We start from the raw sequence: 72,089 nt of genomic DNA, 5'->3' as shown, positions 1-72,089 counted from the left end.
TGCAGAAATAGGCACAAGAGGAACCGAAAGAGACGAGAGGTGCATAAAGAATAACAAGAGCTGCAGAAAGAAGCAACTGCAGTGCAGACAGAGGCAAGAGCGGTGCAGAAAGAAGAGCGGTGCAGAAAGATGCAGGAGAGGCACAGACACAGGAAACAAAGTTGCAGAAAGAAATTCAGAAAGAGGCCAGAGAGGTACAGAAAGATGCAAGGGAGGTGCATAAAGAGGCAACAGAGTTGTAGAAAGAGACAAGAGATATGCAGAAAGAGGTAAGAGAGGTGCATAAAGAGGCAACCGAGTTGCAGAAAGTGACAAGAGATATGCAGAATGAGGTTAGAGAGGTGCAGAAAGAGACAAGAGATATGCAGAAAGAAAAAAGTGAGCTGCAGAATGAAGCAACACAAGTGCAGATAGAGTCAAGAGAGGGGCATCAAGAGGCAACAGATGTGCAGAAAGAGGCAAGAGAGGTGCAGAAAGAAGTGAGGTGCAGAAAGATGCAAGAAAGGTACTGAAGGAGGCAATTTGCAGAAAGAGACAAGAGATATGCAGAATAGGCAAGATTGGTGCAGAAAGAGACACTAGAGGTGCAGAAAGAATAAACTGACCTGCAGAAAGAAGCAACAGAAGTGCAGATTGAGGTAAGAGTGGTGCATAAAGAGACAACAGATGTGCAGAGAGAGGCAGGAGATCTGGAGAAAGATGAGAGGTGCAGTAAAAGGCAAAAGAGGTGCAGAAAGAGGCAACATAGTTGCAGAAAGAGACAAGAGCTATGCAGAAAGAGGTAAGAGAGGTACAGAAAGAGGCAAGAGAGGCGAAGAAAGAGACAAGAGAGGTGCAGAAAGAATAAAGTGATCTGCAGAAAGGTGCAACAGAAGTGCAGATTGAGGTAATAGAGTTGCATAAAGAGGCAACAGATGTGCAGAAAGAGGCAAGAGATCTGGAGAAAGAAGAGAGGTGCAGAAAGAGGCAAGAGAGATGCAGAAAGAGGCAATATAGTTGCAAAAAGAGACAAGAGATATGCAGAAAGAGGCCCATGAGGTGCAGAAAGAGATAAGAGAGGTGCAGAAACAATAAAGTGAGCAGCAGAAAGAAGCAACAGAAGTTCAGACCAAGGCAAGAGAGGTGCATAAAAAGGCAACAGATGTGCAGAACTAGGCAAGACAGCTGAAGAAAGAAGAGATGTGCAGAAAGAGGCATGAGAGGTACAGAAAGAGGCAACAGAGTTGCAGAAAGATTCAAGCGGTATGCAGAAAGAGGCAAAAGAGGTACAGAACGAGGCAAAAGAAGTCCATAAAGAAGCAAGAGAGTTGCAGAAAGAGACAAGAGATATGCGGAAAGAGGCAAGAGAGGTGCAGAAATAGGCAACAGAGTTGCAGAAAGAGTCAAGAGATATGCATAAAGAGGCAAGAGAGGTACAGAAAGAGGTAAGAGAGGTGTAGAAATAGGAGAGGTGCAGAAAGATGCAAGAGAGGTGCATCAAGAGGCAACAGATGTGCAGAAAGAGGCGAGAGGTGCAGAAAGAACAGAGGTGCAGAAAGATGCAAGAGAGGTACAGAAAGAGGCAACAGAGTTGCAGAACGAGATAAGACATATGCAGAAAGAGGCAAGAGAGGTACAGAAAGATGCATAGTGGGTGCATAAAGAGGCAACAGAGTTGCACAAAAAGACAATATAGGTGCAGAAAGAATAAAATGAGCTGCGGAAAGAAGCAACAGAAGTGCAGACAGAGGCAAGAGAGGTGCAGAAAGATGCAAGAGAGGTACAGAAAGAGGCAACAGAGTTACAGAAAGAGACAGCAGATGTGCAGAAAGAGGCAAGTGAGGTGCAGAAATAGACAAGAGAGGTGCAGAAAGAATAAAGTGAGCTGCTGAAAGAAGTAACAGGCGCGCAGAAAGAGGCAAGAGAGGTGCAGAAATATGTAAGAGAAGAGAGGTACAGAAAGAGGCAACAGAGTTGCAGAAAGAGACAAGAGATATGCAGAAATAGGCACAAGAGGTACAGAAAGAGACGAGAGGTGCATAAAGAATAACAAGAGCTGCAGAAAGAAGCAACAGCAGTGCAGACAGAGGCAAGAGCGGTGCAGAAAGAAGAGCGGTGCAGAAAGATGCAGGAGAGGCACAGACAGAGGAAACAAAGTTGCAGAAAGAAATTCAGAAAGAGGCCAGAGAGGTACAGAAAGATGCAAGGGAGGTGCATAAAGAGGCAACAGAGTTGTAGAAAGAGACAAGAGATATGCAGAAAGAGGCAAGAGAGGTGCATAAAGAGGCAACCGAGTTGCAGAAAGTGACAAGAGATATGCAGAATGAGGTTAGAGAGGTGCAGAAAGAGACAAGAGATATGCAGAAAGAATAAAGTGAGCTGCAGAATAAAGCAACACAAGTGCAGATAGAGTCAAGAGAGGGGCATCAAGAGGCAACAGATGTGCAGAAAGAGGCAAGAGAGGTGCTGAAGGAGGCAATTTGCAGAAAGAGACAAGAGATATGCAGAATAGGCAAGATTGGTGCAGAAAGAGACACTAGAGGTGCAGAAAGAATAGACTGACCTGCAGAAAGAAGCAACAGAAGTGCAGATTGAGGTAAGAGTGGTGCATAAAGAGACAACAGATGTGCAGAGGAGGCAGGAGATCTGGAGAAAGATGAGAGGTGCAGTAAAAGGCAAAAGAGGTGCAGAAAGAGGCAACATAGTTGCAGAAAGAGACAAGAGCTATGCAGAAAGAGGTAAGAGAGGTACAGAAAGAGGCAAGAGAGGCGAAGAAAGAGACAAGAGAGGTGCAGAAAGAATAAAGTGATCTGCAGAAAGGTGCAACAGAAGTGCAGATTGAGGTAATAGAGTTGCATAAAGAGGCAACAGATGTGCAGAAAGAGGCAAGAGAACTGGAGAAAGAAGAGAGGTGCAGAAAGAGGCAAGAGCGATGCAGAAAGAGGCAACATAGTTGCAAAAAGAGACAAGAGATATGCAGAAAGAGGTCCATGAGGTGCAGAAAGAGATAAGAGAGGTGCAGAAACAATAAAGTGAGCAGCAGAAAGAAGCAACAGAAGTTCAGACCAAGGCAAGAGAGGTGCATAAAGAGGCAACAGATGTGCAGAACTAGGCAAGACAGCTGAAGAAAGAAGAGATGTGCAGAAAGAGGCATGAGAGGTACAGAAAGAGGCAACAGAGTTGCAGAAAGATTCAAGCGATATACAGAAAGAGGAAAAAGAGGTACAGAACGAGGCAAGAGAAGTCCATAAAGAAGCAAGAGAGTTGCAGAAAGAGACAAGAGAAATGTAGAAAGAGGCAAGAGAGGTGCAGAAAGAGACAAGACAGGTGAGGAAAGAAGAAGGTAAATTGCAGAAAGAAGCAACAGAAGTGCAGACAGATGCAAGAGAGGTGCCTAAAGAGGCAAAAGATGTGCAGAACGAGGCAAGCTGAGGTGCAGAAAGAGGAGATGTGCAGAAAGATGCAAGAGAAGAACAGAAAGAGGCAACAGAGTTGCAGAAAGAGACAAGAGATATGCAGAAAAAATAAAGTGAGCTGCAGAAAGAAGCAACAGTAGTGCAGATTCAGGTAAGAGAGGTGCATAAAGAGGCAACATATGTGCAGAAAGAGGAAAGACATCTGGAGAAAGAATAAAGGTACAGAAAAAGGCAAGAGAGGTGCATAAAGAATAAGGTAAGCTGCAGAAAGAAGCATTAGAAGTGCATACCAAGGCAAGAGAGGTGCAGAAAGAGACAAGAGAGGTACAGAAAGAGGCATCAGAGTTGCAGAAATAGACAACAGATATGCAGAAAGAGGGAATAGAGGTAAGGAAAGAAGCAAGAGAGGTGAAGAAAGAAGCATGCTAATTGCAGACAGAGGCAAGAGAAGTGCATAAAGAGGCAACCAAGTTGCACAAAGAGGCTAGAGATATGTAGAAATAGGCAAGAGAGGTGCACAAATATGCAGGAGAGATGCAGAAAGAATACTGTGAACTGCAAAAAGAACCAAGAGAGGTGCAGAAAGAAGAATGAGAGGTGCAGTAAATGGCGAGAGGTACAGAAAGAAGAGTGTGAGCTGCAGGAAAAAACAATGGAATTGTAGACATAGGCAAAAGATGTGCATAAAGAGGCAACAGAGGGCAGAAAGATGCAAGAGAGGTGCAGAAAGAAGAGAGTAAGCTACAGACGGCGGCAAGAGAGCTGCAGAACGAAGAGAGTGAGCTGCAGAAAGAAGCGCAGACAGAGGCAAGGGACTTTCATAAAGACTCAACAGAGGTGCAGAAAGAGGCAAGAGAGCTGCAGAAAGAAGGGAGGTGCAGAAAGAGGCAAGAGTGGTACAGGAAGAGGCAAGAGATGTGCAGAAGGAGGCGAGATAGGTGCAGAACGAGGCAAGAGAGGTATAAATAGAAGGGAGTGAGCTGCAGAAAGAGGCAACAGAGGTGCAAAAAGAGGCAATCGGTGTGAGGAAAGAAGAGAGTGAGCTGCAGAAAGAAGCAAGAGAAGTGCAGACAGAGGCAGGAGAGGTACAGAAAGAGGCAATAAACATGCAGAAAGAGGCAAGAGAAGTACAGAATAAAGAGAGGTGAAGAAAGAGGCAAGAGAGGTACAGAAAGAGGCAATAAAAGGTACAGAAAGATGCAAGGGAGGTGTAGAAAGAGGCAAGAGTGGTGAAGAAAGAGGCAAGAGATGTGTCCAAAGAGGCAAGAGATGTGTAAAAAAAAGGCAAGAGATATGTAGAAAGAGGCAAGAGAGGTGCAGAAAGAAGCAAGAACATTTTAGACAGAGAAAAGAGAAGTGCATAAAGAGGTAAGAGAGGTGCATAAAGAGGCAAAAGAGATGTAGAAATAGGCAAGAGATTTGCATAAAGAGGAAGAATATGTACAAAAAGAAGAGAGTGTACTGCAAAAAGAGGCAAGAGAATTGTAGAAACATACAAGAGAGGTAAAGAAAGAAGAAAGTGAGCTGCAGAAAGAAGCAACAGAAGTGCAGACAGAGGTAATAGAGGTGCATCAGGAGGCAACAGATGAGCAGAAAAGGGCAAAGGAGGTGCATAATGAGGCAACAGAGTCACAGAAAGAGATAAGAGATATGCAGAAAGAGGCACAAGGGGTACAAAAAGAGACAAGTGAATTGCAGAAAGAGGGAATGGAGGTAAAAAAAGAGGCAAGAGAGGTGAAGAAAGAAGCAAGCAAACTACAGACATAGAAGTGCGTAAAGAGACAACAGAGGTGCATAAAGAGGCAAGAGAGAAGTAGATATAGGGAAAATAGGTGCCAACATAGGCAGGAGAGGTGCAGAAAGAAGAGAGTGAACTATTGAAAGAACCAAGAGAAGTGCAGAAAGACACATGAGAGGTGCATAAAGAGGCAAGAGAGATACAGAAAATGACAAGAGCGGTGTAGAAAGCGGTAAAAGAGGTGCAGAAAGAGGAGGAGCTTGAGCTGCAGAATGAGGGAAGAGAGGTGCAGAAAGAGGCAAGAGAGGTGCAGAAATTAGTGAGTGGGATGCAGAAAGAGGGAAGAGATGTGCAGGAAGGCAAGAGATGTGCAGAAAGAAGAGAGTGAGCTACAGAAAGAGGCAAGAGAGGTTCATAAAGAGGCAAGAGAGGTGCATAAAGAATAGAGTGACCTGTAGAAAGAACAGTAGAAGTGCATAAAGAGGCAACAGAGGTGCATAAAGAGGTAAGAGAGATGTACAGAGGCAAGAGAAGTGCATAAAGAGGCAACAGAGGTGAACACATCTGCAAGAGAGATGTAGAGAGAGGCAGGAGAGGTGCATAAAGAATAGAGTGAACTGCAGAAAGAGCCAAGAGAGGTGCAGAAAGGTGCATGAGAGGTGCGGAAATAGGCAAGAGAGGTGCAGGAAATGACAAGAGAGGTGCAGAAAGACGCAAGAGAGGTACAGAAAATGACAAGAGTGGCGTAGAAAGATGCAGGAGAGGTGCAGAAAGAAGTGAGCGACCTGCAGAAAGAAGGAAGAGATGTGCAGAAAGAGGTACGAGATGTGCAGAATGAAGAGATTGAGCTACAGAAAGAGGCAAGAGAGGTGCAGAAAAAGGCGAGAAAGGTGCAGAAGGAAGAGAGTGAGCTGCAGAAAGAAACAAAAGAAGTGCAGACAGAGGCAAGAGATGTGCATAAAGAGGCAATAGAGGGCAGAAAGAAGCATGAGAGGTGCAGAAAGAAGAGGGTGAGCTACAGAAAAAGGAAAGACGGGTGCAGAAAGAGGCAAGAGAGGTGTAGAAAGAAGAGAGTAATCTGCTGAAAGAAAGAAAAGAAGTGCGGACAGAGTCAAGAGATGTGCAGAAAGTAGCAAGAGAGGTACAAAAATGGCAAGAGAAGTACAGATCGCAGTGAATGAGATGCAGACTGAGGGAAAAGAGGAGCAGAAAGAAGAGAGTGAGCTGCAGAAAGAGGCATGAGAGGTGCAGAAAGAGGCAAGAGAGGTTCGCAAAGACTCAACAGAGGTGCAAAAAGAGGCAAGAGAGGTGCAGATAGATGTGAGTGAGCTGCAGAATGAAGGAAAAGAGGTGCAGAAAGAAGAGAGGGGCAGAAAGAGGTAGAATGTAGAGAGGTACAGAAAGATGCATGAGAGGTACCAAAGATAGAAGAGAGATATGAAAAGAGGCAAGAGTAGTATACAGAAAGAGGCAAGAGATGTGCAGTAAGAGGCAAGCGGTGTGAGAAAGAGGAGAGTGAGCTGCAGAAAGAAGCAAGAGAAGTTCAAACAAAGGCAAGAGAGGTGCATAAGGAGGCAAGAGAGGAACAGAATGAAGAAAGGTGCAGAAAGAGGCAAGAGAGGTGCAGAATGAGGTAAGAGAGGTACAGAAGTTGCAAGAGAGATGTAAAAAGAGGCAAGAGTGGTATAGAAAGAGGCAAGAGTGGTGCATAAAGAGGCAAGAGTGGTGCAGAAAGAGGCAACAGAGATAAAGAAAGAGGCAACAGAGTTGCAGAAAGAGGAAAGAGATATGCAAAAAGAGGCAAGAGAGGTACAGAAAGAGGTAAGAGAGGTGCATAAAGAGTCAGAAGAATTGCAGAAAGAGATATGCAGAAAGAGGCAAGAAAGGTCCCAAAAGAGACAAGAGAGGTGCAGAAAGAATAAAGTGAGCTGCAGAAAGAAGCAATAGAAGTGCAGACTGAGCCAAGACAGGTGCGTAACGAGGCAACAGATGGGCAGAAAGAGGTATGAGAGCTGGAGAAAGAAGAGAGGTGCAGAAATAGGAACAAGAGGTCAGGAAGAAGCAAGAGAGGTACATAAGGAGGCAAAAGAGGTGCTGATAGAAGAGCGTGAGCTGCAGAAAGAGGCATGAGAGGTGCGAAAAGAAGAGAGTGAGCTACAGAAAGAGGCTAGAAAGGTTCAGAAAAAGGCATGAAACATGCAGAAAGAGGCAAAAGGGATGCAGAAATAGGCAAGAGAAGAGCAGAAGGAGGCAAGAGTGGTGTAGAAAGAGGCAAGAGAGCTACAGAAAGTGGAAGACATGTACAGAAAGAAGAAGGAGAGGTGCAGAAACAGGAAGAAAGGCAAAGAAAAAAGCAAGAGAGATGCAGAAAGAGGCAAGAAAGGTATATAAAGAGGCAAATGAGGTACAGAGAGATAAGAGGGAGCTGCAGAAAGAGGGAAACAAGGTGCAGAAAGAAGCAAATGAGGGCAATAAGAGGCAAGAGAGGTACAGAAAGAAGAGAATGAGCTGCAGAAAGAAGCAAGAGAAGTGAGGAAAGAGGCAAGACAGGGGCAGAAAGAGGCAAGAGATGTGCAGAAACATGCAAGAGCGGTGTAGAAAGAGGCAAGATAGGTGCAGAAAGAGGCAAGAGAAATGCAGAAAGAGGCAAGATAAGTGCAGAAAGAGGTAAGAGGTGTAGAAAGAAGCAAGAGAGGTACAGCAAATGGTGCAAGGTGCTGTAAGAGGCAAGTAAAGTACAGGAAGAGGCAAGAGAAGAGCAGAAAGAGGCAAGAGAGATGTAAATGTAAATGTAAATGTTTTTGTACTTGTATAGCGCGCAGCTACCCGGACCGGGTCTCCCGGCGCTTGTATTCAAACCGCTAAGGAACCCTTGCTGGTCTTCCTTGTGAAGTGTCCACTCCTGGGCACCCCCATGGTGAAACCAGGCGTCCTCGCGCTGTTGGGGCCGTTGTGGAGATTAAGCAAGCTATTGCCCAGAGTTGCAGCACGGTACCCATGATTAGAATAGGCACTGAGGCGAGAATATCCGGTCAGAGGAATTTGAGCCCGAGACCCGCCGAGGCAGGAATTGAACCCTGGTCCCGGGCCAGAGCTCTGCATCAAGGTCTGCCGCTCTAACCATTGAGCCACACTTCTCCATGCAGAAAGAGGCAAGAGAGGTGCAGAAAAAAAGAGAATGAGCTGCAGAAAGACGCAAGCGAGGTGCAGAAAGAGGCTAGAGCGGTGCAGAAAGAGGCAAGACAGGTTCTGAGAGAAGAAAGTGAGCTACAGAAAGAGGCAAGAGAGGTGCAGAAAAAGGCAAGAGAGGAGTAGAAAGAGGTAAGAGGTTAGAAAGAGGGAAGACAGGTGCAGAAAGAGTAAGAAATGTACAGAAAGAGGACAGTGAGGTACAGAAAGAGGCAAGAGAAGAGCAGAAGGAAGCAAGAGAGGTACAGAAAGAGGCAAGAGAGGTTTAGAAAGAAGAAAGTGAGCTGTAGAAAGAGGCACGAGATGTGCAAAAAGAGGCAAGATAGGTGCAGGCATAGGCAAGAGAGGTGCAGAAAGAGGTATGAGCAAGAGATGTGCATAAACAGGAAGAAAGGTGCGTAAAAGAGGCAAGTGATATACAGAAGAGATAAGAGAAGAACAGATGGAGGCAAGAGAGGTACAGAAAAATGCAAGAGAGGTACAGAAAGAAGAAGCAGGGTGCAGAAAGAGTCAAGAGGTGTAGAAAGAGGCAATAGAGATGTGCAGAAAGAAGAAGAAAGGTGCAAAGCGAGGGACAGAAGGGAGCAAGAGAGGTGCAGAAAGATGAGAGTGAGCGGTAGAAAGAGGCAAGAGATGTGCAGAAAGAAGAAGAAAAGTGCAGAAAGAGGCAAGAGGTGTGCAGAAAGATGAAAGAGAGGTATAGGAAGAATATAGTGAGCTGTATAAACAGGCAAGAGGTGTGCAGAAAGAGGCAAGAGTGGTGCAGAAAGAGGCAAGAGAGGTACAGCAAGAGGAACATCGGTACAGAGAGAGGTAGGAGAGGTGCAGAAACAGGAAGAAAGGCACAGAAAGATGCAAGAGATGTGCAGAAAGAGGCAATAGAGATGTACAAAGAGGCAGAAGAGGTGCAGAAAGATGAGAGGGATGAGCTGCAGAAAGAGGGAAACAAAGTGCAGAAAGAGGTAAGCAAATGCAGAAAGAGGCGCAGAAAGAATGAGCTGCAAAAAACAAGAGAAGTGCAGAAAGAGGCAATACAGGAGCAGAAAGAGGCAAGAGAGGTGCAGAAAGAGGAAGAAGGGTATAGAAAGAGGCAAATGAGCTGAAGAACAAGGCAAGAGAAGAGAAAAAAGAGGCTAGAGAGGTGCACAGAGAGGCAAGCGAGGGACAGAAAGAGAATTATATTTTCAGGAAGAGGCAAGAGAGGTGCAGAAAGAGGCAGGACAGGTGCAGAGCACGGCAAGAGAGGTGCATAAAGAAGCAAGAGGATGAAGAAAGAAGAGGTTGAGCTGTATAAAGCGGGAAGAGAGCTGTAGAAAGAGACAGTAGAGGTGCAGAAAGAAGAGAATGATCTTCAGAGAGAGGCAAGATAGGTGCAAAAAGAGGGAAGGGTGGTGCAGAAAGAGGCAAGTGAGGTGAAGAAAGAGGCAAGAGACGTGCTGAAAGACAGGAGTGGGCTGCAAAAGAGGGAATAGAGGTACAGAAAGAGGCAAGAGAGTTGCATAAAGAAGCAAGTGAAGTGCATTCAGTATAAAAGAGATGTGCATAAAGAGGCAACAGAGGTGTATAAAGAGGCAAGAGATACGCATAAATAGGCAAGAAATGTGCAGAAAGAGGTAGGAGAGGTGCAGAAAGAAGAGAGTGAGTTGCAGAAACAGTCAAGAGAGGTGCAGAAAGAGGCAAGAGAGGTGCAGAAAGAAGAAAGTGAGCTGCACAAAGAAGCAACAGAAGTGCAGGCAGAGGCAGGAGAGGTGCATAAAGAGGTAACAGATGAGCAGAAAGAGGCAAGAGAGGTGCAGAAAGAAGAGAGGTGCAAAAAGATTCAAGAGAGGTGCAGAAAGCAGAAATTGAGCTCTACAAAGAAGCAACAGATGTGCAGAAAGAGGCAAGAGAGGTGCAGAAAGATGAGAGGTACAGAAAGTGGCTAGTGAGGTCCAGAAAAAGGGAAGAGAGGTACAGAAAGAGCCAACAAAGTTGCGGAAAAGACAAGCGATGTGCAGAAAGAGGCAAGAGAGGTGCAGAAAGAGGCAAGAGAGATTCATAAAGAGGCATGAGACATGCTGAAAGAGGCTTGAGGGGTGCAGAAAGAGGTAAGAGGTATAGAAAGAGACAAGAGAGGTGCATGAAGAGGAAGAAAGGTGCAGAAAGAGGCAAGTGTGGTACTGAATTTTTGGACCCGTGTCATAAACATCACCGTATCATGGCGATTTTGGTATCAGCAGACCGAGAATGACGAGTATACTATATACGACCATTTTCGTCGTATTCGAGTGGCGAGTCCACCCTGAAATCAGGGATTCCGTCCTGAACCCTCGGGTTTCATTTTGTGCATGGCAGCCATTTTATGGTTGCCCTCACATAGGCCGATGACTAAGGCTGAATAAGTCTTTTGGGACACATACACCTTTAGCTGACTTCTGTGTGACCTGGGCAAGCTGACTCCACTGCCCGAAGCCAAACCTGTTCGGCCAGTTCCTTTCCCAGTGGCCGATTGAGATTAGGATCAAGGCACAGCATACCATAAATCCTTCATTGCACACAACTATGTCAAATCTTACTCACACCTGTCTCTGTTCCTTTCTTTATGGCCTGCTTTACGATGAGGAGGTGCCCGATTTTATTAGGGGTCCGTCCGATATCTGATGAAAAGTGTTGGGCCTTGCCGGGTAATTAATTATGGGCTGAACAAACTGAAAATGGGCTTGTCATCATGAATCTGCTTTTCTTTGTCGTAGAAAAATGTGAATGGTCAACTGTAAAATAAGGAATGTTTGCCTAAAGTATAATATTTTGTATAAAAGGGATGGCTGGCTTTGTAAGGTTGAGCAGTCTCCTGAGAATATGCACCGTGTTGTACTTCTAGGATACCTGTTACTGGCTGCAGCCAATAAATTTGATCTTTGAAGTCACCAAGAAGTCTCTGCGTTTCTGTAGTCTGAGACAGGAGAACTCGAAGTCTTTGGGTGTGTTCCCTGGCACCGCTGGGTTCTTAAAAACCCAGTACTTCAGTTGGTGCCCCACGTGGGGCGATTTCAGCAGTACCGGTCCAAGCCAGAGGAGCTTCGTGTGAAATTCTGGAGGAAGGCCAACCACTTCATCGACCCCTGTATGTCGTCGTGGTCCGAAAGTCTTTGCTGCGAGGTTCTCCGCTTTCCAACGGCTACGAAGGACTGCTGCCCTGACTATCGCCCTGTCTTGGACCCTTTGATGATTTGTAGAGCGAGACGATAGACAAGGCTTCTGGTGACATCATCGATACCTCAGTTAAGTATGAGTGGAGCGTCTCCCAGTCCTTAGTTTCGGTTCTTAGTTTGGGTATCCCCTTGGGATCTTTGATTTGGAACTTGCAAGTACCAAAGCCGAGGGACTCGTGTATTCACGAGACTATCGTATTCGATAATCCTTTGAAGTTTGAAGCTAGACTAGAGAGCGAAGATGCCTGGTCTTAGCAGACTTGAAAATTTGTTTTGTCTTGGTTGTAATAGGGATTCCCGATTGGAGGACTCGTGTCCGGTTCCTGCTATTGGAACTCCAACCTATGAGCTTTATGTGAAGCATGGCGTAGGCCCCATCACATATAATGAAGTATGGATCCGATACACCAGGAAGGATGGTGTTCTAAAGTGGCCCCAATATGGTAGTTTTGACACAGAGATTTTAGATAATCTAGAGGTTAGACTTTTTAAGAAGAAAGCCCGGCCGGCGATGTTTGACTCTTTCCGCCTATGGCGAAAGGAAGCCAAACAGAAAGAAATTAAATTAGCAAAAAGGAATAAAAGAGAAAAGGGTATCTCGATAATGCAAGCTGCTATGCAGTATAAAGATGAATAAAAGAACAAGCGAGTGAGCAGTTGCACAGGCAACGTAAAATGGCAGTTGATAAATGCTATCCAGTTTTGCCGCCTCTTCAGCAGGATGCAGCAAAGGAACTTGAGAAAGATCCTTTAATGTCGCATTTGCTGAGCTCGCCACCCCCTTATGTGCAGAGTGCTACAGCACCTCCGCAACCTTTAGTTGTGCAACCTCCGGTTGTTTTACCTCAGGTTCTTCCACAACCGCCAGCCCCTCTTCAGTTGGCCCCCATTGCTATGGCGCAACCTCCTCAAGGGCCGCCGACTTTGCTACCTGCTCCGCCTTTACTCCCTACAACTTGGCCTAGTGCATCAACTACCTCTTCTGATATTCCTCCTGTTACTGCCTCTGCATCTGCGTCTACCTTGCCTCACTCTGTTTTTCCTCCTGTTCTTTCGTCGACCTCTCTTTCTGTTCGACAGAGAATGACTGACACTGTTGCTAGTCTTCTATCTCCTCTCTTTGGGTCAGCAAGTATGACCCCTGTTTCAACGCGCAAACAGTTGCGTAGTCAACTACCCGACTCTAGAGAACGGGAAACATTGGATTATTTGGCACATAAATGGGTTACTGACCCCACAAGATATAAGCTAGAGTCTGTTATGGATGCCTTCCATCAGTGGGAAGCACCAAAGCAGAGATACGTTTTCGAGAAAATGTGTGCTTTTCTTTGTGAGGATTTGGAGGATAATGATTTGGAGCCCAATCCACCTGAGTTGTGCCGTGTACGGTTCGAATTTGCGAAAGGCACGATTTTGGGTTCCGATGTTGAGAGAGCAGTTGCGACATTGTTGTCATTTAGGAGTGAGGCTATCTCTCGGTCGTTGTTTGAACCTGATCCCTCTGCTAGGAGAAAAGTGCGGCAATATCCGATGAGAGAAGTTCCCCCAGTTTGGAAAGAAGGGGATCTAGCAGCTAATCCACCTGTTCAGCCTCACTTTCAGCGTGTTTCGGTACATGTTCCATGGAAGCGAGCTGAAGTTTTGGCTCTTAAGCAGACTTTACCTGACCCCTGGAAAAATCCTGCAGGGTATTATAAGGAACTATCTCAGACTGCCGACTCATGTGTTATGAATCTAGCTGATATAGACATGTTATTTGGAAATGTGGTTCCACAGCCTTTGTGGGGATTGATTCGTCATACAGATCATGCGCAGGAGTTACGAGATACCTGGGTTAATATTGCTGCTGCAGATGGCCGACAAGTTGGTGGTGCTAAACCTGAGCCTTTAGTAGCAGAACTCCCTGTTAAGATTGTTACTTACATGAAGACTTTAATGCCTGCTATGCGAGTGAATTGGGACAAATTGTCTGCATGTAAGCAGAAGAAAGAGGAAACCGTGTCTGATTTCTTCACTAGGTTTGAGGAAACGTTTATCGACCACAGTGGTCAAGATATGAGTACAGAAGGTGGTCAACGGTTGTTCGTTGACAAATTCGTACATAATTTGCTTCCTGAATAGTGTAAGAAATTGAAAGATTCAGAGAGTTTTTGGGCCGTTTCCTCTTCAGCACAGATATTGGCTACTGCGCAGTATTATGAAAATAGAGACAAGGACGAGAAAGGATAGAGCAGACAAGAAAACCCAAGAATTGAAGACGAAGGTTCTTTTACAACAAGCGTATCCGCCTCGTAATGGTCAGCGTGATTATCAGCAACCTCAGCAGTTTCAGAGAAACTCGCAAAGGTTCGAGTTTTCTCAACCACGTTTTCCTGTAGGCCCTAATCAGTGTACATATTGCAAAGAAGAGGGTCATTTTAAAAGTAGCTGCCCTGCTTTGTTATAGCGTGTGAATGGTGTTTCTAGCGCAAGAGGTCGAGGTGTTCCACAAACTCTTAGAGGTAGAGGGCGTGGAGGATTCTCCCAGAACGCAGGTCCATTTCCTCCTCAGAATTCAATGAATAGTTTTGATCAGCAGAATAACGCGTCCGGTAGGACGACTCAGTACTATGCTGATGACTACTATGCAGAAGATGAGAATATGGAAGGTAATGATTGCTAGGACAGCCATAGACAAAGAGAGGGAGTTGTTTCAGTTCCAGTAGATCAGAGTGGACCTTATGTTGAGGTGATTACATCAGGTGTGTCAGACCTTTTCTGTTGGATACTGGTGCTACAAAGAGTTCTATTATGCACTCTAAACTCCCTGGTGCACCTTTGTCTGGCGAGACAAATGTTTCAGTAGGTTTTTCTGGCGCCCCGGTTAGGAACACGATTTCTAGTCATATGTCCCTTTCTGTTGGACCTTGTGAATTCAAAGCACCCCTTATTCTGACGACAGGTTGTGGTGAGAACTTGTTAGGATTGGATCTGTTGAAAAGATTGTATGCAACCTTGTATTGTTCTCCTTCAGGAGTACAACTTACACTGGGTAAGAAAGTAGTCTCCCAAATGTATTTGTCGAAGGATGAACTTCTGACAGAATTGTCGCTTCTTCCTGATATTCTTTGGGCTAGTGGTCCGAATGATGTGGGTCTTTTGGAAATACCGCCATATGTTGTGACATTGAAAGCCAATGTTAAAATGCCACGCATTCCCCAATACAAGATCTCTAGTGAAGGTGAAAAAGCGTTGCTAGTGATCATTTATGATTTGATTGAAAAAGATGTAATTGAAGAGACAAGAGGCAACGTTTGCAATAGTCCTGTTCTTCCTGTTTTGAAGCGTACTGACCCTTCTCAGCCACCCGTTTACAGATTTGTGATCCATCTTAGAGAGGTGAATAAAATCGTTGTGCCACAATTTCCGGTTTTTCCTGACATCACTGCCCTTATGACTATGATTCCAGCTTCCGCGACTTGGTTCTCGATGATTGACTTGAAGAATGCTTTCTTCAGCATCCCAATTGCTGAGGAGAGTAGGGTTATTTTCGGCTTCAGTTTAGGAGGCCGAAGCTTCCGGTTCAAACGCGCTCCTCAGGACTACTGTGAAAGTCCATCGATATATAGTCAGGCTTTAAAAACACAGCTTGATACGATTGTTTTACCTGATGGCGCTACCCTTATTCAGTACGTTGACGATTTGCTAGTCCCTGCAGATACTGAGGAAATTTGTAAAGAAGCAACATTGTCATTGTTGCGTCATTTATCTGATTTGCATCACAAAGTGTCCCTTTCAAAATTACAATATTGTCGACAAGAAGTGACCTACTTAGGTCATCTCTTATCGAAGGAGGGAAGGAAACTGACCCCAGAAAGAATTCAGGCAATTGCAAAATTGAGTGTGCCAAAGACACAGAGAGAAGTGCGTGCTTTCTTGGGTATCACGTCATATTGCAGACAATGGATACCGAATTTTTCCCTGCTGGCCAAACCTTTGGTTGCATTGACCTGTAAAGATACGCCAAATCCCCTTCCATGGTCTGAAGATTGTCAGAAAAGTTTTTCCGAATTGTGTGATGCATTGTGTTCGGCTCCTGTGTTGGGTACCCCCGACTACAGTAAGCCTTTTACACTGTATGTCCATGAGAAAGAAGGTTGTGCATTGTCAGTGTTGACACAGTCTTTTGGGAACAAGCAGCGTCCATGTGCGTATTTTTCGTCAACCTTATATCCGGTGGCTAGAGCGTTGCCGAGTTGCTTGAGAGCGACGGCAGCAGCAGCTGTTTCTATTCGACAGTCTGCTGGTTTAGTGATGAATAATACTTTGATTGTAATGGTTCCACATGCAGTGGACACTTGAGAATTGCATGGTGTGCTTGAAATACAATCCTGGTAGGGGAACTCCAACTCTCGCTGGTCATTTTGCGCCTCCAACGTACCCATTCGAGGCTGTGCAGCTAGATTTCATCCACATGGAGAGGTGCAAGAACTTGAAATACGTACTCGTTGTTGTTTGTGCCTTTTCGAGATGGGTAGAAGCATATCCCCTGAAAGACAATACTGCCCTATCCACAGCTAAAGCCCTTGTAAAAGAGTTTTTCCCTAGGTTCGGCTTGCCGAGAATGGTCTGGAGTGATAATGGGAGTGAATTTGTGGGTCGAGTGATGAAGAGAGTATGTGAAGGGCTAGGCATACGCCAAAGGTTTCACGCTGCAAATCACCCCCAATCAGCTGGACTAGTAGAGTGCTAAAATGGCACGTTAAAACTGAAACTGGCCAAGATACAAGCGAGCTCTGGGCTTAAATGGCCTGATGCGTTGCTATTAGCACTTTTATCGACAAGAATGACTGTGCACTCACGAGTGAGACTTAGTCCGTACGAAATTGTGTTTGCCCGCCCGGCCAACATATGGGGAGTGCCTAGGCCGACAAAATTCAGTGAGATTGAACACCCTGTACTGCTTGATTACTTGTATGATTTGACAGCTAAATTGCGTGTTTTACACCAACAGGTTCACGATACTCTGCCTCAGGACTCTGAATATCCAGGACACGCTATTGATCCTGGTTCGTGGGTGCTGGTCAAAAACTTCCAGCGGACAAAGAATGATCAGCCCCGTTGGACCGGCCTCCACCTAGTCCTTTTGTCAACGAGATCAGCCGTGCGAGTGGAAGGGAAGAAGAACTGGATCCACGGCATACATTGTAAGAGGGTCCCTTTGCCTCTGCCGTACGACCGGTGGGTCCAGGAGGGTATTGCTGACTCTGAGACTGAGACTGTGCCTCGTTTTCAGTGATGCACGTGTAAAAGGAACAAATTCTGAACGTGAAAGTGACATTCTTTTGCAGGAAGCCGTGCCACCGTCAATTCGATTGGACACTACCGAGCCTGAACTTTTGTTCCTAGACCAGACATTATCTGGAAAAAGTCGTTATAATCTGAGGCCGAGAACTATGGACAAATAAATATTTTTCTTTACTATTTTTGAAAAGTGCAGCTCTCTCATCTGAGAAACTTTTTTATTTTTGTTTTTCGAACTACCATCCGGGATCAGCTGTAGGGTCGCGGGCGACAAGTCTTTGGAGTGCAAGCCGAAGATACAAGGTCGACGGTTCTGGTTCAGCACAGATATTGGCTACTGCGCAGTATTATGAAAATAGAGACAAGGACGAGAAAGGATAGAGCAGACAAGAAAACCCAAGAATTGAAGACGAAGGTTCTTTTACAACAAGCGTATCCGCCTCGTAATGGTCAGCGTGATTATCAGCAACCTCAGCAGTTTCAGAGAAACTCGCAAAGGTTCGAGTTTTCTCAACCACGTTTTCCTGTAGGCCCTAATCAGTGTACATATTGCAAAGAAGAGGGTCATTTTAAAAGTAGCTGCCCTGCTTTGTTATAGCGTGTGAATGGTGTTTCTAGCGCAAGAGGTCGAGGTGTTCCACAAACTCTTAGAGGTAGAGGGCGTGGAGGATTCTCCCAGAACGCAGGTCCATTTCCTCCTCAGAATTCAATGAATAGTTTTGATCAGCAGAATAACGCGTCCGGTAGGACGACTCAGTACTATGCTGATGACTACTATGCAGAAGATGAGAATATGGAAGGTAATGATTGCTAGGACAGCCATAGACAAAGAGAGGGAGTTGTTTCAGTTCCAGTAGATCAGAGTGGACCTTATGTTGAGGTGATTACATCAGGTGTGTCAGACCTTTTCTGTTGGATACTGGTGCTACAAAGAGTTCTATTATGCACTCTAAACTCCCTGGTGCACCTTTGTCTGGCGAGACAAATGTTTCAGTAGGTTTTTCTGGCGCCCCGGTTAGGAACACGATTTCTAGTCATATGTCCCTTTCTGTTGGACCTTGTGAATTCAAAGCACCCCTTATTCTGACGACAGGTTGTGGTGAGAACTTGTTAGGATTGGATCGGTTGAAAAGATTGTATGCAACCTTGTATTGTTCTCCTTCAGGAGTACAACTTACACTGGGTAAGAAAGTAGTCTCCCAAATGTATTTGTCGAAGGATGAACTTCTGACAGAATTGTCGCTTCTTCCTGATATTCTTTGGGCTAGTGGTCCGAATGATGTGGGTCTTTTGGAAATACCGCCATATGTTGTGACATTGAAAGCCAATGTTAAAATGCCACGCATTCCCCAATACAAGATCTCTAGTGAAGGTGAAAAAGCGTTGCTAGTGATCATTTATGATTTGATTGAAAAAGATGTAATTGAAGAGACAAGAGGCAACGTTTGCAATAGTCCTGTTCTTCCTGTTTTGAAGCGTACTGACCCTTCTCAGCCACCCGTTTACAGATTTGTGATCCATCTTAGAGAGGTGAATAAAATCGTTGTGCCACAATTTCCGGTTTTTCCTGACATCACTGCCCTTATGACTATGATTCCAGCTTCCGCGACTTGGTTCTCGATGATTGACTTGAAGAATGCTTTCTTCAGCATCCCAATTGCTGAGGAGAGTAGGGTTATTTTCGGCTTCAGTTTAGGAGGCCGAAGCTTCCGGTTCAAACGCGCTCCTCAGGACTACTGTGAAAGTCCATCGATATATAGTCAGGCTTTAAAAACACAGCTTGATACGATTGTTTTACCTGATGGCGCTACCCTTATTCAGTACGTTGACGATTTGCTAGTCCCTGCAGATACTGAGGAAATTTGTAAAGAAGCAACATTGTCATTGTTGCGTCATTTATCTGATTTGCATCACAAAGTGTCCCTTTCAAAATTACAATATTGTCGACAAGAAGTGACCTACTTAGGTCATCTCTTATCGAAGGAGGGAAGGAAACTGACCCCAGAAAGAATTCAGGCAATTGCAAAATTGAGTGTGCCAAAGACACAGAGAGAAGTGCGTGCTTTCTTGGGTATCACGTCATATTGCAGACAATGGATACCGAATTTTTCCCTGCTGGCCAAACCTTTGGTTGCATTGACCTGTAAAGATACGCCAAATCCCCTTCCATGGTCTGAAGATTGTCAGAAAAGTTTTTCCGAATTGTGTGATGCATTGTGTTCGGCTCCTGTGTTGGGTACCCCCGACTACAGTAAGCCTTTTACACTGTATGTCCATGAGAAAGAAGGTTGTGCATTGTCAGTGTTGACACAGTCTTTTGGGAACAAGCAGCGTCCATGTGCGTATTTTTCGTCAACCTTATATCCGGTGGCTAGAGCGTTGCCGAGTTGCTTGAGAGCGACGGCAGCAGCAGCTGTTTCTATTCGACAGTCTGCTGGTTTAGTGATGAATAATACTTTGATTGTAATGGTTCCACATGCAGTGGACACTTGAGAATTGCATGGTGTGCTTGAAATACAATCCTGGTAGGGGAACTCCAACTCTCGCTGGTCATTTTGCGCCTCCAACGTACCCATTCGAGGCTGTGCAGCTAGATTTCATCCACATGGAGAGGTGCAAGAACTTGAAATACGTACTCGTTGTTGTTTGTGCCTTTTCGAGATGGGTAGAAGCATATCCCCTGAAAGACAATACTGCCCTATCCACAGCTAAAGCCCTTGTAAAAGAGTTTTTCCCTAGGTTCGGCTTGCCGAGAATGGTCTGGAGTGATAATGGGAGTGAATTTGTGGGTCGAGTGATGAAGAGAGTATGTGAAGGGCTAGGCATACGCCAAAGGTTTCACGCTGCAAATCACCCCCAATCAGCTGGACTAGTAGAGTGCTAAAATGGCACGTTAAAACTGAAACTGGCCAAGATACAAGCGAGCTCTGGGCTTAAATGGCCTGATGCGTTGCTATTAGCACTTTTATCGACAAGAATGACTGTGCACTCACGAGTGAGACTTAGTCCGTACGAAATTGTGTTTGCCCGCCCGGCCAACATATGGGGAGTGCCTAGGCCGACAAAATTCAGTGAGATTGAACACCCTGTACTGCTTGATTACTTGTATGATTTGACAGCTAAATTGCGTGTTTTACACCAACAGGTTCACGATACTCTGCCTCAGGACTCTGAATATCCAGGACACGCTATTGATCCTGGTTCGTGGGTGCTGGTCAAAAACTTCCAGCGGACAAAGAATGATCAGCCCCGTTGGACCGGCCTCCACCTAGTCCTTTTGTCAACGAGATCAGCCGTGCGAGTGGAAGGGAAGAAGAACTGGATCCACGGCATACATTGTAAGAGGGTCCCTTTGCCTCTGCCGTACGACCGGTGGGTCCAGGAGGGTATTGCTGACTCTGAGACTGAGACTGTGCCTCGTTTTCAGTGATGCACGTGTAAAAGGAACAAATTCTGAACGTGAAAGTGACATTCTTTTGCAGGAAGCCGTGCCACCGTCAATTCGATTGGACACTACCGAGCCTGAACTTTTGTTCCTAGACCAGACATTATCTGGAAAAAGTCGTTATAATCTGAGGCCGAGAACTATGGACAAATAAATATTTTTCTTTACTATTTTTGAAAAGTGCAGCTCTCTCATCTGAGAAACTTTTTTATTTTTGTTTTTCGAACTACCATCCGGGATCAGCTGTAGGGTCGCGGGCGACAAGTCTTTGGAGTGCAAGCCGAAGATACAAGGTCGACGGTTCTGGTTCAGCACAGATATTGGCTACTGCGCAGTATTATGAAAATAGAGACAAGGACGAGAAAGGATAGAGCAGACAAGAAAACCCAAGAATTGAAGACGAAGGTTCTTTTACAACAAGCGTATCCGCCTCGTAATGGTCAGCGTGATTATCAGCAACCTCAGCAGTTTCAGAGAAACTCGCAAAGGTTCGAGTTTTCTCAACCACGTTTTCCTGTAGGCCCTAATCAGTGTACATATTGCAAAGAAGAGGGTCATTTTAAAAGTAGCTGCCCTGCTTTGTTATAGCGTGTGAATGGTGTTTCTAGCGCAAGAGGTCGAGGTGTTCCACAAACTCTTAGAGGTAGAGGGCGTGGAGGATTCTCCCAGAACGCAGGTCCATTTCCTCCTCAGAATTCAATGAATAGTTTTGATCAGCAGAATAACGCGTCCGGTAGGACGACTCAGTACTATGCTGATGACTACTATGCAGAAGATGAGAATATGGAAGGTAATGATTGCTAGGACAGCCATAGACAAAGAGAGGGAGTTGTTTCAGTTCCAGTAGATCAGAGTGGACCTTATGTTGAGGTGATTACATCAGGTGTGTCAGACCTTTTCTGTTGGATACTGGTGCTACAAAGAGTTCTATTATGCACTCTAAACTCCCTGGTGCACCTTTGTCTGGCGAGACAAATGTTTCAGTAGGTTTTTCTGGCGCCCCGGTTAGGAACACGATTTCTAGTCATATGTCCCTTTCTGTTGGACCTTGTGAATTCAAAGCACCCCTTATTCTGACGACAGGTTGTGGTGAGAACTTGTTAGGATTGGATCGGTTGAAAAGATTGTATGCAACCTTGTATTGTTCTCCTTCAGGAGTACAACTTACACTGGGTAAGAAAGTAGTCTCCCAAATGTATTTGTCGAAGGATGAACTTCTGACAGAATTGTCGCTTCTTCCTGATATTCTTTGGGCTAGTGGTCCGAATGATGTGGGTCTTTTGGAAATACCGCCATATGTTGTGACATTGAAAGCCAATGTTAAAATGCCACGCATTCCCCAATACAAGATCTCTAGTGAAGGTGAAAAAGCGTTGCTAGTGATCATTTATGATTTGATTGAAAAAGATGTAATTGAAGAGACAAGAGGCAACGTTTGCAATAGTCCTGTTCTTCCTGTTTTGAAGCGTACTGACCCTTCTCAGCCACCCGTTTACAGATTTGTGATCCATCTTAGAGAGGTGAATAAAATCGTTGTGCCACAATTTCCGGTTTTTCCTGACATCACTGCCCTTATGACTATGATTCCAGCTTCCGCGACTTGGTTCTCGATGATTGACTTGAAGAATGCTTTCTTCAGCATCCCAATTGCTGAGGAGAGTAGGGTTATTTTCGGCTTCAGTTTAGGAGGCCGAAGCTTCCGGTTCAAACGCGCTCCTCAGGACTACTGTGAAAGTCCATCGATATATAGTCAGGCTTTAAAAACACAGCTTGATACGATTGTTTTACCTGATGGCGCTACCCTTATTCAGTACGTTGACGATTTGCTAGTCCCTGCAGATACTGAGGAAATTTGTAAAGAAGCAACATTGTCATTGTTGCGTCATTTATCTGATTTGCATCACAAAGTGTCCCTTTCAAAATTACAATATTGTCGACAAGAAGTGACCTACTTAGGTCATCTCTTATCGAAGGAGGGAAGGAAACTGACCCCAGAAAGAATTCAGGCAATTGCAAAATTGAGTGTGCCAAAGACACAGAGAGAAGTGCGTGCTTTCTTGGGTATCACGTCATATTGCAGACAATGGATACCGAATTTTTCCCTGCTGGCCAAACCTTTGGTTGCATTGACCTGTAAAGATACGCCAAATCCCCTTCCATGGTCTGAAGATTGTCAGAAAAGTTTTTCCGAATTGTGTGATGCATTGTGTTCGGCTCCTGTGTTGGGTACCCCCGACTACAGTAAGCCTTTTACACTGTATGTCCATGAGAAAGAAGGTTGTGCATTGTCAGTGTTGACACAGTCTTTTGGGAACAAGCAGCGTCCATGTGCGTATTTTTCGTCAACCTTATATCCGGTGGCTAGAGCGTTGCCGAGTTGCTTGAGAGCGACGGCAGCAGCAGCTGTTTCTATTCGACAGTCTGCTGGTTTAGTGATGAATAATACTTTGATTGTAATGGTTCCACATGCAGTGGACACTTGAGAATTGCATGGTGTGCTTGAAATACAATCCTGGTAGGGGAACTCCAACTCTCGCTGGTCATTTTGCGCCTCCAACGTACCCATTCGAGGCTGTGCAGCTAGATTTCATCCACATGGAGAGGTGCAAGAACTTGAAATACGTACTCGTTGTTGTTTGTGCCTTTTCGAGATGGGTAGAAGCATATCCCCTGAAAGACAATACTGCCCTATCCACAGCTAAAGCCCTTGTAAAAGAGTTTTTCCCTAGGTTCGGCTTGCCGAGAATGGTCTGGAGTGATAATGGGAGTGAATTTGTGGGTCGAGTGATGAAGAGAGTATGTGAAGGGCTAGGCATACGCCAAAGGTTTCACGCTGCAAATCACCCCCAATCAGCTGGACTAGTAGAGTGCTAAAATGGCACGTTAAAACTGAAACTGGCCAAGATACAAGCGAGCTCTGGGCTTAAATGGCCTGATGCGTTGCTATTAGCACTTTTATCGACAAGAATGACTGTGCACTCACGAGTGAGACTTAGTCCGTACGAAATTGTGTTTGCCCGCCCGGCCAACATATGGGGAGTGCCTAGGCCGACAAAATTCAGTGAGATTGAACACCCTGTACTGCTTGATTACTTGTATGATTTGACAGCTAAATTGCGTGTTTTACACCAACAGGTTCACGATACTCTGCCTCAGGACTCTGAATATCCAGGACACGCTATTGATCCTGGTTCGTGGGTGCTGGTCAAAAACTTCCAGCGGACAAAGAATGATCAGCCCCGTTGGACCGGCCTCCACCTAGTCCTTTTGTCAACGAGATCAGCCGTGCGAGTGGAAGGGAAGAAGAACTGGATCCACGGCATACATTGTAAGAGGGTCCCTTTGCCTCTGCCGTACGACCGGTGGGTCCAGGAGGGTATTGCTGACTCTGAGACTGAGACTGTGCCTCGTTTTCAGTGATGCACGTGTAAAAGGAACAAATTCTGAACGTGAAAGTGACATTCTTTTGCAGGAAGCCGTGCCACCGTCAATTCGATTGGACACTACCGAGCCTGAACTTTTGTTCCTAGACCAGACATTATCTGGAAAAAGTCGTTATAATCTGAGGCCGAGAACTATGGACAAATAAATATTTTTCTTTACTATTTTTGAAAAGTGCAGCTCTCTCATCTGAGAAACTTTTTTATTTTTGTTTTTCGAACTACCATCCGGGATCAGCTGTAGGGTCGCGGGCGACAAGTCTTTGGAGTGCAAGCCGAAGATACAAGGTCGACGGTTCTGGTTGGTTCTTGGGCGTTTCCCTTGGACTGACAGGCGCATTCCTTAGCACGGAACACCCTACCTCCGCGAGCAGCAAGGTTAGAGGATGGAGTTTTTCAAGATGGAGAGACCTGCCAAAGAGATGAACTTTAAAGCCAAAATATGTATAATGATGACCAGAAAACGCTTTTTGATATTATGCATTTTATTATGCATTTTCATGTTGTTTAGTGTAATTATGTTTTTAATAGGATATGTTTTATTCTCTTTTCGAGTGACATTTGCACCCACTGCACAGCCTATGCCTCCTTCTACTGTTTCCTCACATTCTTTTTACCCTTTTCCTGAACATGAATCCGTTAGGAGATTAGAGTTTATCAATAACTCCTTCGTTCAGCTTTTGCACCAACACCAATTAGTAGTGAACACGACTAACTGTTGGGTGTGTGGTCTTATGCCTCATGCTACTGATAAAGGTATCCCTTTTCTGGTCATGCCTTTCAGCCATAATGGTTCTGTGTGGGCATACAGAACGATGTTCATCTATGCTCATGAAGTCCATCCCCGAAAGATAATCCAAAGAATAGTGCTCTAGTTAAGGGTATAGTAGATATGATTAGAGAAGCTACTTCCTATGAGACTATCCCGAGAGATGAGACACTAGCGTATATTAGATGGAACGTGACTGGATGTGGAGTTACTCTGAGTGAAAACCAGCGAGCAAAGAGATCCTCCCCAAATTTTGATTGTACCCCATCAGGGTCACCTATGCCTACAAGGTAATGGCAAGAATCCCAGAGCTCAGTTACGGAAGAGTATCTGCACTGAGACATATGTTTTTGCATCTCAGACTTCCCCTTCGTTCCTAGCAGCTAGGGGTACCTATTTTCATCTGTCATGATAGAGCCTACACATGGTTGCCCCCTGACTTCTCGGGCACATGTTTTGTTTCGTTCCTGTTGCCTCCCACCTACACAGCTGCGGCAGATTACCACAAGACAAGGGTAGTTAGAGGTGTCTTCAGTAAGGAAGATACTGCAGAACAAGAATTGGGAGATTTCGTGAAGGGTTTTCTGCCGTTTTGGGGACCCATGGTTAACAACAGGAACATAAGGCAATTAACGAGGGTGGTTGAATCCACCGTAGTTGAAACTGCCGGTGCCCTTAGAAACTTGACTGCTGAGCTGCAATCGGATCGTCTTATGACTCTTCAGAACAGAGTTGCGTTAGATGTCATACTTGCAGACCGAGGTGGGGTATGTAAAGTGATCCAATCAAGTTGCTGTGTTTTCATTCCAGATAATGCTCCAACAGTGTACCAGGCCATTTCCAAACTACATAAGATCTCTGAATCTATTCAAGTGGATAACGGAGATTGGTCATTGATGGGGTGATTCTGGGAACTGTTATCCGCCTGGGGATGGAAGATTCTGATGGTCATTGGGATGATCTTGGCCATTCTTTTCCCGTTCTGTCTATGCGTACAGTGTGCTCCTGCTATATGTGGCCTCTGTGCTGTATTATGTGTAAGGAAACCTGTATCGAGAGATGAGCTAAGTAATAGGATGATGCTACAGCAACATCTCAATGATTTTATGAATATAGACCTGGACTCAGATTAGCGTGAGTGTAGGTAAATTGCCTATGTAAGGGCAAAAGGAGGGCTGTGGTACTAAATGTTTGGACCCGTGTCATAAACATCGCCGTATCATGGCGATTTTGGTATCACCAGACCGAGAATGACGAGTATACTATATACAAGCATTTTTGTCGTATTCGAGTTGCGAGACCACCCTGAAATCAGGGATTCCGTCCTGAACTCTCGGGTTCCATTTTGTGCATGGCAGCCATTTTATGGTTGCCCTCACATAGGCCGATGACTAAGGCCGAATGAGTCTTTTGGGACACGTGCACCTTTAGCTGACTTCTGTGTGACCTGGGCAAGTTGACTCCACTGCCCAAAGCCAAACCTGTTCGGCCAGTTCCTTTCCCAGTGGCCGATCGAGATTAGGATCAAGGCACAGCATACCATAAACCCTTCATTGCACACAACTATGTCAAATCTTACTCACACCTGTCTCTGTTCCTTTCTTTATGGCCTGCTTTACGATGAGGAGGTGCCCGATTTTATTAGGGGTCCGTCCGATATCTGATGAAAAGTGTTGGGCCTTGCCGGGTAATTGATTATGGGCTGAACAAACTGAAAAGGGGCTTGTCATCATGAATCTGCTTTTCTTTGTCGTCGAAAAATGTGAATGGTCAACTGTAAAATAAGGAATGTTTGCCTAAAGCATAATATTTTGTATAAAAAGGGATGGCTGGCTTTGTAAGGTTGTATTTAACAACAAGGGGGGGTGATGGACAGAGTTTCTGAATTAAGCAGAATACTCTCACCCAGTCAAGAGATCAGGGCTGGATCCAACACCGTTTTTTAGCTCACTGCACCATCCCAGTTCAGAACCTGGCTATATGCAAATTAGTCTGTTCCTGTCCCAGTGCATGATGGGAACAGGGCAAACCAAACTACCAAGCCAGTTCTTACACTGGGAAGGAAACAAGCTTCCGGGGACCGGTTTCTGGCATTTCAGCCGTCGTCGGCCTGGCTTGCTTGAATCCTGATGGTGCAATGAACAAGGGACTCACATCTGAGTATACCCTTCCACGCTTAGGGTGGACAAAATATTTAACAACAAGGGGTGGTGATGGACAGAGTTTCTGAATTAAGCAGAATACTCTCACCCAGTCAAGAGATCAGGGCTGGATCCAACACCGTTTTTTAGCTCACTGCACCATCCCAGTTCAGAACCTGACTATATGCAAATTAGTCTGTTCCTGTCCCAGTGCATGATGGGAACAGGGCAAACCAAACTACCAAGCCAATTCTTACACTGGGAAGGAAACAAGCTTCCGGGGACCGGTTTTTGGCATTTCAGCCGTCGTTGGCCCGGCTTGCTTGAATCCTGATGGTGCAATGAGCAAGGGACTCACATCTAAGTATACCCTTCCACGCTTAGGGTGGACAAAATATTTAACAACAAGGGGTGGTGATGGACAGAGTTTCTGAATTAAGCAGAATACTCTCACCCAGTCAAGAGATCAGGGCTGGATCCAACACCGTTTTTTAGCTCACTGCACCATCCCAGTTCAGAACCTGGCTATATGCAAATTAGTCTGTTCCTGTCCCAGTGCATGATGGGAACAGGGCAAACCAAACTACCAAGCCAATTCTTACACTGGGAAGGAAACAAGCTTCCGGGGACCGGTTTCTGGCATTTCAGCCGTCGTCGGCCCGGCTTGCTTGAATCCTGATGGTGCAATGAGCAAGGGACTCACATCTGTGTATACCCTTCCACGCTTAGGGTGGACAAAATATTTAACAACAAGGGGTGGTGATGGACAGAGTTTCTGAATTAAGCAGAATACTCTCACCCAGTCAAGAGATAAGGGCTGGATCCAACACCGTTTTTTAGCTCACTGCACCATCCCAGTTCAGAACCTGGCTATATGCAAATTAGTCTGTTCCTGTCCCAGTGCATGATGGGAACAGGGCAAACCAAACTACCAAGCCAATTCTTACACTGGGAAGGAAACAAGCTTCCGGGGACCGGTTTCTGGCATTTCAGCCGTCGTCGGCCCGGCTTGCTTGAATCCTGATGCTTTGTAAGGTTGAGCAGTCTCCTGAGAATATACACCGTGTTGTACTTCTAGGATACCTGTTACTGGCTGCAGCCAATAAATTTGATATTTGAAGTCACCAAGAAGTCTCTGCGTTTCTGTAGTCTGGGACAGGAGAACTCGAAGTCTTTGGCTGTGTTCCCTGGCACCGCTGGGTTCTTAAAAACCCAGTACTTCACAAGTGAGGTGCAGAAAGAGGCAAGAGAAGAGCAGAAGAGGCAAGGGAGGTGTAGAAAGTGGCAAGGGACTTACAGAAAGTAGAAGAAAGGAACAGATAGAGGCAGGAGAGGTTCAGAAACAGGAAGAAAGGCACAGGAAGAAGCAAGAGATGTGTAGAAAGAGACAAGAGAGGTGCAGAAAGAGGGCAAGCGAGGAGGATAAAGAGGCAAGAGGAGTGCAGAAAGATTAGAGGACGTTACAGAAAGAGGGAAAAGAGGTGCAGAAAGAGGCAATCAAGGGCAGAAAGATGCAAGAGAGGTGCAGAAAGAAGAGAATGAGCTGCGAAAGGATGCAAGAGAAGTGAGGAAAGAGGCAAGAGAGGTTCAGAAGGAGGCAAGAGATGTGCAGAAAGAGTCAATAGAAGTGCAGAGAGAGTTAAGAGGTATAGAAAGAGGCAAGAGAGGTACTGAAAAAGGAAGAATGTGCGAGAAGAGGCAAGTCAGGTGTAGAACAACAGTAGAGCAGAAAGAGGCAAGAGAGATGCAGAATGAGTCTGGAGAGGTGCAAAAAGAAGAGACTGGGCTGCAGAAAGAGGCTAGAAATGTGCATAAAGAGGCAAGAGATGTGCTGATAGCAGTAAGTGAGCTGCAGAAAGAAGTAAGAAAGGTGCAGAAAGAGGCAAGAGAGGTGCAGAAAGAGATAAGAGAGGAGCAAAAAGAGGTAAGAGTTTAGAAAGAGGCAGGAGATGTGCGGAAAGAAGGAAAAAAGGTACAGAAAGAGGCAAGCGAGGTACAGAAAGTGACAAGAGAAGAGCATAAGGCGGCAAGAGAGGTGCAGAAATATGCCAGAGAGGTACAGACAGAAGAAGAAGGGTGCAGAAAGAGGCAAGACAGGTGCAGAAAGAAGAAGAAAGGTACATAAAGAGGCACAAGAGGTACAGAAAAAGGCACCAGAGGCAAAGAAAGAGGAAGAAAGGTACAGAAAGAGTCATGAGAGTTGTAAAAAGAAGAAGAATGATACAGAAAGAGGCAAGAGAGGTGCAGAAAGAGGCAGGAGAGGTACTGATAGAAGCGTGTGTGCTGCAGAAAGAGGCAATATATGTGCAGAAAGAGGAGAGTGAGCTACAAAAAGAGGCTAGAGAGGTTCATAGAGAGGCATGAGACATGCAGAAAGAGGCTTGAGGGGAGCAGAAAGAAGTAAGAGGTGTGAAGAGACAAGAGAGGAGCATGAAGAGTAGAAAGGTGCAGAGAGAGCGACGTGGGGTAGAGAAAGAGGCAAGAGAAGAGCAGTAGGATGCAAGGGAGGTACAGAAAGAGGCAAGAGAGCTACAGAAAGAGGAAGAAAGGTACCGGAAGAGGCAAGAGAGGTACAGAAGAGGCAATAGGAGTGGATAATGAGGCAAGAGAGGTGCAGAAAGATGAAAGGGAGCTTCAGAAAGAAGGAAAAGAGATGCAGAAAGAGGAATACTAGGGCAGAAAGAGGCAAGAGAGGTACAGAAAGAAGAGAATGAGCTGTAGCAAGAGGCAAAAGCTGTACATAAAGATGCAACAGACATTTAGCAAGAGGCAATAGTGCTGCAGAAAGAGGCAAGAGAGGTGCAGAAAGATTCAAGAGAGGTATAGAAAGAGTCAATGGTGGTGCAGAAAAATGTAAGAGATATGCAGAAAGAGGCAGGAGAGGTACAGAAAGAGGAAAATCGGTACAGAGAGAGGCAGGAGAGGTGCAGAAACAGGAAGAAAGGCACAGAAAGATGCAAGAGATGTGCAGAAAGAGGCAAGAGTGATGCATAAAAAGGCAGGAGAGGTGCAAAAAGATGAGAGGGATGAGCTGCAGAAAGAGGGATACAAAGTGCAGAAAGAGGTAAGCAAATGCAGAAAGGGGCGCAGAAAGAATGAGCTGCAAAAAAACAAGAGAAGTGCAGAAAGAGGCAAGACAGGAGCAGAAAGAGGCAAGAGAGGTGCAGAAAGAGGAAGAAAGGTATAGAAAGAGGCAAATGAGCTGAAGAAAAAGGCAAGAGAAGAGAAAAAAGAGGCAAGAGAGGTGCACAGAGAGGCAAGCAAGGTACAGAAAGAGAATTATATTTTCAGAAAGAGGCAAGAGAGGTACAGAAAGAGGCGGACATGTGCAGAGCACGGCAAGAGAGGTGCATAAAGAAGCAAGAGGATGAAGAAAGAAGAGGGTGAGCTTCTGAAAGAGGGAAGAGAGCTGTAGAAAGAGGCAGTAGAGTGCAGAAAGAAGAGAATGATCTGCAGAGAGAGGCACGATATGTGCAGAAAGAGATACAAAAAGGTGCAGAAAGAGGCAAGAGAGAAGCAGAAAGAGGCAAGAGAGGTACAGATAGAAGGGAGTTTGTTGTGTAAAGAGGCCAGAGATATGCAGAAAGAAGCAAGAGGGGTGAGGTAAGACAAGAATGAGGTGCAGAAAGAAGCAAGAGAAGTGCAGACAGAGGCAAAATAGGTGCATAAACAGGCAACAGACATGTAGCAAGAGGCAAGAGTCCTGCAAAAAGAGGCAAGAGAGGTGCAGAAAGATTCAGAAAAATACAAGAGATATGCAGAATGAGGCAAGAGAGGTTCAAACAGAGGCAAGAGAGGTGCAGAAAGACAGGAGTGGGCTGCAAAAGAGGGAATAGAGGTACAGAAAGAGGCAAGAGAGTTGCATAAAGAAGCAAGTGAAGTGCATACAGTATAAAAGAGATGTGCATAAAGAGGCAACAGAGGTGTATGAAGAGGCAAGAGATATGCGGAAATAGGCAAGAGATGTGCAGAAAGAGGAAGGAGAGGTGCAGAAAGAAGAGAGTGAGTTGCAGAAGCAGTCAAGAGAGGTGCAGAAAGATTCAAGAGAGGTGCAGAAAGAAGAAAGTGAGCTGTAAAAAGAAGTAACAGATGTGCAGACAGAGGCAAGAGAGGTGCATAAAGAGGCAACAGATGTGCAGAAAGAGGCAAGAGAGGTGCAGAAAGATGAGAGGTACAGAAAGTGGCTAGTGAGGTCCAGAAAGAGGGAAGAGATGTACAGAAAGAGCCAACAGAGTTGCAGAAAAGACAGAAGATGTGCAGAAAGAGGCAAGAGAGGTGCAGAAAGAGACAAGAGAGGTTCATAAAGAGGCATGAAACATGCTGAAAGAGGCTTGAGGGGTGCAGAAAGACGTAGAAAAGTGCATAAAAGAGGCAAGTGATCTACAGAAGAGGTAAGAGAAGAACAGATGGAGGCAAGAGAGGTACAGAAAAACTCAAGAGAGGTAGAGAAAGAAGAAAAATGGTGCATAAAGAGGCAAGAGAGATGTGCAGAAAGAAGAAGAAAGGTGCAAAGAGAGGTACAGAAGGAGGAAAGAGAGGTGCAGAAAGACGAGAGTGAGCGGTAGAAAGAGGCAAGAGATTTGCAGAAAGAAGAAGAAAGGTGCAGAAAGAGGCAAGAGATGTGCAGGAAGATGCAAGAGAGGTATAGAAAGAAGATAGTGAGCTGTATAAACAGGCAAGAGGTATGTAGAAAGAGGCAAGAGTGGTGCAGAAAGAGGCAAGAGAGGTACATAAAGAGGAACAAATGTACAGAGAGAGGCAGGAGAGGTGCAGAAACAGGAAGAAAGGCACAGAAAGAAGCAAGAGATGTGCTGAAAGAGGCAAGAGAGATGCATAAAGAGGCAGGAGAGGTGCACAAAGATGAGAGGGATGAGCTACAGAAAGGGGGAAACAAAGTGCATAAAAAGGCAAGCAAACGCAGAAAGAGACACATAAAGAATATAATGAGCTGCAAAAAAACAAGAGAAGTGCAGAAAGAGGCAAGACAGGAGCAGAAAGAGGCAAGAGAGGTGCACAAGAGAAAGAAAGGTATAGAAAGAAGCAAATGAGCTGAAGAAAAAGGCAAGAGAAGAGCAAAAAGAGGCAAGAGAGGTGCACAGAGCGGCAAGCGAGGTACAGAAAGAGAATGATATTTTCAGAAATAGGCAAGAGAGGTGCAGAAAGAGGCAGGACAGGTGCAGAGCATGGCAAGAGAGGTGCATAAAGAAGCAAGAGGATGAAGAAAGAAGAGTTTGAGCTGTAGAAAGAGGAAAGAGAGCTGTAGAAAGAGACAGTAGAGGTGCAGAAAGAAGAGAATGATCTTCAGAGAGAGGCAAGATAGGCGCAAAAAGAGGCAAGGGTGGTGCAGAAAGAGGCAAGTGAGGTGCAGAAAGAGGCAAGAGACGTGCTGAAAGACAGGCGTGGGCTGCAAAAGAGGGAATAGAGGTACAGAAAGAGGCAAGAGAGTTGCATAAAGAAGCAAGTGAAGTGCATACAGTATAAAAGAGATGTGCATAAAGAGGCAACAGAGGTGTATAAAGAGGCAAGAGATATGCAGAAATAGGCAAGAGATGTGCAGAAAGAGGTAGGAGAGGTGCAGAAAGAAGAGAGTGAGTTGCAGAAGTAGTCAAGAGAGATGCAGAAAGAGGCAAGAGAGGTGCAGAAAGAAGAAAGTGAGCTGCACAAAGAAGCAACAGAAGTGCAGGCAGAGGCAAGAGAGGTGCATAAAGAGGTAACAGATGAGAAGAAAGAGGCAAGAGAGGTGCAGAAAGAAGAGAGGTGCAGAAAGATTCAAGAGAGGTGCAGAAAGAAGAAAGTGAGGTCTACAAAGAAGCAACAGATGTGCAGACAGAGGCAAGAGAGGTGCATAAAGAGGCAACAGATGTGCAGAAAGAGGCAAGAGAGGTGCAGAAAGATGAGAAGTACAGAAAGTGGCTAGTGAGGTCCAGAAAAAGGGAAGAGAGGTACAGAAAGAGCCAACAAAGTTGCAGAAAAGACAAGAGATGTGCAGAAAGAGGCAAGAGAGATTCATAAAGAGGCATGAGACATGCTGAAAGAGGCTTGAGGGGTGCAGAAAGAGATAAGCGGTATAGAAAGAGACAAGAGAGGTGCATGAAGAGGAAGAAAGGTGCATAAAGAGGCAATTGAGGTGCAGAAAGAGGAAAGAGGAGAGCAGAAGAGGCAAGGGAGGTGTAGAAAGTGGCAAGGGACGTACACAAAGTAGAAGAAAGGAACAGATAGAGGCAGGAGAGGTTCAGAAACAGGAAGAAAGGCACAGGAAGAAGCAAGAGAGGTATAGAAAGAGTCAACAGTGGTGCAGAAAAATGCAAGAGATATGCCGAAAGAGGCAGGAGAGGTGCAAAAAGAGGCAAGAGAGGTGCAGCAAGAGACGTGCTGATCGACAGAAGTGGGCTGCAAAAGAGGGAATAGAGGTACAAAAAGGGGCAGAGAGTTGCATGAAGAAGCAAGTGAAGTGCATACAGTGCAAAAGAGAGGTTCATAAAGAGGAAATAGAGGTGTATAAAGAGGCAAGAGATATGCAGAAATAGACAAGAGATGTGCAGAAAGAGGCAGGAGAGGTGCAGAAAGAAGAGGGTGAACTGCAGAAACAGTCAAGAGAGGTACAGAAAGAGGTAAGAGAGGTGCATAAAGAAGAAAGTGAGCTGCACAAAGAAGCAACAGAACTGCAGGCAGAGGCAAGAGAGGTGCAGAAAGAGGCAAGTGAGGTGCAGAAAGAGGCAAGAGACGTGCTGAAAGACAGGAGTGGGCTGCAAAAGAGGGAATAGAGGTACAGAAAGAGGCAAGAGATTTGCATGAAGACGCAAGTGGAGTGCATACAGAGCAAAAGAGAGGTTCATAAAGAGGCAATGGATGTTTCATAAAGAGGCAAGAGATATGCAGACATAGGCAAGAAATGTACAGAAATAGGGAGGAGAGGTGCAGAAAGAAGAGAGTGAGCTGCAGAAACAGTCAATAGAGGTGCAGAAAGAGGCAAGAGAGGTGCAGAAATAAGAAAGTGAGCTAAACAAAGAATAACAGAACTGCAGGCAGAGGCAAGAGAGGTGCATAAAGAGGCAACAGATGTGCAGAAAGAGGCAAGAGAGGTGCAGAAAGAAGAGAGGTACAGAAAGAGGCAAGAGAGGTGCAGAAAGAAGAAAGTGAGCTGCACAAAGAAGCAACAGAAGTGCAGACATAGGCAAGAGAGGTGCATACGGAGGCAACAAATGTGCAGAAAGAGGCAAGAGAGGTGCAGAAAGAAGAGATGTACAGAAAGAGGCGATTGAGGTGCAGAAAGAGGGAAGAGATGTACAGAAAGAGGCAACAGTGTTGCAGAAAAGACAAGAGATATGAAGAAACCTCTTTTGACGTTTTTTGAGCCCTCAACTCATCAGCTGATAGTCCAGTCGACTATTCTTTCTCGTCTGTACTATTCTTGTTCCTTGTTATTGGGGGCTAATCAAACTGAGATTATCCAGATGCAGAGTACCCAAACGCGGCGGCCAGCGCCTTGTTGGGGCTCCCTCGGGTTTGTCCCATCGCCGATACCATCTGGAAACTTCACTGGCAGAAAGAGGCAGGAGAGTCAGGAGAGGTGCAGAAATAAGAGAGTGAGCTGCAGAAACAGTTAAGAGAGGTGCAGAAAGAGGCAAGAGAGGTGCAGAAAGAAGAAAGTGAGTTGTACAAAGAAGCAACAGAACTGCAGGCAGAGGCAAGAGAGGTGCATAAAGAGGCAACAGATGTGCAGAAAGAGGTAAGAGAGGTGCAGAATGAGGCAAGAGAGGTGCATAAAGAGGCAAGAGAGGTACTGATAGAAGAGTTTGTGCTGCAGAAAGAGGCAATAGATGTGCAGAAAGAGGAGAGTGAGCTACAGAAAGAGGCTAGAGAGGTTCATATAGAGGCATGGGACATGCAGAAAGAGGCTTGAGGGGTGCAGAAAGAGGTAAGAGGTGTGAAGAGACAAGAGAGGAGCATAAAGAGTAGAAAGGTGCAGAGAGAGGGACATTGCGTGCAGAAAGAGGCAAGAGAAGAGCAGTAGGAAGCAAGAGAGGTGCAGAAGGAGGCAAGAGAGCTACAGAAAGAGGAAGAAAGGTGCATAAAGAGGCAAGAGAGGTACAGAAAGAGGCAAGAGAGGTGGATAATGAGGCAAGAGAGGTGCAGAAAGATGAGAGGGAGCTTTAGAAAGAAGGAAAAGAGAAGCACAAAGAGGCTACCGAGGGCAGAAAGAGGCAAGAGATGTGCAGAAACAGGAGAATTAGCTGTAGTAAGAGGCAAAAGCTGTGCATACAGATGCAACCGACATGTATCAAGAGGCAATAGTGCTGCAGAAAAAGGGCCAGAGAGGTGCAGCAAGATGCAAGAGAGGTATAGAAAGAGTTAAAGGTGGTGCAGAAAAATACAAGAGATATGCAGAAAGAGGCAGGAGAGGTGCAAAAAGAAGCAAGAGAGGTGCAGAAAGAGGCAAGTGAGGTGCAGATAGAGGCAAGAGACGTGCTGAATGACAGGAGTGGGCTGCAAAAGAGGGAATAGAGGTACAGAAAGAGGCAAGAGAGTTGCATAAAGTGTGGAAAAGTAAATTTTGCCATGTTCTGTGTCCCTACGTGTCCTCCATCCTATGTTGTATGTGCATGATTAATATGCATATGTATTCCCCATGATCGATTAAAGACGCAATTACAGTTGTGTCCATCTCCAGTATGCCAGTTTCCAGTTCTCGTGAAAGCTACGAGTATTAGGCCTATGTAAAGCTACGTTGCCACGTTTCTCAGTGTGCACGTTATTTTATTGTAAAGTCCCCGTTTCTAGGCCTCAAAAGGGCCCGGACTCAGATTCAGCTCCAGTCTCCTGAACCCTCTCCGAGGAGCGATACAGCCCCCACCTATATCCCTGACCCTTCACTTACTTCCTGCCTCACAGTGCCCGGCTCGGCGTGGCTCTGCCTGCCAGTCTGCCAAGAGTATGTTATGATTCCAGTTATCAGTCCAGCTCTCCTTCTCTGCATTCCTAAGTTACTGAATCGCATCAATAGTTTCCGTCATGGTCTAGCCTTTACGTCTCCATGTAAGAGAAATACTGTATTTATGGTCATTTAATATTCCTCAACACACACTACATGTAGAATAATGCATGCACCAGTCTTAGTGTCTGTTAGCCTTTACCCTGATAACTTTTGGATTCTATCAACATGTTCTCTAAACATCAGATACTAGATAGTGTTTAGGTACATGTCGCTCTGACTCTCCAGACTTTCGTCTCTCCTTCTAGCTCAGAAGTCATAGCCCCCAGCTTCTCCCTAGTTACACGTCATTGTCAGTTTGCGCGCACCACTAGGTTAGAGGTCCCGGCTCCTTAGGTAGCCCCCTCCATGTTTCCGCCCCATTTATGACATATTCCGTTATGTTTACATCACATGTCTATGTATACGCCCTGTTCACGCCTCTTGTTACACCTACTTTCTGCCTTATCTCTCGCGACTGTTACAGGCCCCACCCACTGTTACGCCTACTGTATGTATTGTAATGCAATTGTTTTAACTATATATACTTGTGTACTGTTATTAAAAGCTAGCGCGCTCATTCCAGCTCCTGCCCGACAGCTGTCGGGGCCCCCCTGTTGGCTAGCCATCCCAGATCTTGCCCGTGCAGGTTGTCCTGTTCCTGTCCTTTCTGCTGTATTAAACCTGCAAACTCCTACTACCTCGAATCTTGACTCTTATTTATTGAGCTATCTGTTATTGTTCAAAAATAGAGGTATTATTTATTTATTTACCACATAATGGCGCCCGAATAGGGACTTGCCCTTTCCCCACGCGCCGGTGAAGCCACGCAAGCCCCCTGATCCTCTGCAGCCGTGACGGAACCATACCGTGCACGTGCAGATATTTCTGCTTCAAGTATCCCTCAGGCCCACGGAGGAGACGGAGGTTGCGGTCCAGCATCCAGACGAGGCGGTGGAGGAACGCGGCGAGTCCCGACCAGAGCCCAAGCCGAGAGTCCAAGGTCCGAGGTATCCGGAGGCCCACCCGTAACAGAAGTCCGAAGTTCGTCCGTCCGGCGTCGTAGCAGTCCAGTCCAGTCCGAGGCCTTCCGTTCTTGCTGCCCGGTGAGTACCATTGCTGGGGTAGTATCTAGACAGGGTCAATTGTATTGTCTCTTGTCCGTGGGTTTGGGTACACAGATCCAACACGAAGTGTCCACTTAGGTGGATGCGGGTCCTGACGTGTCTCTTTATGAGATCGGTAAGTTTCGTACTGTTTCAGCAGTGCATCTAGTTTCTGTTCTAGTCCGTTCTGTTCTCGAGAAATTCATGTATTCTGTTTTCAGTATTCCAGGTAGTGTTTTGTCCGAACTGTTATCCTAAATGTCATTCATGTATTTCAATGTCGTGGTATGAATGTGTTGTTTAGTAATCATCGTGTTCATTGTGTATTGTATTGTGTCTAGACTCCAGCCCAGTCATGCCATTGTTTTCCAAGTTACGTCAGTTAAAAACTAGAAAAGGTCTGTTAGAAGAAGCAGTTCCTGTCCCGCCTAGGGACAGTCCAGGTCATTTTATGTATCAAAAGCATGGCATAAGTGCCATATTGTATCTAGATTTGTGGGTGGAGTACACCAAACAGTTAGAAGAAAAGTATAGATGGCCCGTATCGGGTACATGGGATGCCGAGTGCATCATGCGAGTAGAAGAAGTATTATGGAAAAAGAAAGCCCGACAGTCACAGAAAGATGCCATCGAGTTATGGCGCAAACAATCTCATAAAAGAACCGAAAAAGAAATCAGAAAGTCAGAATTAAGTAGAGAAACCTCAGAAAGAGCCCAAGAAAGGGAACTAATCGAAATAGGTGAACGAGTTAAAACCGAACAGTCAGACAGACAGAGGAATGCCCTCATTAAGGGTATGTATCCTCTTCTTGCCGAGGGCTTGCCAAAAGCAACCCCGGAGGCATCCAGTAATTTTCCGCCACCCTTAGTTCCGACCAAGCTACGTCACAAACAGACCGCAGCTGATATTTTTCTCTCGTCCTATTTGGACGACACAGTCCCAGAATATGCAAATCCTGTTTCACCAGCTCCTGTAAATAATGTAATTCATGGTCCTCCAGCCACCGGGGCACCTGTTACAACACCTGTTACGGTACCCCCGGTCCAGCCCGTAGTACAAATTCCCGCCACATCAGTCACTCTGCCTGCACGAAGAGTATCAATCGACGATTCCAGTTTAGGGGCCGCGGGAGGAGGTCCTCCTGGTACCCCGCCGCCAAGTAGACGTTTAGGAGCAGTCGAGTTACATGAACGTGCGTTACAGCGTACGCCCAAATATAAGACTATTGCAGAAATCAGGCGACTTCTTACTGAATGCTGTTATGATCCAGTCCCAGGCGAGGATAGTATGGTTATATATTCCGTACGTATAAGGCAGGTGTCCGAGTATTTGGTCACCCTACCGAATATGAAAGAAGATCTAGACAGAATGTATCGTTTCATTCGTACAGGACAAGATCCAGAAAGTATTGGTGAAGTCATGTCTCACAGAAAATCTGAGATCCAGTTCATGCTGTTAAAGTTCCTGATCAATTGTTTAATAAGGGAACAAGATTCCCCGACTAAAGATCCGACCGAAATGAAAATTCTGACAAAGTGGAGTGATAATATAGCCGAGGGTAAGCACAAGACACTCAATAGTATTGAGAGTATGTACAAGAAAATACGTAAAGAAATAATAAGGTTACACGAACAACGCAAAGAAGCACAAGGAAGCGAGAAAGAAAATGACTCTTCTAGTGAATAGGTAAACCACGAGAATCCTGCCAGAATAGCGTATGTGGGTAAATCTAGAATTCCAGACCGACATTTACGCCTAGAACACAAGAAAGTCTTTCATCTTCCAGCACCGGAACAAGGTTCTCTAGAACAAGTATTTCAAGCTACCGATCAAATTCTGAAATCACGAATCGGTTATAGTGAATTAGGTACTATGCATGAACAAGAACTAGCCCGATCAGCAGTCCGATGGATTACTGATTCTACCACTTTTCCAGACGAAATAGTGGCACAAATGTTTCTGAAACTGCCCCCAGCCGAGCAACGACTGGTGGGTATGTATATGATCCAACACCTCATTACACTGTATGAGGGTCAACATTCTGATCCAGGTCCGTTACATGATGTCCTGAACGAGTTACTCCAGTATAGATGGAAAGGTTTAGGTACCGATTTAATTAGTGTCATTCTAGAACAGCGCCACAAATATAGAACGTTTCTGAATCCGCATTTTGTTCATGTCTCACCTCCAGAAAGTAAACCTTTTTACATAGACAGACAGCATCCGTTACGAGAAGTACACCCAGTTAGGACAACGGGTGGTGAAATGCAACGAGTATTTGTTTACACCCCAGTTACCAAGATGGAACTCTTAGAGATGAAGAAATTAATTCCCTGTCACGACAAAGATCCAGCAGGGTTCCACCGAGAATTAAAAGACATGCTCCGTATGGGAGAATACACGTATCCAGATATTATTAAAATGCTAAAAGTCCTGTTGCCTGCGGGCATATACGAAAAACTCAAGGAAAAGGATTGGGAGGTGGGAGAGAAAAAGATCGATTGGACAGCTCTAGAAGCTGAAGATAAGATACGAGTACCAGGTACCGGTCTTGGAGACAAATGTAAAGAATTACCAGAATTATTAATACAAGTTTTGCCTAGATTATTAGCCACTAAAAAGGAAGACTGGGATGCAATCTCAGCCTGTAAACAGAAACAAGACGAAGATACTAGTGATTTTTATTCTAGATTTGAGAAATGTTTTAGCATCAACAGTGGTTTGAAGACGAGTAGTGAGTCATACCCTCATCTTTTTGTTACTAAACTAGTCGAGAATTCAAATCCACAAGTTAGAAATCGAGTTTTGAAAGTCGAGAGTACCTGGCAAGCTAATAGTCCGTCCCAAATGCTCCAGATGCTCCAGTACCACCAGAATAGAATCAGAGAAGAGCAAGAACACGAAAGGAGACGTATGAAAGACACGAAAATGAAAGTACTAGTTGCACAATCTGTTCCACAGGACAGTCAGAAGAGGGGTCCGAATCAAGCCAGTCATCCTGCAGCTCCCGTTAAAGGGACATGCAATTATTGTAAACAGCCAGGTCATTTTATAAACGAGTGTGCAGTTCTGAAACACAACATAGCCACTGGTAAAACTAAAGAAAGACCACGTCCGCCTAGACAAGAACAAGTTTCACAGACTTCTCAGCCACAGAATGCACAACCGACAGTTCCAGCACCGCAGCCTATTGCTGCAACACAGCATGTTACACAGCAGATGTACCAGTATGCTCAGACAGAGTATCCAGAGTATCAAGCGTATTCATGAAACAGCCTAGAGGGGGAGGTAGGCTTGCCTCTCATCGAGATTCCTGTAGATCAAGAAGGTCCCTATGTTCACAGTCAAGTATTAGGGAAAGACAGAAAGTTTCTGATTGATACAGGGGCAAGTAGGACTACTATTAGTCACGACGAGGTTCCAGGGGCTCCGCTCTCAGGCTCTAGAAATGTTTCCCTTGGATTTTCAGGAAAGCCTATTGTAAACGAGATATCAAAGCCAGTTACTCTAGAAGTAGGTCCATTGTCCCGAACTACTGATCTATTGCTTACGAAGTCATGTCCAGAAAATTTGTTAGGTATTAAGACACTGAAAGAATTAGGTGCAGTTATTTGCTGTTCCCCAGAGGGGATACGTTTGTTTTTACGTGACTTCAAGGGTCACTATGTATTACGAGATTTTGATCCAAGATTGTCTAATGTTCCGCAGCATCTATGGGCGCAAGGTCCAACTGATGTTGGTTTTATGCAAATCACACCCCATCGTGTGACTCTCAAGCAAGGTATAGTCCTGCCACGAATCAGACAGTACAGATTGCCACCTGAGGCTGTAGCAGCCTTATCCAAAATTATTGACGAGCTCATTATTCAAGGAGTGGTTGTAGAAACTGACTCCAATGTATGTAATTCTCCTATCATTCCAGTCATGAAACGTACTGATCCAAATGCACCTCCAGTATATCGATTAGTGATTGATCTTCGAGAACTCAATAAATGTATCATTCCTCAGTACCCAGTTGTTCCAGATACCTCATCTCTATTGACAGCCATTGATTCTGAGGCTACATTTTTCACAGTCATAGACCTCAAAAACGCATTTTTCAGTGTCCCCATTCATCCAGACAGCCAGTACCTTTTCGGATTCTGTTTAAATGGAAGGAGCTATAAATTCACACGAGCTCCTCAAGGTTTCACAGAAAGTCCTAGCATCTACAGTCAAGCACTTAAGAGACAACTAGACAACATTCACATGCCAACTGACACTGCCCTGCTCCAATATGTCGATGATCTACTGATCACAGCCCGTTCTGAACGTGCTTGCGAGCGAGCATCACTTACAGTTTTGTACTTCCTAGCCGAGATGGGGCACAAGGTGTCCCCTTCGAAGCTTCAATTCTGTGTCCAGCAAGTGATCTACTTAGGCCACTTACTGTCCAAGTGGGGTAGGCAGTTGACACCTGATCGTATCCAGTTAATAGCGAGTCTTCCTCAGCCCAAGACCCAGAAGGAGGTACGTGCTTTTATCGGCCTTACTTCCTATTGCAGACAATGGATTCCTCAGTATGCATTTCTAGCTAAACCACTGATACAGTTAACGACACAGGAGGCAGCCGTATCGACTGTCCTCCCTTGGACATCTGAACATACACTTAGTTTCAATGAGTTAAAGAAAGCTTTATGCCAAGCTCCTGTTCTAGCTACACCGAACTACAGTAAGCCTTTTACACTTTTTGTCACAGAACGTAATGGTACAGCATTATCTGTTCTCACACAAGATCAAGCCGGACAGTACAAGCCCTGTGCTTATTTTTCGAGCACACTAGATCCAGTAGCCCAGGCTCTGCCTGCGTGCCTCAAGTCAGTTGCAGCCACAGCACTAGCTATCAGACAAAGTGATTCCATAGTATTAGGACACTCCCTGACAGTACAAGTTCCACACTCCGTGGAAGTTCTTTTAAACCGAACACAGACCCAGCACTTGACAATTGCACGTTTGACAGGTTATGAACTGACACTGTTCCAGCCACACATAGAAATCAGACGCTGCAATGTTTTGAATCCTGCTACACTGTTACCGTCAGTTACTTTAAATCCTGCCACACATGATTGTGTGGAAGTTGTTAACACTATGACAAAGCCAAGACAAGATCTGACAGATATTCCATTACCAGATCCCGACCTGACACTTTATGTGGATGGTTCATGTATGAGAACAAGTACAGGAGAACTAGTAGCCGCGTATGCAGTGACTACTGACACTGAAGTTATTGAAACACACCGTATTGACACCCTGTCTGCTCAAGCAGCAGAGCTAGTTGCTCTGACTCAAGCCTGCATACATGCCAAGAACCTGAAAGTTAATATTTACACAGATTCACGCTACGCATTCGGAGTTGTACACGACTTCGGAGTGCTCTGGCAGGAGAGAGGTTTCATGACTTCTCATGGAACCAAGATTCAGCATGGTTTCCTTATTCAAGCTCTGTTAGATGCAATACATTTACCGACATCTATCGCTATCATGAAGTGCAAAGCACATACGAAAGTTACTGACATTATTTCCCAAGGTAATGATCTAGCAGATCGAACAGCCAAGCTTACAGCACAGTCACCAGACATACCAGTTAACAAGACACCGACATCCACTCTAGAACAGACTACTTGTATGACAGTTAAGGACCCTACTCAAGATGTCATAGATATCCAGTTACATGCTACTCCCGAAGAAATCAAGAAATGGTCCGAACAAGGAGGGGTCCAGACAGATCAGGGATGGGTGACGAAGGGTAGAGCCACATGGTTTCTCCCCGACTCAATGGTTCAAGTCATTATCAATACCGCACATAGTCCAGCACACTTAGGAGAAAAAGCCATGTTAGACAGTATCCAGAACCTTTGGTTTAACAAGCATTTACGAACTGCAGCCAAGCAGAAAGTCCGTACTTGTATGATATGTTGTCAATTCAATCCAGGTAAAAGTGTCCCGGTGGAACAAGGTGGATTCCAACCCCCTGACCACCCTTTTGAAGTCCTCCAGATGGATTATATTCAGATGGAGCGATGTCGAGGTTTCAAGTATGTCCTTGTAGTTGTATGCGCTTTGTCCAGGTGGACAGAAGCATATCCAGTCCCAGATTACACAGCCGCGACCACTGCCAAGCAGTTGGTTCGTGAATATTTCCCCCGCTATGGACTCCCAAGGGTCGTATATTCTGATAACGGCCAGCCATTCTCATCTGAACTCATGAAGCACGTTTCCCTTTTACTAGGGTACCAGTGGAAGTTCCATTGTGTACGCCATCCAGAAGCAGCCGGTCTCGTAGAGAGACATAATCAAACCTTGAAAATCCGTATTGCCAAAGTCTGTAAAGAGAAAGGTGTAGACTGGCTAGTAGCCCTGCCAGTTGCCCTATTCTATATGCGCATGGTCGCACACTCCAGATCAGGTCTGTCCCCTTATGAGGTCGTATTCGGCCGCCCCCCGAACGTGTGGGGTACACCCAGACCCCGAAGTATTACAGATGTTTCCAGTAATATGCTGACAGATTACCTAGCTTCCTTGATGTCTGCCCTACACTCTTGTCGTTCACAGGTTGCCGCCGCATTTCCAGACAATACCGAGGTGAAACCGCATGAAATTGTTCCAGGAAGCTTGGTTCTCGTCCGGAATTTTGATCGTTCGAGTCCGCTGGAGCCTCGCTGGAAGGAGCCGAAGTTAGTCCTTCTAACCACCCGTACTGCCGTCAAGTTGGAAGGCAGGAAGGGGTGGGTGCATCTGTCACACGTCAAGAAATTTCACGGACTAACAACTGTTTCCAAGAACTTTTCCAAGGATTGTCAAGATTTTAAAGACTGCCAAGAAACTATTCTTAAGGACTGTCCCGCAAATGACATTGATACCAAACCTCCCCTGTTAGAGAAAACTCCACAGCAGGAGTATAAAAGTAAGCTCCGGTCTAGTAAAATAAGTCAGCCAGTTTAATTGTCTAAGTCCTCCCCTAGGTGAAACGGTTAGACAGGTATCTGACATGTATGAAATAGACCCCCATAGTGAGAGAGTTAGTCAAAACTCAATCCGATGTATCGTTTTTCTAAGTTTTATATTGTTTTTAAGCTTAATGGTTACCTGCACGGGTTATGCATTTCATTTATGTTTTCCAATTTCTCATGTGAATATGTTTTCTAATGCTACAGTAGAGCACACGTTTAGTGATCTGCCTCCTCACGAACTATCCTATCGTCTTGCTATGCGCAACAATTCATTCATCCGTATGTTACATTATTCACACCAGACCAGCAATGCCACTAATTGTTGGGTGTGTGGTCGACTCCCCCCTTTCCAGACACCGAAGGGAGTTCTGCCACTCTTTCCTTATCCATTTTCACATAACGGTTCATGTGGAGCCTGGTCCATGTTAACGTCATCTTCAAATGATATGTCCCTTCTGAACAGTACATGTTTACCAGACAAGCAAGGTCTTCCCCACAGAACAGGGTTAGATCTAGAAAATGAAGTTTATAATTTAGGTAATTATTCTTCGAAATTCATGGTCCTGAATGTTCAGTCTGATCCTACTCCAGACTTACCTGCTATTTCAGTACTACCAGTCAAAGGCGAATTATGTGTCAGAAATAATGGTTCCGTACATGTAGGACATAGTGATTGTACTACTATTGTCAAGTATAGTGACAGTGGGAAATCTATTTTCAAAGCTTCACGTCATTCTTATTTTGTTTGTGGTCAGACCGCATATGTTCGTCTGCCCCTCGATTGGGATGGAACCTGTTACATTGCCTTCCTACTGCCACCAGTTTTTCTAGCCCCATCTGATTATCATAGAAACACACATCTAGTACACATTAGACATAGAAGGGAGATTGAATCCCCGATTGTCGATCAAACTGAAACTGCTCTAGAACAGTATACAGATTTCAATAGAGGTTTCTTCTTCTTTATAGGACCTATCCAGAATAGTAAGTTAATCCGTAGGTTAACAAGAACTCTTGAAGCAGTAGTGAATGAGACTGCCTCTGCCCTAGGTAACTTAACCGAAGAGCAATCTGCTATGAGATTTGTCGTGCTCCAAAATCGTCTCGTTCTTGACGTCATACTGGCCGATAGAGGAGGAGCATGTAGAGTCATCGGATCTAGTTGCTGCATTTTCATTCCTAATAACGCGCCGTCTGTTTATTCAGCTATAACCAGACTTCATAAAATTGCCCATCAGTTACACCAGAATCCAGGCACCTGGACATGGTCCGGTTGGTTTTGGAGTATAATTTCTGCCTGGGGATGGAAAGTATTGTCATTTCTAGGTATTGCAGTAGCGATCATATTCAGTTGCTGCCTCTGTATACAATGTGGCCCTGCGATTTGCGGCATTTGTGCTACCTCTTGTATTCCTAGTCCCAAGTCCCGTCCTAGATCCCGTTCCAAGAAAATTCGAGACGAGCAAATGATACTGTATGAAATGATAGATGGTATCATGAATATTGATGTTTCCTGATGGAAACGTAGTGACAAGGAGGGAATGTGGAAAAGTAAATTTTGCCATGTTCTGTGTCCCTACGTGTCCTCCATCCTATGTTGTATGTGCATGATTAATATGCATATGTATTCCCCATGATCGATTAAAGACGCAATTACAGTTGTGTCCATCTCCAGTATGCCAGTTTCCAGTTCTCGTGAAAGCTACGAGTATTAGGCCTATGTAAAGCTACGTTGCCACGTTTCTCAGTGTGCACGTTATTTTATTGTAAAGTCCCCGTTTCTAGGCCTCAAAAGGGCCCGGACTCAGATTCAGCTCCTGTCTCCTGAACCCTCTCCGAGGAGCGATACAGCCCCCACCTATATCCCTGACCCTTCACTTACTTCCTGCCTCACAGTGCCCGGCTCGGCCTGGCTCTGCCTGCCAGTCTGCCAAGAGTATGTTATGATTCCAGTTATCAGTCCAGCTCTCCTTCTCTGCATTCCTAAGTTACTGAATCGCATCAATAGTTTCCGTCATGGTCTAGCCTTTACGTCTCCATGTAAGAGAAATACTGTATTTATGGTCATTTAATATTCCTCAACACACACTACATGTAGAATAATGCATGCACCAGTCTTAGTGTCTGTTAGCCTTTACCCTGATAACTTTTGGATTCTATCAACATGTTCTCTAAACATCAGATACTAGATAGTGTTTAGGTACATGTCGCTCTGACTCTCCAGACTTTCGTCTCTCCTTCTAGCTCAGAAGTCATAGCCCCCAGCTTCTCCCTAGTTACACGTCATTGTCAGTTTGCGCGCACCACTAGGTTAGAGGTCCCGGCTCCTTAGGTAGCCCCCTCCATGTTTCCGCCCCATTTATGACATATTCCGTTACGTTTACATCACATGTCTATGTATACGCCCTGTTCACGCCTCTTGTTACACCTACTTTCTGCCTTATCTCTCGCGACTGTTACAGGCCCCACCCACTGTTACGCCTACTGTATGTATTGTAATGCAATTGTTTTAACTATATATACTTGTGTACTGTTATTAAAAGCTAGCGCGCTCATTCCAGCTCCTGCCCGACAGCTGTCGGGGCCCCCCTGTTGGCTAGCCATCCCAGATCTTGCCCGTGCAGGTTGTCCTGTTCCTGTCCTTTCTGCTGTATTAAACCTGCAAACTCCTACTACCTCGAATCTTGACTCTTATTTATTGAGCTATCTGTTATTGTTCAAAAATAGAGGTATTATTTATTTATTTACCACAAAAGAAGAAAGTGAAGTGCATTCAGTGCAAAAGAGAGGTGCATAAAGAGTCAATAGATGTGTATAAAGAGGCAAGAGATATGCAGAAATAGGCAAAAGATGTGCAGAAAGAGGCAGGAGAGGTGCAGAAAGAAGAGAGTGAGCTGCAGAAACAGTCACGAGAGGTGCAGAAAGAGGCAAAAGAGGTGCAGAAAGAAGAAAGTGAGCTGCACAAAGAAGCAACAGAACTGCAGGCAGAGGCAAGCGAGGTGCATAAAGAGGCAACAGATGTGCAGAAAGAGGCAAGGGAGGTGCAGAAAGAAGAGAGGTGCAGAAAGAGGCAAGAGAGGTTCATATAGAGGCATGAGCCATGCAGAAAGAGGCTTGAGGGGTGCAGAAAGAGGTAAGAGGTGTGAAGAGACAAGAGAGGAGCATAAAGAGTAGAAAGGTGCAGAGAGAAGGACATGGGGTGCAGAAAGAGGCAAGAGAAGAGCAGTAGGAAGCAAGAGAGGTACAGAAGGAGGCAAGAGAGCCACAGAAAGAGGAAGAAAGGTGCAGAAAGAGGCAAGAGAGGTACAGAAAGAGGCAAGAGAGGTGGATAATGAGGCAAGAGAGGTGCAGAAAGATGAGAGGGAGCTTCAGAAAGAAGGAAAAGAGAAGCACAACGAGGCAAACGAGGGCAGAAAGAGGCAAGAGTCGTGCAGAAGCAAGAGAATGAGCTGTAGTAAGAGGTAAAAGCTGTGCATAAAGATGCGACATACATGTATCAAGAGGCAATAGTGCTGCAGAAAGAGGCAAGAGAGGTGCAGAAAGATGCAAGAGAGGTATTGAAAGAGTTAAAGGTAGTGCAGAAAAATGCAAGAGATATGCAGAAAGAGGCAGGAGAGGTGCAAAAAGAAGCAAGAGAGGTGCAGAAAGAGGCAAGTGAGGTGCAGAAAGAGGCAAGAGATGTGCTGAAAGACAGGAGTGGGCTGCAAAAGAGGGAATAGAGGTACAGAAAGAGGCAAGAGAGTTGCATAAAGAAGAAAGTGAAGTGCATTCAGTGCAAAAGAGAGATGCATAAAGAGTCAATAGACGTTTATAAAGAGGCAAGAGATATGCAGAAATAGGCAAGAGATGTGCAGAAAGAGGCAGGAGAGGTGCAGAAAGAAGGGAGTGAGCTGCAGAAACAGTCACGAGAGGTGCAGAAAGGGGCAAGAGAGGTGCAGTAAGAAGAATGTGAGCTGCACCAAGAAGCAACAGAACTGCAGGCAGAGGCAAGTGAGGTGCATAAAGAGGCAACAGATGTGCAGAAAGAGGCAAGAGAGGTGCAGAAAGAAGAGAGGTGCAGAAAGAGGCAAGAGAGGTGCAGATAGAAGAAAGTGAGCTGCACCAAGAAACAACAGAAGTGCAGACATAGGCATGAGAGGTGCATAAAGAGGCATCAAATGTGCAGAAAGAGGCAAGAGAGGTGCAAAAAGAAGAGATGTACAGAAAGAGGCACGTGAGGTGCAGAAAGAGGGAAGAGAGGTACAGAAAGAGGCAACAGAGTTGCAGAAAAGACAAAAGATATGAAGAAACCTTTTTTGAAGTTTTTTGAACCCTCAACTTATCAGCTGATAGTCCAGTCGACTATTCTTTCTCATCTGGACTATGCTAGTTCCTTGTTATTGGGGGCTAATCAAGCTAAGATTATCCGGATGCAGCGTATCCAAAACGCGGCGACCAGAGCCTTGCTGCAGCTCTCGGTTTTGTCCCATCGCTGATACCATCTGGAAACTTCACTAGCTCCCTATGGCGGAGCGGAATCAATTTAAGACTTTATGTTTCTCTTTTAAGATTCTGAAATTTGCTACGACTAATCTGCTCTGCAATTTGCTGACCCCATATGTTCCACCCTGCACATTGCGTTCTTTGGGGCAGCTTCTGGTCACCGTTCCTCGGGTGAAGCATTATCGAGCAGGAGGACGTTCCTTTCATTGCATGGCGGCCAAATTATGGAACTCCTTGCCGATTCATATGTGTGGATTGGAGGGTCTGTTGGATTTTAGAAAAGCTATCAAAACATACCTATTTTCTTTAAAATAGCTCTCTGGCCTCTGTGTTGTTACTGCTTCCCGTTGTAGTAACCAGGTTCACTTTTCTGTTGTTGGAAGCGCCGGGACGCCCTTTGCTGAGGTAGCTGTGCGCTATATAAGCTCTGATAACATAATATAACATACCAAAGAGGCAAGAGAGGTGCAGAAAGAGAAAGGAGAGGTTCATAAAGACGCATGAGACATGCTGAAAGAGGCTTGAGGGGTGCAGAAAGAGGTAAGAGGTGTAGAAAGAGACAAGAGAGGAGCATAAGGAGGAAGAAAGGTGCAGAAAGAGGCAAGTGAGGAACAGAAAGAGGCAAGAGTAGAGAAGAATATGCAAGAGAGTGAATAAAGAGGCAAGAGAGGTACGGAAAGTAGAAGAAAGAAACAGGATAGAGGCAGGAGAGGTGCAGAAACAGGAAGAAAGGCACAGAAAGAAACATGTGATGTGCAGAAAGAGGCGAGAGAGGTACAGAAAGAGGCAAGAGAGGAGGATAAAGAGGCAAGAGGAGTGCAGAAAGATGAGAGGGAGTTGCAGAAAAAGGTAAAAGAGGTGCAGAAAGAGGTAAAAGGGGGCACAGAAAGAAAAGAATGAGCTGCAGAAGGAGGCAAGAGAAGTGAGGAAAGAGGCAAGAGAGGTTCAGAAATAGGCAATAGATGTGCAGATAGAGACAATAAAGGTACAGAAAGAGGCAATAGAGGAGGATAAAGAAGCAAGAGGAGTGCAGAAAGATCAGAGGGAGTTGCAGAAAGAGAGAAACTAGGTGCAGAAAGAGGCAATCAAGGGCAGAAAGAAGCAGGAAAGGTGCAGAAAGAAGAGAATGAACTGCAGGAGGAGGCAAGAGAAGTGAGGAAAGAGGCAAGAGAGGTTTAGAAAGAGGCAAGAGATGTGCAGGAAGAGACAAGAGATGTGTAGAATGAAGATGAAAGGTGCAGAAAGAGGCAATAGAAGTGCAGAAATAGGCAAGAGAGGTGCAGAAAGAAGAGAGTGAGTGGTAGAAAGTGGCAAGAGATATGCAGAAAGAGGCAAAAGAGGTACATAAAGAGGCAAGAGAGGTGCATAAAGAGGTAGAGAGGTGCAGGTAGGTGATAGGGAGCAGCAGAAAGAGGGAAAAGAGGTGCAGAAAGAGGCAAGCAGGGGGAGAAAGAGGCAACAAATATGTGCGGAAAGAAGAAAATGAGCTGCAGAAAGAAGTAAGAGAAGTGCAGAAAGAGGCAAGAGAGGTGCTGAAAGAAGTAGGAGATGTGCAGAAAGAGGCAAGAGAGGTGCAGAAAGAGGCAGGAGAAGTGCAGAAAGAGGTAAGAGGTGTAGAAAGAGGCAAGAGAGGTGCAGTAAGGGGTAGAAGGTACAGAAAGAGGCAAATGAGGTGCAGAAAGAGGCAAGAGATGTGCAGAAAGAAGAAAATAGGCACAGAAAGAGGCAAGTGAGGTGCAGAAAGAGGCAAGAGAAGAGCAGAAGGACACAAGAGAGGTACAGAAAAAGGCAAGAGAGGAACAGAAATTAGAAGAAATGTGCAGAAAGAGGCAAGAGAGGTGCAGAACGAAGAAGAAATATGCAGAAAGAAGTAAGAGGGGTGCAGAAAGCGGCAAGAGAGGTGCAGAAAGAGATAAGAGAGGAGCAGAAAGAGGTAAAAGGTTAGAAAGAGGCAGGAGATGTGCACAAAGAAGGAAAAAAGGTACATAAAGAGGCAAGCAAGGAACAGAAAGTGGCAAGAGAAGAGCATAAGGTGGCAAGAGAGGTGCAGAAATATACCAGAGAGGTACAGAAAGAAGAAGAAGAGTGCAGAAAGAGGCAAGACAGGTGCAGAAAGAAGAAGAATGGTACAGAAAGAGGCAAGAGAGGTGCAGAAAGAGGCAGGAGATTTACTGATAGAAGCATGTGTGCTGCAGAAAGAGGCAATAGATGTGCAGAAAGAGGAGACTGAGCTACAGAAAGAGGCTAGAGAGGTTCATAGAGAGGCATGAGACATGCAGAAAGAGGCTTGAGGGGTGCAGAAAGAGGTAAGAGGTGTGAAGAGACAAGAGAGGAGCATAAAGAGTAGAAAGGTGCATAGAGAGGGACGTGGGGTGGAGAAAGAGGCAAGAGAAGAGCAGTAGGAGGCAAGGGAGGTACGGAAAGAGGCAAGAGAGCTCCAGAAAGAGGAAGAATGGTACCGAAAAGGGCAAGAGAGGTACAGAAGAGGCAAGAGAAGTGGATAATGAGGCAAGAGAGGTGCAGAAATATGAGAGGGAGCTTCAGAAAGAAGGAAAAAAGATACAGAAAGAGGCAAACTAGGGCAGAAAGAGGCAAGAGAGGCAAGAGAGGTACAGAAAGAAGAGAATGAGCTGTAGTAAGAGGCAAAAGCTGTGCATAAAGATGCAACAGACATTTAGCAAGAGGCAATAGTGCTGCAGAAAGAGGCAAGAGAGGTGCAGAAAATTCAAGAGAGGTATACAAAGAGTCAACGGTAGTGCAGAAACATGCAAGAGATATGCAGAAAGAGGCAGGAGAGGTGAAAAAGAGGCAAGAGAGGTGCAGAAAGAGGCAAGTGAGATGCAGAAAGAGGCAAGAGACGTGCTGATCGACAGAAGTGGACTGCAAAAGAGGGAATAGAGGTACAAAAAGAGGCAGAGAGTTGCATGAAGAAGCAAGTGAAGTGCATACAGTGCAAAAGAGAGGTTCATAAAGAGGCAATAGAGGTGTATAAAGAGGCAAGAGATATGTAGAAATAGACAAGAGATGTGCAGAAAGAGGCAGGAGAGGTGCAGAAAGAAGAGTGAGCTGCAGAAACAGTCAAGAGAGGTGCAGAAAGAGGTAAGAGAGGTGAATAAAGAAGAAAGTGAGCTGCACAAAAAAGCAACAGAACTGCAGGCAGAGGCAAGAGAGGTGCAGAAAGAGGCAAGAGAGGTGCAGAAAGAGGCAAGAGACGTACTGTAAGACAGGAGTGGGCTGCAAAATAGGGAATAGAGGTACAGAATCAATCAATCAATCAGGTCATTTGTAGAGCGCACTACTCACCCGTAGGGTCTCAAGGCGCTGGGAGGGGGGGGGGTGCCGCTACTGCTCGAACAGCCAGGTCTTGAGCTTCTTCCTGAAGGAGAAGTGGTCTTGGGTCAGGCGCAGATTGGTCGGAAGTGAGTTCCAGGTCTTGGCGGCCAGGTAGGAGAAGGATCTTCCTCCTGTTGTCGCTCTTCGGATGCGGGGGACGGCGGCGAGGGCGTGGTTGGTTGATCTGAGGAGGCGCTTGGGAGTGTAGAAGTTGATCCGGTTGTTGAGGTAGCTCGGGCCTTGGTCGTGTAGGGCTTTGTGCGCGTGGGTGAGGAGCCGGAAGGTGATTCTCTTGTTGACCGGGAGCCAGTGCAGATCTCTCAGGTGTCCGGAGATGTGGCTGCGTCGGGGGATGTCGAGGATGAGTCTCGCCGAGGCGTTCTGGATCCGCTGGAGTCTCTTCTGGAGTTTGGCAGTGGTTCCGGCGTAGAGGGCGTTGCCGTAGTCCAGTCGGCTGGTGACGAGGGCTTGGGTGACCGTCTTCCTCGTCTCGGTGGGGATCCACCGGAAGATCTTACGTAGCATGCGCAGGATGTTGAAGCATGACGAGGAGACGGCGTTGACTTGTCTGGTCATGGAGAGGGAGGAGTCCAGGATGAATCCCAGGTTGCGTGCGTGGTCCGTCGGTTTGGGTGCGGTGCCCAGGGCGGGGGGCCACCAGGAGTCGTCCCAGGCGGAGGGCGTGGAGCCCAGGATGAGGACCTCCGTCTTGTCTGAGTTCAGTTTCAGGCGGCTGGTCGTCATCCATTCGGCTACGTCTCTCATCCCTTCGTGCAGGTTGGCTCTGGCGGTGGCGGGGTCGTTGGTCAGGGAGAGGATCAGCTGGGTGTCGTCGGCGTAGGAGATGATGTTCAGGTTGTGTTGGCGTGCGATGGCCGCGAGGGGGCTCATGTAGACGTTGAAGAGGGTTGGGCTCAGCGAGGATCCTTGGGGTACGCCGCAGATGACTTTGGTGGCCTCTGACTTGTACGGTGGTAGGCGGACTCTTTGTGTTCTTCCGTCGAGGAAGGAGGTGATCCATTCCAGTGCCTTCTCCTGGATTCCGATGTTGCTGAGGCGCTGTACTAGGGTGCGGTGGCAGACAGTGTCGAAAGCCGCGGAGAGGTCCAGGAGGATGAGGGCCGCTGTTTCTCCGTTGTCCATCAGAGTTCGAAGGTCGTCGGTGGCGGCGATGAGGGCGGTCTCGGTGCTGTGGTTCGCTCGGAAGCCGGACTGTGAGGGGTCGAGGGATCCATTCGTCTCGAGGAAGGCGGCCAGCTGTCTGTTGAAAGAGGCATGAGAGTTGCATGAAGAAGACGCAAGTGGAGTGCATACATTGCAAAAGAGAGGTACATAAAGAGGCAATGGATGTTCATAAAGAGGCAAGAGATATGCAGACATAGGCAAGAAATGTACAGAAATAGGGAGGAGAGGTGCAGAAAGAAGAGAGTGAGCTGCCGAAACAGTCAAGAAAGGTGCAGAAAAAGGCAAGACAGGTGCAGAAAGAAGAAAGTGAGCTAAACAAAGAATAACAGAACTGCAGGCAGAGACAAGAGAGGTGCATAAAGAGGTAACAGATGTGCAGAAAGAGGCAAGAGAGGTGCAGAAAGAAGAGAGGTGCAGAAAGAGGCAAGAGAGATGCAGAAAGAAGAAAGTGAGCTGCACAAAGAAGCAACAGAAGTGCAGACATAGGCAAGAGAGGTGCATAAGGAGGCAAAAAATGTGCAGAAAGAGGCAAGAGAGCTAAAGAAAAAAGAGATGTACAAAAAGAGGCGATTGAGGTGCAGAAAGAGGGAAGAGAGGTACAGAAAGAGGCAACAGAGTTGCAGAAAAGACAAGAGATATGAAGAAACCTTTTTTTGAATTTTTTTGAACCCTCAACTTATCAGTTGATAGTCCAGTCGACTATTCTTTCTCGTCTGGACTATGCTAGTTCCTTTTTATTGGGGGCTAATCAAGCTGAGATTATCCGGATGCAGCGTATCCAAAACGCGGCGGACAGAGCCTTGTTGCGGCTCTCGGTTTTGTCCTATCGCTGATACCATCTGGAAACTTCACTGGCTCCCTATGGCGGAGCGGATTCAATTTAAGACTTTATGTCTCTCTTTTAAGATTCTGAAATTTGCTACGCCTAATCTGCTCTGCAATATGCTGACCCCGTATGTTCCACACCGCACAATGCGTTCTTTGGGGCAGCTTCTGGTCACCGTTCCTCGGGTGAAGCATTGTCGAGCAGGAGGACGCTCCTTTCGTTGCTTGGCGGCCAAATTATGGAACTCCTTGCCGGTTCATATACGTGGATTGGAGGGTCTGTTGGATTTTAGAAAAGCTATCAAAACATACCTCTTTTCTTTAAAATAGCTCTCAGGCCTCTGTGTTGTTAGAGTTTCCCGTTGTAGTAACCAGGTTCGTTTTTCTGTTGTTGGAAGCGCCGGGACGCCCTTTGCTGAGGTAGCTGTGCGCTATATAAGCTCTGATAACATAATATAACATACGAAAAAGGCAAGAGAGGTGCAGAAAGAGAAAGGAGTAGTTCATTAAGACGCTTGAGACATGCTGAAAGATGCTTGAGGGGTGCAGGAAGAGGTAAGAGGTGTAGAAAGAGACAAGAGAGGTGCATAAGGAGGAAGAAAGGTGCAGAAAGAGGCAAGTGAGGAGCAGAAAGAGGCAATAGTAGAGCAGAATACGCAAGAGAGTGAATAAAGAGGCAAGAGAGGTACGGAAAGTAGTAGAAAGGAACAGGATAGAGGCAGGAGAGGTGCAGAAACACGAAGAAAGGCACAGAAAGAAACAAGTGATGTGCAGAAAGAGGCAAGAAAGGCACAGAAAGAGGCAAGAGAGGAGGATAAAGAGGCAAGAGGAGTGCAGAAAGATGAGAGGGAGTTGCAGAAAAAGGGAAAAGAGGTGCAAAAAGAGGCAACAGGGGTGCAGAAAGAAAAGAATGAGCTGCAGAAGGAGGCAAGAGAAGTGAGGAAAGAGGCAAGAGAGGTTCAGAAAGAGGCAATAGATGTGCAGATAGAGACAAGAGAGGTACAGAAAGAGGCAATAGAGGAGGATAAAGAAGCAAGAGGAGTGCAGAAAGATCAGAGGGAGTTGCAGAAAGAGAGAACATAGGTGCAGAAAGAGGCAATCAAGGGCAGAAAGAGGCAGGAAAGGTGCAGAAAGAAGAGAATAAACTGCAGAAGGAGGCAAGAGAAGTGAGGAAAGAGGCAAGAGAGGTTCAGAAAGAGGTAAGAGATGTGCAGGAAGAGACAAGAGATTTGTAGAATGAAGATGAAAGGTGCAGAAAGAGGCAATAGAAGTGCAGAAAGAGGCAAGAGAGGTGCAGAAAGAAGAGAGTGAGTGGTAGAAAGTGGCAAGAGATATGTAGAAAAAGGCAAGAGAGGTGCAGAAAGAGGCAAGAGAGGTGCGTAAAGAGGCAAGAGAGGTGCATAAAGAGGAAGGAATTTGCAGAAAGAGACAAGTGAGGTACAGAAAGAGGCAAGGGAAAAGCAGAAGGAGGCAAAAGAGGTGCAGAATGAGGCAAGAGAGGAACAGAAAGAGGAATACAGGTACAGGAAGAGGCAAGAGAGGTACAACAACAGGAAGAAAGCCCCATAAAGAAGCAAGAGATGTGCTGAAAGAGGCAAGAGATGTGCAGCACAATGAGAGGGAGCTGCAGAAAGAGGGAAAAGAGGTGAGAAAGAGACAAGCTAGGGCAGGGAGAGGCAAGAGAAGTGTAGAAAGAGGCAAGAGGGGTGCAGAAAGAGGCAGGAGATATGCAGAAAGAGGCAAGAGAGGTACATAAAGAGGCAAGAGAGGTGCATAAAGAGGTAGAAAGGTGCAGAAAAAGGCAAGAGTTGTGCAGAAAGAGGAAGAAAGGTACAGAAAGAAGCAATAGATGTAGAGAAAGATCAAAGAGAGGTGCAGATAGGTGATAGGGAGCAGCATAAAGAGGGAAAAGAGGTGCAGAAAGAGGCAAGCAAGGGGAGAAAGAGGCAACAAATATGTGCGGAAAGAAGAAAATGAGCTGCAGAAAGAAGTAAGAGAAGTGCAGAAAGAGGCAAGAGAGGTGTTGAAAGAAGTAGGAGATGTGCAAAAAGAGGCAAGAGAGGTACAGAAAGAGGCAAGAGAAGTGCAGAAAGAGGTAAGAGATGTAGAAAAAGGCAAGAGAGGTGCAGAAAGAGGCAAGAGAAGTGCAGAAAGAGGTAAGAGACGTAGAAAGAGGCAAGTGAGGTACAAAAAGAGGCAAGAGAAGAGCAGAAGAAGGCGAGAGAAGTGCAGAAAAATGCAAGAGAGTTACCGAAAGAGGAAGAAAGGTGCAAAAAGAGGCAAGAGAGGTAAAGAAAAAAGCAAGAGAGATGAACAGAAAGAAGAAGAAAGGTGCAGAAAGAGGCAAGAGAGGTGCAGAAACAAGAGAGTGAGTGGTAGAAAGAGGCTCTAGTTTCAAGATTGAGATGTTCACTAGAGAGCTCTTAAGAGCTCTAGATTCAAGAGTGAGATTTGTATTTGTATTTGTATTTTCAACTTGTAGAGCGCCTTATCACCCCGGGGTCTCTAAGCGCTTGACAGGTGAGTGAGTACTGGCAGGGGGAAAGCAGACTAGATATTACCCCATGCCTCTTGGAAAAGCACGTTTTTTAGTTTTTTTCTGAAAGGCAGGAGTCTGGTTTCCTTGCGCAGATTTTCAGGCAGTTCGTTCCAGGCTTTGGGCATTGTGTGGGAGAATGTCCGACCACCAATAGTGGATCGTTTGATCCTAGGGCAGATCAATAGGGCGGCGTTAGCTGAGCGTAGGTTCCTGTTAGGGGCATATGGGACAAGTCGTTTTTTAATATATTCTGGGGCTTGCCCATATAAGGCTTTCTGCGTGATGCATAGGCCCTTGAACTTCGCTCGTTGATTCACTGGCAACCAGTGTAGCTCCCGGAGGAGGGGGGTGGCCGGTGTCCTTCTCGGTTTATTAAAAATAAGTCTAGCCGCGTCATTCATGACGATCTGAAGTCTCCTGGAGAGTTTTTTCGTAATGCCGAAGTACATGGCATTACCGTAATCCAGACGGGCTAGAATTAAGGCTGACACTGCTCTTCTGAGAGTATCTGCCTTTAGAATAGAGGCTAGCTTGCGCAGTTGTCTCAGGAGACCTACACAGGTGCCCACCACCGTCGATACCTGGGCTGACATCGTGAGATTTGTGTCTATGATTATGCCCAGGCTTTTCACTGCTGTTGCCGGTATTGGGGGGGTACCCAGCTCCAAAGGCCAGAGGAGGTCGCACCAGGGGCTGGATGAGGTGGTGATAGGAAGGACCTCCGTCTTGTCAGGGTTAATCTTTAAAAAGTTTGCCGTCATCCAGTTGACGGTAAATTTTAAAATATTCTTCAAGTTTTGAGATGGTCACCAGTGATCTTAAGAGCTCTAGTTTCAAGAGTGAGATGTTCACGAGCAGTCTTAAGATCTCTAGATTCAAGAGTGAGATGTTCACCAACACTCTCACAGTCTTTAGCTTTGAGTGTGAGTTGTTCGGCAGCGCGTAGAGCACACACTGCTGGGCGCACTTCCAGTCCCCTGGACACTGCTTTGCCTACCAGGGAGAGCCGCACGAGCCTCATGAGGGGCAGGCTCACTGGTCTGGTCACTCAGCAGGTATTGTTTTTATAGCACAATTTAGTTCACCAAGTAAAATCAGAAAAGTGGGTGGAGTTACATCATCAGGGTCAGGATGCATGAGTGAATAAATACATTGAAGGTGCTAATGTGGGGTGAGAAGGTAGTGGGTTGTAGTGAGAGAGAGCTGCATGGGACGGGGACTTGGGACAGGCACCCCTCCAGCTCTTGTGTCCAGTGGACCATGGTGACACCCACACACTCACTCATAAACTCACTCACACACTCAGGTCCAGCTGTGTAGAATGTGCAGTTGCGGCTTCTCTGATATGTACCCACCCTCCAATTCTGCACACACAGACCCTGCATGCATGTCAGCAAAACAGTTATCTCTCTGTGGGCAGGTCTGCGGTGGAGGAAGCAGTGGAAAGAGCTGAGGGTGGAGCCGGGGTGAACACTACCATCCTGTGAACCGCTCACACACCAGTGATCTTCAGCAGCCCTTGCACACAGAGGAGGCAGCGCTGGGAATGGCTTCACTGCGCCTCTTCATCGGGCTCCTTGTGTTGGGTGAGATGAATCTCGGGGACTGTGGAGAGGTTGGGGTGGACAGGGGTACACACAGGGGGGTGGTGGAGGGGCGTGGAGGGGATAGACAGGGTCCATGGGGATGGTGAAGGGGTTTGGGGGGTATAAATGGGAATACACACAGGGGAGTATAGAGGGAATATATGGGGAATAAAGGGGGCCAAGTAGGGGATAGAATGGGGTACACACAGGGGAGTGTAGAGAGAATATATGGGGCACATAGGGGGATATGGAGGGCAGAGAATGGGGTACACACAGTCTGTGTAAAGGGGATAGAAAAGGCTCCCAGGGTGACGTGGAGGGGATATCTAAGGGGTGCACACAGAGGGGTATAGAAAGGATTGTTACGGTTACAGACAAGGTTCTGAGGGGGTTGATAGGGGTACACACTGGAGGGGGGCGGGAGCACAGAAGCCATCTCAACAATACAGGACACTTTACACCTCAGCTGTGGTCAGCATCTGTATTTAGATGCTTCCTGCTTCTGTTCATCTGTTTGACGGATGTCCCCAGTTCCATGATGCGCTTTCGGGTGAAGAAATATAATAATAAGAATAATAAGAATAAGAATATAAAAGAATTAATGATAACATTAACAATAATAATCATTATAATACCAATAATAATAATAGTGAGTATTTTTCATGACAATCTGGTGAAATGTATCCAAGCCTCTGATCTGAGCCTTCGTACTGTATATTTTGTTTTTAATATTGATGGTTTCATGCTCAGTTTGTGTCTTTGCAACTATGATTTTAGAATTGAAATAACATTTTAAACAATGTTACCTTATCAGCTATTGACTGAAAGTTTCCACAGAGAACCATCTCTGAATAATGACAGACAAGTCAGTTCTTCCCCTGCCTTTCTCCCTCTACCAGCAGACGTCTCAACACAACTGTAATATGTTATTACAGAGAGAAGCATTCTCATGTTCTTATTATAGGTGACTAGTGATGTCACTGTTGGAGTTTAGTTAGTCAATTAGAGACCATTGTTTGTGAAAACATTCATGTGTCATATCAGAGATTGTTTGCAAAGTTATAGTTTCATTCTGATACTGTTTCCAGTATGCACCCACATTTCTCTTGTGCACCCCAGTGTTCACCGAGTGCTCCCTGGGTACCCAGATTACTCAGGTACACCCCAGTGTTTACTCTGTACCCACATTTTTCCTGTGTACCCCAGTGTTCACTGTGCACCCACCTTTTTCCTGTGCACCCCAGTGTTCACTGTGCACCCACATTTCTCCTGTGCACCCCAGTGTTCACTGTGCTCCCACATTTCTCCTGTGCATTCCAGTGTTCGCTGTGCACCCACATTTTTCCTGTGCAATTCAGTGTTCACTGTACACCCACATTTCTCCTGTGCACTCCAGTGTTCTGTGTACACCCACATTTCTCCTGTGCATCCCAGTTTTCACTGTGCACCCACAATTCTCCTGTGCACCCCAGTATTCACTGTGCACCCACATTTCTCCTGTGCACCCCAGTATTCACTGTGCACCCACATTTCTCCAGTGTACCTCACTGTTCACTAGGCCCTCACATTTTTCCTGTGCATTTCAGTGTTCACTGTAGACCCACATTTCTCCTGTGCACTCCAGTGTTCACTGTACCACCACATTTCTCCTGTGCACTCCAGTGTTCACTGTACCACCACATTTCTCCTGTGCACTCCAGTGTTCACTGTACACCCACATTTCTCCTGTGTACTCCAGTTTTCTCTGTACACCCACATTTCTCCTGTGCATCCCAGTGTTCACTGTACCACCACATTTCTCCTGTGCATCCCAGTGTTCACTGTACCACCACTTTTCTCCTGTGCACTCCAGTGTTCACTGTACACCCACATGTCTCCTGTGCACTGATTACCCTCCTTTCATTTTACAGGTGTTGCTGTCGGTGACTCTGTCTTCCAGTCCCCCCATGCTCTGTACATCACTGAGGGACAGAAGGGCTCCATTGAGTGTAATTTCACCACAACTGACAGTAGTCCAGATGTGTTCTGGTACCGGCAGCACCAGCACCGTCCTCCCCACAAGCTCCTCCACGTCGCCACATACAAAATACATGACCATTTAGTGGACAGAGGCCTCTCAGCAGCCATGGACTGGGATCTGAGGCAGGTGCGACTGCAGCTGTCCAGGGCCAGCCTTGAGGATGATGGTGCAGTGTTCTACTGTGCACTGAGGCCCACAGTGGCAGAGCCACAGTGCACACTTGTGCAAGAAATGAGGACACGCCTGTAAGCTCCACCTGCTGCAGGGAAACATCCGGCCTCATGCAATGTAAAGATGCAATGATAGGAGGAGAGGAAACTTGCAAAACAGAAATGGGTCGATAGCTGAGGAAATGTTATTTTGATTTTGATTTCTGAGGTGAAAAAACATATTTTGAGGAGAAAAATCTCTGGAAATACAGTTTCTCTAATGCACATTTCTGCTCAGCCCCATTGTACGTCCTGGCAGAGTTTATCAGTGTCTATCTCCCCAACACACATCTCTCCTCAGCCCAAAACATGTCCATCAATGCCTGTTCATCACTCACAAATATCTACTCAGCTACTTTGTGTATCCCGTCAGTGTTTACGCACCCTTATAAATCTTTTATAATGTTCCTTGTATTTCCTGTCAGTGTCAGGCTCTCATTCTCATTCTCATAAGCCGGGTCTGGTGGCTCAGTGGACTAATGTGTCTACTGCAGGGGCCTGTGTTTGACCTCATGGTCACAGGTTCACTCAGCCATTCATCCATCTGAGGTCGATAAAATGAGTACCATTGAGTTGGGTACCAACAAACATCTCTTTTCTAGTGCCAAGATACCCGTAGTGGTGAACGTGCGCTTTACAAATATACATGTTATGTTATGTTATTCAAGGATTTCACAGTCTCCTTGCAGGTCCATATATCAGTATCTGCGTATCCCTCACACATCTCTCTTCACGTCCTTGTACATCCTAATACCTGCATCTTTGTACCACCCTGTCAACCATCTCTCCACAGCCAAGTATCAGTGTCCATGTACTCTAACATGTCTCTCTTGATTCTGTTGTACATCCTAATATAAGTATCTAATCCCCTTTTCATCTTGTTTACACCCCTGTACATTCTTATACATTCCTCTCGCACATCTCTACTCAGCGCCATTGTCCATCCGAATATCAGTATGGGTGTCCCCTTACACATCTCTCCTCAGACCTCTTTATATCCTAATATCAGTATATGTGTGCCCCTCACATATCTCTTACTGCCCCTCATAGTCCTAAGATCAGTACATGTGTACCCCTTACACAACTCTCCCCAGACCTCTTGTACATCCTAATATCAGTATACATGCACCCCTCACACATCCCTCCTCAGCTCTCTTGTACTTCCTAATATCAGTATCCATGCACCCCTCACACATCCCTCCTCAGCTCTCTTGTACTTCCTAATATCAGTATACATGTACCCCTCACACATCCCTCCTCAGCTCTCTTGTACTTCCTAATATCAGTATACATGCACCCCTCACACATCCCTCCTCAGCTCTCTTGTACTTCCTAATATCAGTATACATGCACCCCTCACACATCCCTCCTCAGCTCTCTTGTACTTCCTAATATCAGTATACATGCACCCCTCACACATCCCTCCTCAGCTCTCTTGTACTTCCTAATATCAGTATACATGCACCCCTCACACATCCCTCCTCAGCTCTCTTGTACTTCCTAATATCAGTATACATGCACCCCTCACACATCCCTCCTCAGCTCTCTTGTACTTCTTAATATCAGTATACATGCACCCCTCACACATCCCTCCTCAGCTCTCTTGTACTTCTTAATATCAGTATACATGCACCCCTCACACATCCCTCCTCAGCTCTCTTGTACTTCCTAATATCAGTATACATGCACCCCTCACACATCCCTCCTCAGCTCTCTTGTACTTCCTAATATCAGTATACATGCACCCCTCACACATCCCTCCTCAGCTCTCTTGTACTTCCTAATATCAGTATACATGCACCCCTCACACATCCCTCCTCAGCTCTCTTGTACTTCCTAATATCAGTATACATGCACCCCTCACACATCCCTCCTCAGCTCTCTTGTACTTCTTAATATCAGTATACATGCACCCCTCACACATCCCTCCTCAGCTCTCTTGTACTTCTTAATATCAGTATACATGCACCCCTCACACATCCCTCCTCAGCTCTCTTGTACTTCCTAATATCAGTATACATGCACCCCTCACACATCCCTCCTCAGCTCTCTTGTACTTCCTAATATCAGTATACATGCACCCCTCACACATCCCTCCTCAGCTCTCTTGTACTTCCTAATATCAGTATACATGTACCTATCACATATCTCTCCTCAGCTCCCTTGTACATCCTTTTATCAGTATCTGTTCCACTCTCACACATCTCTCCTCAGCCCCCTTGAACATTTTTATAACAGTATATGTGTAGTATCTGTGTACCCATTACACATCTCTCCTCAGCCCCCTTGTACATCCTTATATCAGTATCCATGTACCCCTCACACATCCCTCCTCAGCTCCCTTGTACATCCTTATATCAGTATCCATGTACCCCTCACACATCTCTCCTCAGCTCCCTTGTACATCCTTATATCAGTATCCATGTACCCCTCACACATCTCTCCTCAGCCCCCTTTTATATCCTAATATGGGTATGTGTGTACCCCTCACACATCTCTCATCAGCCTTCTTTTATATCCTTATATCAACATCCATGTACCCCTCACACATCTCTCCTCAGCCCCCTTGAACATTTTTATAACAGTATATGTGTAGTATATGTTTACCCATTACACATCTCTCCTCAGCTCCCTTGTACATCCTTAAATAAGTATCTGTTCCACTCTCACACATCTCTCCTCAGCCCCATTGTACATCTTTATATCAGTATATGTGTAGTATATGTTTACCCCTCACACATCTCTCCTCAGCTCCCTTGTACATCCTTATATCAGTATCCATGTACCCCTCACACATCTCTCCTCAGCCCCCTTTTATATCCTAATATGGGTATGTGTGTACCCCTCACACATCTCTCATCAGCCTTCTTTTATATCCTTATATCAACATCCATGTACCCCTCACACATCTCTCCTCAGCCACATTGAACATTTTTATAACAGTATATGTGTAGTATATGTTTACCCATTACACATCTCTCCTCAGCCCCCTTGTACATCCTTATATCAGTATCTGTTCCACTCTCATACATCTCTCCTCAGCCCCCTTGAACATTTTTATAACAGTATATGTGTAGTATATGTTTACCCATTACACATCTCTCCTCAGCCCCCTTGTACATCCTTATATCAGTATCTGTTCCACTCTCACTCATCTCTCCTCAGACCCCTTGTCTGACCTAATGTCAGTCTTTGTGTCCCCTTAACACATCTCTCGTCGGCCCCCTTGCATATCCTAAAATCAGTACATGTATCCCTCTCACACATCTCCCCTCAGCCCCCTTTTATATCCTAATATGAGTATATGTGTACCCCTCACACATCTCTCATCAGCCTTCTTTTATATCCTTATATCAACATCCATGTACCCCTCACACATCTCTCCTCAGCCACATTGTACATCGTGATGGTATTTTGCAAAATCTCAAGTTTAAATATCAGGAGACAGAAATATCGGGAAAAAAATATTGTGATACATAATATTGTGATGCAGATATATTGGCAAGAATATTTTTCAATAGGTTTTATCCTGGTTAAGAATATCAGTGTTGTTATTATCGCTTTTGATAATGCTGTTTTAGTTCATATATTCATTTTTTGTGCTACAATTATTTTGTATAATTGTTATAGAATTGTTAAAATATAGTTTGTAATTTGAATTGATTTAGGAATTTTCATTTAATGATGATAGTAATTTATAGTGTTCCAGCGGGTTTTTGGATTTGTAGGCAGATAGGGTGGGAAGTTAGATAAGTAGTAATTCATCATTAAAGAATTAATTTTAATGTAAGCAAGTGATTGATATTACGTGCATCATGTAATGTTGATTTATTTTAGTTATAGTTTAGTTATGTGAATCTATGTTTGTAAGAGTAAAGGTTGTAAAGTAAATGAGGTAACAACTATTTAAAAAATAATAATGCATGTATTATTGATTATGTAATTGATTATAATTATGTCATATGTAATAATCATATATTGTATTTATAAATTAGGTGTGAGATGTAGGCTATGTAGGGGATTTTGGTGGGAAAACAAATAAGTTATAATTAATTAACAATATTTGTTAATGTATTAATACGTATTTAATTGATTATTGGTTATATACATGATGTAATACTGATTTATTGTAGTTATATTTTAGTTTAGTTTTGTTTTGCAAGTTTTGTAGGGTTTTGGGTTGAGAGTTACTTAAGTAATACATAAATAATAATTATTATTAATGTATACTAAGGGTCCAATTCCGATCTCACTAGGAGAGAATCTAGAACAAATTGGATTGGGAATACACTCCGTCTAGTCAGAGTATTATGCATTCCAAGAGAAACACAACTGAAGAGTACGGAACACTATTATTCTGCAAGAAGGCTCCGTAAACCCAATCAATGTGACTGACACATTTGTAAACGTTCAACATATGCATGCCAGTCATGATTCAGACTCGTATCAAAACGCAGTGAGATGATGTTGCAGGAGAATCAGTTAGGAACCTTGTTGGTAGGTGTATCAAACGTCAATGGGGGAAGTCAAGAACACTCCAAAAACAGGTGGCAAGTTCTAAAATAAATAATTTAACAACACTCACAAATCCACCTTTATAAAGGACCAACACCATGACCATGATCCTTTGCCACAACTGACAATACTCCCAAGAAGCTTCTACCGCACATACCTTGTCTCTGCCTCACACAATAACATACCACACGCCCTGCAGAGATTCCTTTTCATTAAAAAATCACACACTTTTTCACTGATCCACACTCACATCCACACTCACCATCACCTTCACACTCATCCTCATTGTGTCCAAAAGGAAGCATCCTCGTTTTACAGATAAGGAGTAGGAAGTGCTTGTAGATGAGATTGTCAGAGTAGAGCCACAATCATTTGGGAACCTAGTCTAACTAGTCCAATCTAGTCCAACAGACCTCATTGTCCAGAGAAATAGAGTGTGAGAGAGGATAGTTAATAAAGTGAAAACTCAACCACCTTGCCTGCGCACAAGAGAAGATATCAGGACCAGCTACAAAGATGTGCAAAGGAGGGTCGCTAATGGGCAAGGAACATTTCCAATGCCAGCAGACTAGCAGTGGCCCTCTTGCACAACTTGTCCTCTTCACCTCCTGGGAGGAAAAGGTGTGTGACATCCTTACACCAGAGGGTGTTGACGGAATTGCAGGATCACAAAAGCCTGTCGAGCACACAATCCACATTCAAATAAAGTTCAGTCACACCCTTAGAGACAGTACTGTAAGGGATACAGTTAAACAAAAGCATGTAAAATATATTACATGTACTAGATTCTAAGAGCATGTGATGTGTATGTCAGATTGTCAACATAAATAAATCAAATTACATTGAAGATACAACAATCTATAACCATGTACATACTTCTCAGAAGCTCACAAATAGGCCATGTGCCCCAAACAACTAGCATCAGCCTCAGACATCTTGGCCCAGTACTTTTTCACTCACTAACAGAAAAGCACAATCAAAGGTAGGCTGTGTGGGCTGGTTGGGAATGTGGGTCTGGCCGCAGGCACCATGGGGCTTGTAGTCACTGCAAACACTACTCCCCGCATATAAACCACACAGACATACTTGGACTATGCGGGCCTCTCAGTCAGTGGAAAAGTACCAGCAATATTTCTGACACTGCTGCATGCTGTCTGGAGCACAAGGTTAAGGGGAGTTGTAGTCAAGTCAAACTACACGCACCACTCTCACACAACTCAATGGTACACTTCCATTCACTGTCTGGTAGACATTGGCCCAGATGACCTGACTGTGTAGCGTGGGAGGAGGAGTGTTTGCACTGACAACCTCATCTATCAGGCTCTAGCCCACACACACCTTCACACACAGCCCAACCAGGCCACCAGGAAGTGTGATGTCCTGGCAATGAGTGTTAGTGTACTTGCAGGATGTCTGATACTTGTGCATGGTGTTCGGGTTGTTCACAACTCCCATCATAGCCTTGTGCTCCTCACACCACTCCCAGTGTCAGCCATCTTGATAGTAGAGTTTCCTTTCAGCATCAGGGATAGCATAGATACTGGTCTGCTGTTTGTGCTGGCTGGGAAGGTGTGTGTTGGACAGGGCATGATGGGAGGTGAAGTCAGTGCAAACACTCACCCACACACACTGAGCTACAGGACAACATACAATTGAGCTTCCATTACAATCAATGAGAATGTATTGGCAAAATGTCTTGCCCTGTGGACCCATATTTGGAACTCAAGGCAGTTTTGGTGATAAGTGGGCAAATCAGACACCAGTCACCAGTGTCAGACATCTCAGGAGCATATTTCCACTCACTGCCAAAAAAGTAGACTCACTGGTAAGTTATTTAGGCTTTGTAGGAAGATGTGTGGAGCATGAAGCCTGATGCGAGATGGAGTCATGGTAAACACTCCTCCTCACAAACAGCACAAATAGACCACCAAGAACCATGCATACCTGATGGTGAGTAGAAATCTACTGACAAAATGGCTGACACTGAGGACATCTCCCTGTACAACTACGCCCTGCTTGCAGGCAAGTAGGCACCAGTCATCAGTGTCAGACAACTTGTAAGTACATTCACACTCACTGTCAGGGAAGCAGAGTTACAGGTATCCATTTGTGTGAAGGTGTATGTAGGACAAGCCCTGATGAGACTTGTAGCCATTGGAAATACTCATACACACACCCAGCCATGCAAACTACCCTGGATATATGCTTACCTCACAATGAGGAGAAGTGTACTGGCAAGGCGGCTGACTCAGCTGCATAATGTTGATCTTAAAACAAGCTTCCATCAAGGCCCTGTGCACAAAGCATCATGCAAATGTGTCAGCCATTCTGTTAGTACACTTACATTCACTCTCAGGTAGCCATTGCCACAGGTGAGCCGGTTATGCTGGTTGGGAGGAGGAGCGTCTGCCATGACTACATCTACCATCAGGCTCTGGCCTCCGCACACCTTCCTACATAGCAAAAAAGCTTATATGGGACTCTGCTTACCTGACCGTGAGTAGCAATGTGCTGGCAAGATGTCTGACATGGCTGCATGGTGTCTGGAGCAGAAAGCCTTGATGGTATTTGCAGTCACGTCAAACAGGCAGCAGTGTCATGGATGCAATTTGTATCACAGTGAGGTATGCATGGTACATGCTGGGCTGTTTGAGTTGGTTGGGAAGTTGTGCGTAGGACAGGGCCTTATGCACCTTGTAACCATTGCAAAGAATTTCCTCCCATCTAGATAAGGGTACTCACAGGGTAAGCCACACTCTCAGTGAGGGAAAGTGTACTAGCAAGATGGATAACACTGTTGCATGTTGTTTGGAGCACAGGTCCCTGATGTGAGTGGCATTCATGTTCAAAAGCGTGCACCAGTACCAGCCACCTTGCTAGTAAATTTACCCACACTGCTAGGTAAATATTGGCACAGAGGAGTCATCAAGCTGTGGGAGGAGTTGTATTTGAAATGGCTACAACCCAGATCAGGTATTCTCATACACACACACTACCCACCCAGACCAACTAGCCAAACAGAAACTCTACTCACTTGACAGTGAATAGTAATGTACTGACAAGATGTTTGGCAATGTGGATTGATGTTTGGACCTCAAGGCCCTGTTGTGACTTATAAAAAATATCAGCCCCCAGGCACAAGTGCAACACATCTTCACAATCTATTCTCAATTACATCTAGCATGTGGTCTGTAATTTCTGTTTGAGGTGAGTGTGTGATGAACAGAGCCTGGTGTCAGTTGTAGTAATGTTAAACAATATTACACCAACCACGAACAACCACTTCAACTGTGCCAATACCAAGCTGACAGTGAATGGAAGTGCAACAGCAAGATGCTGGACACTGGTGCATGGTGTTTTTGTCAAACTGCCTTTGTTGGGATTTTGATTCACATTTCACAACATGCACCAGTCTCTGCATCCTTGTGAGAACACTTACCGTCACTGGCAGTTAGCCATAGTCTCAGAGGACTTGGCTGGGCTTGTTTGGGAGGAGAAGTATTTCAAAATCCTACAAATAACATCAGGCATTGGACAATATACACCTTCACTAACAACACAAACAGAACTACGCATACACACAGTGATTTATACATTACTAGCAGGATTCATTACACTGGGCACTGGTGTCTGACTTTACAACAAATACCAACAGTGACTTGTGCTCAAAACACCAGACATCTGTATCAGCCAGCTTTGCCAGTACATATCCACCCACTGGCAGAAAGGCATAGTTCCTTGGGTGCTGCGTTTGCATGCAGGAAGAGTGTGCGTAGTGCAGGACTTGATGGGATGTCAGGCCATTGTAAACACACATCCGCAGAAACAGCCATACAAGACCACTAAGTGGCAGAGACTGGGGCATGCAGTGTGGTGACTATCTCCAAGTCAGAAACCAGTTCCCAGTGCTAGACTGCTGGCTAAGAAATTCTGACATACTGTGAGCTAAAATCATGTCATGTTGGCCTGTTATTACTGGGCGGGCAGGACGGTGTATGTATGACTGGCCAATTCACAAAAAGATCCCTGTACCGAGGACGGTTAGTAGTATATGTCTACTCAACATGAGTGTACACAATTCTGGATATATTACTACAATGTTCAAGAAATACCCCCTTTCTCTTCACGGTGAGATGTGTGTTCTCTAATGTCTTGCTGTCCACAACAAACAAATGTTTGTATCTAAACACCTGGAGTTTCAGGGTAGCATTCAACTCAACATGTCCAATGATGTCTGCCCTCAATTAGACAATACATCCACCCACAATTAAACAGATAAAAAAATGTGTGGTGGAAAGGAAGGCAGCTCACGGGCGAACAACCCTCGGAGACCTTGGCAGATGTTACCAATTCTATGCTCCTTTCTCATCCTTGGTTGCCATTCCAATTCCAAAAGAAATTAGTGTACAAAACAAAGAAAATGTACAACACAGAGACAAAGTGCGTGCAAAGAGGTGCTAGACAGAAAGCTTACAACAATAGCTCACTGGTGTAACCAACATATAAGAGTGATATAAAATCATCAGACACACTCGTTATATAACTTTATTATTCGTACTAGTGTGTACTGGTGAATTAAAACGGCTGGTAGCTTAATATTGCATACCACTACCTGATACCGACATGTTTCACTGCCCCAATGCTTTTGGCAGATTCATCAGGGTATTAACACTCGGTCACCGCACCGATTTTGGACATCTTTTTGGACACCTGAATCAGCCCTGTCCTCTCATACCGGCTGATCAAGCCACCGTCCACCCTTTTGTCGATTGATGCATCAATCGTACAGATATGTAGCCGGGACCTTGTATCATCCCAGGAACCCTGCATATGTATGACTGGCCCTGCTGGGAAGAGCAGCAAACACTTCTACACACACAGCACAACCACTTCATCGTGGGCTATATCTATCTCACAGCGAGTCCATGTGTACTTGCAAGATGGCAGACACTGTGGAATGTTTTCTGAAACTATCACAACTGCCACATTTGCCTAAGTGCCACAAATACCAGCCAACATAGACTAAAATTTCTCAAATAACTTCACAAACATTGGCTGGACAACATTCTTCTGTGTGGCCTGGTGGTGGTGGGGAAAAGGAGGATTGTGATTACACCACCTTATCCAGGTTGTGCGAACAGACCTGTGGTGTCAGTTTGGAAGGCAAGCCAGGGGTCGCACAATACATGCTGCAGCCCCTGGTAGGCCTAAGGTGCACCTATGCCCTAGGTACCTATGGTACACTATACAGGGGCTAACAAGGGTGACCCAGTTACCAATCGGGTATATACCTAAAGTACATGGTATCAATTTAAAGAAAGAACAGCCGGGCTGTGGGTCTGTTTAGCAGGTCCACAGCCACACTAAAGTCGGAAAACCAGAGAATCACAGCAAAAAGTGGGGGTGACCATAGGAAGCTGACCCTACTCTCCTACATCGGTCGTCCTAAGAAGAAACGGTGAGAGACAGATGTCTAAGCATCACACCCAGGAAGTGACTACCTGCTCCTGATATCCTCCATTGTGTGGCAAACTGTCACAAAACTCTCCCACATTGGCTGTAGGATGTAAGTTGGACTATGGACTCAAATAACTGTGCACCTACTTTGGAATACCTCATCTACACACACTACCAACTGTTATTTGCACTTCTCAAAATCTTTTTTGTTGTCAACACCACCATGATGTGGACAGATCTTCACATTATGCATGGTATGCATTTAAGGCAATACTGAAAATGGAAAATTGTAACAGGCAGAGTGATTGCCCCATGTATAATCCATTCAGTAGTTCGTTTTTCTGCCACTGTAAATGGTAATCTTTCCAGTTTTATAATGCTCAGCACCGTATTGTCTGCTCCCTTTTGTGCCAGTTTGATCTGTTTATCAGTGAGATTGAATTCCGAAAATAGTGACGTAGTATTGATTAAATGCCAAGGCACATAGCCTGCACGCAAGCTTTGGACCGTCCAACCTAATAGCATGATGGAACGTAGCTTAGACTGACCATGTTGCAACATGATCAATTCTTGTTCCATGATGTCTATGGCAGAAGATAAGGTGCTTTCCAATGAATATATCCGGGACGACAGAGTCGTTAACCCATTGTCTACTACAGAGAGAGATTTCTCTAAATTAATATGATCAATTTCTCGTATTCGTTCTGCAATCTCTGCTTGTGTACTCTTCCATATTTCGTTATGTGCAGCATATATACCGGCATATATGATACGTTTTTGATGTGATTTTCTTGGTCCTATCAAGATTTCCCTATGGTCTGCACCATCTTTAAGTAAAGATAAGTGTTGTTTCACATCCTGTAGTTTAGCTTTCTGTAGGCAATCAAGGCATAGCTTCCCTACAATGTAGGTTGTTATTACCCCAGGATGCTGTCTTTGAACATATATTCGGTCTGATCTATTGACTTTAAAACCTTGAGTTTTGTTCTGGAATCGATCTTGACAGTTATTTGTGTCTAGGGGCCAGAGCAACCATTTGTTCCAATCTGGATCTGATCTGTTGTGATGCAAAATATTATGTACATCAACCTTCCCCTGTGTAGAGCTATTACTCGCAGGTATTGGTATGGTCGGTGTGTTCAAGTCCATTATCTTGGCTAACCCAAAGCAAGACGTTTTTTTGGACAGTGTCGTTCAAAAACATAATTTTCTCATGGATGATACAGGCTCTAAACAAAGCTTCTACCCCCAGCACTTGCCAATCTAATGAACCCCAGACAGTTTTTGTCTCAATGTTTTCTTTCCAAAAGTTGAAACCTTGTCTAGACAGTTGGGCAGGGATGGCTGCAGAATAAATCTGTTTTGTATTGGTTAACTTAGTTTTCCTTCCTGTTATGTTACATTTCTATAAAAAAAATCTGAATTTGATACATTGAACCCCAAAAAATATGGAAACTTATTCGCAAAAAAATTTGAGCTACCCTTTGGAGGTGTAGTACAATGTTCTCATTGGTTATACATATACATTTTATTGTAGATTTGTGCAAGAAATTATGACCATAATGGTTATAACAATACATTTGTTCATAGTCTGATGAACCCTCTAAATAATCCTGATTTGTGGATTCTGCAGACATCTCTAGATCAGACATCATATTATTAACAGTCTTGAAGTCCCAATCATCCGAAAAGGTACTAGAGGTAGTATAGTCACTTAATAAAATCTTCAATAAGTGAGGAATCTTCAACAGCTCCGACAGGCCAAAAATGTCATATTCTGTTTTGTCCCAAGCTATACCATCAGGTATAGGAACGGCTGTAATGTTCACTGCTGACAAGTCTCGTTGTTTACAATGGGATGATTTGTGTGGCTTGAGAAGTAAGTTTACATTCTTACTTGCTGCGTCCATTTTTACATATCTTCCATTTCTCAGTATACCCAGAGTTATTACCAGAGCTAACCAAAGTAGAAGAAAAAATATTCCCAATACAATCCATATTTCAAATCATGGTGAAACCAGATCAGTCTTTTTCAGGTGATGAAAAAGTCAGTTGCATGTTCTTTGAAAGTTGTTTTCGCTGGCATTAATTCAGATTCGCTGGGATCCTCAGAAAACGTATCAAAGTTAATGAAATAGCCAGAGGCAGTTCTGTCAATGGTTGGGATTGCATCAGGATTTGTTGAAATCGCTTGAACCACTTGATCACTTGTTACTTCATTGTAGAAAGGTGTTTCCGGACGAACTGTTATTTGGGTCTGAAGAGGAACGAGTTCCATAG

Source organism: Lissotriton helveticus, chromosome 3_1 (genome assembly GCF_964261635.1).
Source record: "Lissotriton helveticus chromosome 3_1, aLisHel1.1, whole genome shotgun sequence".
Taxonomy (NCBI): Eukaryota; Metazoa; Chordata; class Amphibia; order Caudata; family Salamandridae; genus Lissotriton; species Lissotriton helveticus.
The sequence above is the reverse complement of the archived record's forward strand: the minus strand, read 5'-3'. Positions refer to the sequence as shown.